Source organism: Diadema antillarum, unplaced genomic scaffold (genome assembly GCF_040938485.1).
Source record: "Diadema antillarum isolate AM-2024a unplaced genomic scaffold, OU_Dant_1.0 scf00000162, whole genome shotgun sequence".
NCBI classification, from domain to species: Eukaryota; Metazoa; Echinodermata; class Echinoidea; order Diadematoida; family Diadematidae; genus Diadema; species Diadema antillarum.
The window spans coordinates 1,805,402-1,869,379 of NW_027271051.1; the positions used below are offsets into that span (position 1 = coordinate 1,805,402).

Sequence of the window (63,978 nt, forward strand, 5' to 3'; positions counted from 1 at the left end):
AGATTCGTCATACGAAATTGACATGCAATAAAAACCAACACATTTAAAGCATCTTGGAACTTTAATTCTTGAACAATATTTTCCCCCCAGATGCAGATTCTTAAAATATGTATCAATAATCATTACTCTGCGTTTGATCTGCTCCCAGTCTATATAATGTTAACATCGGTAAGTTTAGGACGGAAAGTAGTCTTGACCGGTACACAATGAAATGAAATCCGAGAGTAATGAATGATAATGAAAGACAGAATAAAGTCATAAACAATATCATTTCATGCGGCTGGCTGTTCCCAAACACTACTTTGGATACAAATCACCTCAATTTTGAAACACTGAAACTTTATGTATGACATGTAAACATACCATTGGTTTTGTTTTATGGTTTGCATTTTCTGTGATGTTATTGTGCCATAATATTGTTCCTCTTCTGTTGATGAAAGCCCCATGATAATGCCCTTGATTTAGAAATTGAATGAAATCCAAGTCATGATCCAAACAGTGATTCTATCGAAACGTCACTTATAATAATATCAATCAGGTTACAATAGCAGCTAATTACCGGGACTTATTATCTGTCTTTACTGGGAAAAAAAAGTCTCTAATTGTAGTTGTGGTTGAAAAAGAGGTTTGAATCGAATCATCATTATCATACTGTGATTCTTGTCCTCCCCCATGCTAAGAGTTTATTATCAAAGTCAACATTCATATCACAATGTTGGAAAGATAATCACTTCATGATTCCTTACTTCGATTATTTTGATTTGTTTTCATTTAGTCATAATACGCTCAACTTTAATAAGAAAGCATTAATTATGCTAAACACGAACTATTTTTGATCAGGGATTTCTATCTTCTCAAGTATAACACGCGATCAGTTTAGGCTTTCAGCCTTGCGGAAGTTCACATGACTTTGTATAAACATTGCACTCTCCAGCGCAACCATTCGTCCTACGAAATTCGGAGACAGCGCCATCATCTAATAGCTGGCGCTGCCATGTCAACCCATTGACTGTTCCTAGCTGGTCAGCCTCGATGGATTGATGCAGAAGGGATGATTTATCATGAAAGAAATTGATACTAGGTATAAGGGTTTTGATCATAAACAAAGATGAAAATGACAATCTATGCTGACAAAGAATTAATGATCTGTAACCATGATAAGGGTAGTAATTATGATAATTACTTTACTAATACTACTCGGATAAGAGCTGGAGCAAACAATACTTTTACAACTCTTAACTTTTGAATGAAAAATCTGAGTGTTTTACTAATCCTTCTGTATTTTGCATTGGCTGACCCCCACCCATTTACACTGAAATACAGTAACACTTTTTATATGCAACGGGAAAGGGTTAGTTATAGGCCTATATGCGTCCTACTAACATTCTTCAATGTCATGTTTCACTATTGGCAATGCTGTGTGTATTATGTTCTGTGTTTGTCAACCCACAATACAGCGGGGACTAATCAAGTGCTTTTTATTTAAAAAAAATGAAGATGGTAGGTCCTGTCAGCTTCTCTTTTTTTTTAACTGCCCATCATATTCCACGTAATGTACTGAGCTGATGGCATTTACTCAACTCTCCATGTGGTTGGGCACTGGAAATGCTTAATTCTTTTATCGCACAGTTGACTTAAATGGTACAAAGTTTAGTGACATCCTTGGCCCTGGTGTTTGCTTGTTTGTTTGTTTTGACCTCGTTTTCTTTGCTTCAGAATTTGCGATATTAATGGGTCTGCAACATAGACTAGAGGAAACCACAGCCCAACTCCTGTGAGTGTGTGTTCGGATGCTGATGGTGCCGTCATCGGAGCCAGAATGTACACTGGCTATGGGCCTGTGGCATGCAATAACTGTGTGTCAGAGAGAGACTGACACAGCTGCTGTTGCGCATGCTCGCTACGATTAACCGTGATATCAACATGGCGAAGTAGACAGACCTGTACGGAGAAGGCAATGAGATACGCTACCTATTTCGTCTGATTTCTCCTCCTCCTATTGGAATTATTGTATTTGTACATTACAGAAGCGATGGATAACAGCATTGATCCTGAGGACGAAGTGCGAAAATTGCAAGATTTGGTCCGAAAGCTTGAGAAACAGAATGAACTTCTACGTAGTAAAGCGGATGCTATCGGCAGCCCCACTCCAACCAATAATGGGACTTTGCCTCTCTCTGAAGCCAACACCAACGTTAATCTTCAGTCTAATGGTGACATTAAATCAGTGAAAAATGCAGAAACAAGGACAAAAAATTCAGTGAAAGGACTTTTAGACAACGTCAAAGTTTTAGACATCCATGCAGAAGATGCCAATGATGACACTTGGTGAGTGATTTACTAGCTAACAGTTATGTAGGTGTTCTGTAGTTGGCCACTCTGATCTGACTCACTTCTTGGCCAGTCTGCCAGTTGGGACATTTATTGCATGCCTGGCTTTGCTTGGACTTCTGGACCGGTGCCGGTAGACCGTTCTGTAAAGTGATGAATGCATCGTATGATAAGATCTAACGTAATGGGCTTACAACAACTAAGAATAGTGTAGGCAGGTGCAGGTCTAGGTGTGTATTGCCAATCTTGCTCAGTCATGGAGTTTAATACTCTGGTTATTTGTTGACTTAGAATTGTATGGACTTCTTAATTCTACCCATCCCACCCACTGAGAATTTACCATTAACATGATTAACGTTGTTGGATAACTAGATAAAGTAACACTAAGGCCAAGTAAAAAAAGAAAGTAGTTTCTCGTCCGGGTTTTTTGAGCAAGGCGATGAGGGAGGTCCTTACTATTTGATATCTTACTATTTTTTCGAGGATTGTCAAAATGAAAGTAATGTGTGTTTATATGTGTGATATAAACCACTTATCATTTGAGTGATGCACAAGTTAATACCAAATCTGTGTTTATTGCTGTTTATGCATGACAAGTATACCAATTTTACACTGTGACTGTATTTATTCAGTCATATCATGGGTATGAAAAAAAACACGTTTTTTAAACATAAAATACACATTTGTGCATCACTTGTTGAACCTATGAATCCAACCATTATCTCTGGAAATGCATAGCATTATTTTTGCCTTTCAACACAACACAATCTTACTGAGTTAGATCTTTTCTCATATGAAAACATTCGCTCAAGGATTTAAAATGCCGCAGACAGTACTGCCAATATTGTCAACCCTGTGAAACAACCACCTGATTTCCTTTTTACTGAAAGACAGAATACGAACCAGTTGAATACTATATTCACTATTTAAAGCCGTTCGCTGTGCACACGTGCGCTTGAGATCGGTTCTCTCCATCACTCCACGATTTTTTTTCCTGCTCCAGAACGCATGCTAGTACTAGTATGCTGGCTGGCTGGTCTCCTCTACTACAGGGAAACCCCGTTATAACGAGTTCGGTTATAACGAGGAACCGCTTATAACGAGGTGATCGCGTCGGTCCCGCTTTCCTTTGCGTGTATGGCAGAACGAATCGGTTATAACGAGATTCCGGTTATAACGAGGACAATTTCGGTAAATCATGTTAAAGAAAAACATAAGCAATTTGATCGGATATAACGAGGTTCCATTTCTTGACCAAATTGCCGCTTTCAAACACGCGACAAATGAAACATTGGAAACCGAAATCTCGCTATCCACGTCTTTTCCCGTTTTGCAGAGAACCGTTCCTTCCATGTTTTCTTCTTGATCACGCGATAAGACACAGGAACACCTTCCGATGTTCCTACTAATTAAACATAATCATTCGGTTTTCTTTTTCGCGAGAAACGCGTTCGTGACATGAGGTCAGACCACAGCGCAACGAGAAAAAAATAGATAACGCATTCAAAAACTTTTCATGTAGCGACAATAAAATTTGACCCAAAATGGACAATTGGAATGCGTGTGCAACTCATCATTATAAATATCCTTTCCAATCTTAGTTCCGACTTCCAGTTCTTTCGCTGGTTTTGAGCAAATATGAGTTTGGACGATTAAAGCCGAAATAATGAGATCATCGCCCCGATCCCGCCGGGTGACGTAGCGTTAAAATAGTTGAGTAACACATGTTAACCTATACTTAATCGGTGTTCAAAAAAAGGAGCAAACGCATTTATTAGTTTGAACAGATCTGGATTTGTTCATTATTATTTAACAAATGATAATTTAAATATGAGTGAGTATGATCAAAGCAGAGATAATTAGTGAAATCATCGCGATCCTGCCAGGTGACAGTAGAGTAAAAATAGTTGAATAACGCATATTAACCTGCTTAATCGGTGCTCGGAAAAAGAAACAAATGCATGCATTAGTTTGAATGGATCTGGATGTGTTCATTATCATTTAACGAATGATAATTTAGATATGAGTGTGTATGATTAAAGCCGAAATAATGAATGAAATCATCGCCATCTCGCCGGGTGACAGTAGCGTATTGTTGAATAACGCATGTTAATATATTAGGTGCTCGGAAATAGAAACAAACGCATTCAACCGTTCAAGAACGGATGTACAAAACGCGAAGAGATTTTCGGAAGAAAATAAAGAACGCATTTTTAATCCCTTCGAGCGCAACGATCATACATTGTATAAAATTACTGCCAAATGATTCATGAAATTATCGAATTCCCGCTGGGCACCAACAGCGTAAAATACCTCGCAAGTATAATAGCGGTAAACAACGCACGTATGTTAGTCTGAAATCATCGTGATCTCGCCAGGTGACAGTAGTGTAAAAAAAAAAAGTTGAATGACGCATGTTAACCTAAATCAGAAAAAGAAACAAACGCATTTATTAGTTTGAATAGATCTGGTACATCTATTATTTGCGTAAACAGGATGACAACCTTCCACATTCAATCCTGTCACATATTTTCAAGAACGGTCGTACAAGACGCGAAGAGATTTTCGGAAGAAAATAAAGAACGCATTTTTAATCCATTTGGGCGCAACGATCATACTGTACATGTGTACACGATTACAGCCAAAATGATTCATGAAATCATCGCATTCCTGCTGGGCACCAACAGCGTAAAAAATACCTAGCAAGTTTAATACGGTAAACAAGGCCTGTATATGTTACTCTACAGTATATAATTATTTGCCCCCATATTTGCGCTGGTGTAGTTAGAAAAAGCTTAACAAACAAGAATTACAATAAAGAATTAACTTATCATGTATATTCAGCCTCTATTTCTTCGTCTAATTCACAAATCTCCCTTTATTCTCTCAATAATAACGCTCAATAATTGTGTAATAACAACGCAAAGGATATGTTTACTAAGTTTCATGGATGGGTATATGACGTCATGCTTATGTTTTTCTATGTTTTTAATGAGTATGGTTATAACGAGGTACCGGTTATAACGAGGTAATATCGCCGGTCCCACGGATCTCGTAATAACGGGGTTTGTGGTTACATTGCGCAATCAATCTAGCAGCACATGAAGCGGGCAACAGCACGAGAGAAATGTACAGGAGGTGCTCAACGTCCTGTCTACATCACGACGGACCGAGTGCGCTGTACATCACAGCCCAGACCCGCCCATCCAACTACAGTTCAACTGCTTTGTGGGTCATTCCTTCTTGCCGAGCTCGCAGTGTGAAATGCATGCGTTACTAGTATTACATACGCACTACAGAAGCTACAGCTGTACTGCAGCTAAGATTTTTTTTTTTCGGCGGCCGAAAAAATAGTAAATATAAAAAAAGTCGATGCGGCAACTGAAAATCGATGCGGGCGGGGAGCGGGCTGGGACGAGAATTATGAATTTCTTGGTATTTTCAGCGCCATTTTGAAAATAGTAAATAGTAAAAAAATCGATGCGGCGGCCAAAATCGATGCGCGCGAGGACGAGAAACTGGTTTCTTTTTTTACTTGGCCTAACAGAAAGGTGCATGATGGAGATTCATGACAAATGTTGACCGAAAGATCAACATTATCAATTTATATTGTTGAGGATACAATATAAATTATGTTCATCCCGCAGAAACTGAGACATATGTGGCTAGGAAGAGAACCGTCAGAGTGAAAAAGTGTTATGAAACTCCTCCAATTCCAAATGTTATCAGTAATTTGTACTTCACAATTGTATGTCTATGATTCATGCTAACTGTTAGAAGTCTACTCCTTGTAGTTTGTCATGGGCTGTTGTGATAATCAGATTCAAAGATAAAAGGTGTACTGTAGATTGTCTATTTAAATATTCTATTTCCACTGGTGTGTGGGCAATCATGTAAAATTCTACTTTGTTTAGGGACCAATATCATTGGTAATGGTATTGCGATACCTTCCAAATCGAACAGAGCATGTGAATTTGAGTAGTGATCCTGCACCACAGGTTTGATGGCATGTGTAGGCCTACTGTGTGAATGTCGCTGATCTCAACCGTGGTGATATAGAACTTAGAAGAACAACATCTTCCTCAGCTCTAGTTTCTGCCCTAGGCTGGCACACCCTTCATAACCGTCGACTTCTAGCGCAGTGTGTCCTATTCCATAAAATTCATTATCAACTGGTTTGCATCCCACACCCACAAATCATCACACCTGCAACTTATATTGGAAGACATGACCACCAACTCAAGTACACAGTACCCACAGCAACCATTGACTCCTACAAGTTTTCACTATTTCCAAGAGCAACAAGACTGTGGAACAGCTTGCCAGGCGCAGCTGTTCAACTCACCAACCCAACAGAATTCAGAGAGGCTACACTCCGACATATCATCATAATGCAGTCTTCTTCTGGTTCCAGTGTCCTGTAAGGAGCCAACCTTATTTTTACTTTCACGGGTTCAACCACTTTTATTGTAGATATGTGGGTTATGATTATGGCACCTCTGCACCCTTCTTGACACACAGCAAGGATTATTTATCCCGGTATAGCTTCAACGGAGCTGCAGTTTTGGGATTATTTCAACAAGTAACAAGTAACAAGTAATAGTTATCAGTGAGTGGTGAATGTGTGTGGGATTGCGTGTGGGGAGATGTGTGTGTGTGTATCCATGTGTTTCTGGGAAATGCGAAATGAAGTTACAGTGCGTAGTTTACATTTGCCCTAAATACAAGTGTGCACTTCTATTTGCCACCTCTGCAGGGACAGAGTGGTATGATTTCAAATGAATGACTGTTCTTGAGTCAGGGAATCATTTATTATTGTAGGAAATGTCCGCTGTCCTTGGCAATATCATAAAACACACACACAAAAAAATTATCCTTATCCGTCTATTAATATCTACAATGCACATAGGCCTACAGGCAACCACAAACACACACACACACAGACTCACACAGACACACACACACACACACACACACATACAAATTTGTGCACAGATGCACAAACACATACACACACACACATGTATCCATGTACACATGCACACACACAATTGTCCCTATGCACTCACAGGCCTGTTTGGCTTAAGGTGGTGGGGGCAGATGAGGAGGCGTAAAAATATTACTATACAGTATACATACAACTTAAGCTTCGCCGATTACCTTCTCTGCCAATTGTTAGTGTTTGTGGTGACTAGGAAATTTCATAATGATTTTAGTGCCTTTACTGGTCAAGTGGCATTCAATTCAGTAAAAGATGCTCTCCAGCTACTCAGTACATGGTGATTCGTGGGATACCACTTTTAATATGTAGGCATACGCGGACTGAGGTACCACTGTGTGTACATGTAGGTTCCTGAAGTACGATTACTGTACTGTGTACATGCATCGAGAATTTCTTGTGAAGGGCCCATGCTGACAATGTCATAGCTAATACAGTACTGCTACCATACCACTGACATTAAACCAAAATATGGTATGGTACAAACATTGTATTTACATATTTTTACCAGTGAATGGGTACTCATGTTAACTGGATAGAATTTGATAGACACTCCCTGTGACTGGACAAGAATTGTTCACCTCTGAATACATGTAGGTTTTGCTGGTCAGTTGGATAAAATCTGAGACCATCTCATAAATTTGATCCTGACATGCAGTTTGGCAGAGAGTAATGCTGTGTGATACTGGTAGTACAGTATACACTGAAAACACAGACTTTGTTACAATTTGACAGTGTGTGGTGTCCATGCTATGTTGATAAAGCCAGAAGCCATAAAGCCAATGAAATGTCATGGATGTGAAAAATGTAAACATTAGTGTAAGTTTAACATGATTTACATTGTACCTTTCTCCCTCTGAAGTTCCTACACGTAAGTCAAATGTTGTGTAAAAAGACATTTTAAAAAAACATAAAATGCTTTACCGGTACTTGTGTTATGAATGAAACTGTTGTATCAAATACTTCATCTGGCTGCATGCTTGACACTGCATTAAAATCTCAAAGTCTATTTGCTTCAAAACTATATCTGATGGCAAGCTTGCATGATATTCTTTTCTGTGTAAGATTTTGTGGTTTTTTTTAACATATAGTGAAACAAATCATTCATCATTGAAAAGCAATATATGGAGAATTACAATTTGTATATGAATACTAGCTCAACACATCAGTATTTAGCTACTTTATAGATGCCTTTTGAATAGGAGATTACAAAATGAAAATTGTAATTTTGATTCTTCATTTTCAACTCCTTTTTGTTTTATTCGTCTGTTCTGTACATCAGTACACCATGTTGACATACTGTTTGTACAGTTCCAGTATATCATTGCATTGACTACTTACTGTACTGTATGTTTAGTTTAAAATACAAGTTTATGAAAGTGGAACATGTTCCCCTCAAGTGACAATTATAACAGAAGAACATTAAAATGAAAGGTGCTGCAGTGATATGAATGGACAAACAGTTGTATTGACCTCTGCAAATCATACTGTAAATTGTGGTGTTTTAAAATCTATAGATCTGCCTTACTGCCACAATCACTAAGACAACTAGAAATTATTCATGATAACTGTGCTCAATGGAGTTTTATTCATCGCCGGTTACATTGCTTCTTTAATGCAATTTGCAGGGGATACTGATACACTGTAAATGCTGAGAATGTAAAAGTGGATAGTTTTTGCATGAGCAATTTGTCGCGCTTAGTTCGGGTAAGATGAGTTTTGCGTGTTTTTAATTCCGTGGAATCAAGACATTAACCACTGGGACATTGTATATCATAGCAAGCAAAAATATTTGTGTGCTTTTGTTTTCGTGCTAGTTTCTGGTTGCGCGAAATGCACGAAAATTTGAACACCGCAAAAATGTTCACCTTTACAGTATTTGTAATTTCTGTTCATGGGAAAAGTAATGGGGATAGTCATGTAAAGATTCATTGGGTTAATTACAATTTATAAATACAAGTGTATTGTGTGAGCATTGACTGGTGAAAGGCTAAAGTGTTTGGAATACATGTAGTTCGAGAAGGATGTGATGATTATCAGTGAGCTATGGCTGGAAACTATGTAAAAATTACTTGAAAGATGTAATCTACAGTACATTTCTGTTTCATTATTTTTTTTTCATCATTTGTGTATCTATAGAATGTGTAAAAATGCACATGCTGTACATGTACACATGTACAGCTATTTGTACATGTTGTTGTGATCACTCACTTCAGAATGAAGAAATGCTCTAAATTTACAAATAGTTTTTGGGCTTCAAGCAGACTTTGTTCTCACAGTTGCTGTTAATAATGAGAGAATTTATCTGGAATGTCTGACATCGGGGTTCTTACCAAGCGTATTGAGGTACAGTATATGGAGTCAAATACTGTAGGTTTCCCCCGTCAATCAGAAAATCTGTATAGATGTCAAGTCCTTAAAGAAAAAGCTGCATAATAAATTACTTTTCTGTGTATGAAAGCTCATTTGAGTATTTAGTGCCCATAAATGAACGAATTGTGATTTTCAAACAAGGCATACAATTTTTCATCATACAAACTTGTACATGGGCCTAGGTTGTTAACCTGCAGGTGTCATGAGCTGCATTTATCATCTTTCTCATGTTTGAAACGTGATCCAGTGTCCACTATCAAAATGCATAGTTTGCAAAGGCCTTTTGGATTGTGTTTCTCAAGTTGTTGCGCTTATAAATCATCTCTATCATGAGTGGAGAAGAAGGCATTGTCACTACTCAGACTTAATCTACTCAGAGTCTCCATTGTGCAGTTTGACCTGCGGAGTGATACAAGTCGTTGTTGGCAGTGGTTGGCATGGGCAGGTCTGAGCTATAAATGCATTTCATAATGACTCTGTGTTTATCATCTTCACAGAAGCACAGTTCTGGCTCAAATATGTTTGTGATCACGCCTTTTTTTTTTTGGCATATCGGAAAGGTGTTTATAACCTTATAATCAAAACAGGTTTGCATACATGTAATTATCATCTGCCCAAATCTCCCTGAAAGTTGTTTGGAAATCTTAATTCTACGCCAGATGTGAGTTGATAAACGCATCCACTGACTTTTCCATGCCCTGTCACTAAATACTAAGTACCAAATGTGCTAAAATATGGACAGTGACATTAAAGAGATGTTGCAACTACTGTAACTGTAATTCTGCCTCTTGAGTCTCCACAAGGGTCATTTCTGATCTGTTCCTGGGTTATTTACATTTACAACTAGTTTCCTTCCTCTAAAAATCTAGACCTAATTCCCTTCAAGCTTCTATCTAGCACCAACTGGAACACGTAGCATGTGTTGCCATTTTCGTCTTCCCTCTGTACACAGTACTTTTGATTTCATTGTCTTCTTGAATCGTGTCTACCACAGTTTTATTGGTGATTCCATCAGCCACTGCACTCTTATGTTATTTGTGGAGTTGTGAGTGCCATGTATTATGGTAAATTAATTTGCCATTCTAGCTAATTAGAGTGAGACCATCTACATAATGTACACCATCTGGTGGTTTTAAATGGCTTCTGTTACTATGTCAGTAGGCTACTTCTTGTTCGGACGAAGTGTTCACAGTATAATAATGATTTATACAGCATGGACAGAACTGTTGTGTCTTATTTTGCTGATTACCATTGCCAGCATAAGACAGAAAAGGCATGATACTGCAGTGAAAACATTGACTTGCGTGAAAATATAAACACCTTGAATTTTACACAGAAATTCCATGCATCAAAGTGATTTTCTATTAAAGTCATTCTTTTTTTCTCACTCAGATTTCTTGTGAAAGAAAATACATTGTACAGGTTTTGAATTTGAGATTTACCAGTATACAACTCTAATAGTGCAGAGATACTGTAAAGGATAGGAGTACACATACAAGTCAGTGGTATTTTCCTTTTGTGTACATATGCCATAATGATATTCTATAGCCTTGTAGAATGAAAAAAAAGATTCCTTTTTTCCCCTTGACATACTGAACTTGTCCAAGGTCATTGTAAACACAGAGAACCAGATTATGTAGTTGCTGTCACAGTAATTCCATCTTTAATAATTTATTGGAGTAACCGTGCATCACAGATCCACAATGTAAATTTGTTGTGCACAGAGAGCAGACTCCACAACCAAATCACTGCACTGATTGAGACATTTGTTTATGAAGTGGAATTCTTGGCTGCACCGTACCTATTAGTATTTGGTGAGGCTTACATCACAACATGCACACGATAGTTGTGCTTGTGTGTACACTGTATGTGAGTGTACTTGAGGACAGTCACTTGCGCAAGGATGAGTCACCTATATCATTTGCATTGTTTGACAGACTGCCTTCTGCTCAGGAGGTAGGATGTATCATACATACTGCCTGTGTACCTTAGCTGTTCCTGAAGGTGGAAGGGGGGGGGGGGGGTGGGGGTAGTTAGGGAAGGATGGAGGTACAACTGAAGGAGTTACATGTATCAGGGAAGGGGAAAGATTAGAGCGAGTCCGCTTGGCAGCCTGGCTGGGCCTTGAACCATCCTAACCCAGTTCTGCAGCCTGATGACAGAAGAGGAGACCGACGTGTTGACTGATGACACATTCTGGTCTTTTGCATTGTGTTCAAAATTCATCTTGGGTTACCTGGGGTGGGAGAAATGTACAATGTGGAGAGCCATGATAGCACTGTGGTGCCACGGACACAAACAGTGAAAATGGTTTAAATTGCATGCAATGTTGTGTGCAAATTTCATGTTTATAAATGCAAGGTGGGGTTGTTTTCAAAACGGCTGTCAGAAATCAGTTATTTATTATGAAAATACTGAAAATGATTGGCAAGAGTGGAAAGTAACTGTTTTGTCATGTTTTGGCTTTCATAACTCAGAATTTGACATGCATGTTGTCATTACAACATACTTCTTTAGCAACATGTAAGGCAATCTCTCTAGTGATAAGTTTTCATTAGCAAAGTTTTGATGTAGGTTTTAAGTCTCTATACATGATATGCCTGTAGCTTGGAATAACTCTGTCAGACCAAACCTTGTTTTTCACGACGCCTGATCATCTCATACCCCAAATCCCAAGACAACATCTGAACTTGACTCACTTGATAGATGGTGGAGGCGTGGAGCCTACATCATGCAGAGCCCCAGACAGAGCGTGTTTACGTTTTAAAATGGCCCAGCTCGCCCAGAACTCCTGGGGGAGGGCTGCCTTCCATATTTGGACACAGAGTTGGGAGAATCACATTGGGGCATTCCCCGGCACATGTCCGCAAAGAATGTGAAGATTTCATCGCATGGGAAGCATCAAGCAGTAGAAATACAAAATGCACCCAGCAGGCAGCTTAGTTTGGGTGTGTTTCTTCGCTCTCTGACCTACATTGCCTGATAGTATGTTGATCGCAATTTGTGCATTTGTTCAGACATTTTGCCTAATGGCAGTTTTTTTTTTGTTAATATGTTTGAAATTGTATTAAAGACTCACATAATGAAAAGGGAAAGAACTCTTGTAGTGTCCAGAGTATACTTTGTTCAAGGCTGTGTGTGGTACTGTATATATGCTGAATATTTTGTGAGGTTTTTATTTCAAGTGACAAATTTTGCGAGTTGGATGCCATTTGCAAAAACATGCAAAAAATATTAAATCTGATTGCGATGTAAATGTGACATGCACACTTAATTTCTCCATTCAGTACTGGGCTCTACAAGCGCAAATTTAATCACTCGTGATTGGCAACACCGTATGTAGGTCCTACAGTAAACAGGACAGGTCTACATTGTACATGCATGTAGAGTAATCATCTGAGAATTAAAGACACAAAAAGATATTGTTAAGTGTTACTTTTCTTTTAAGCTCTATGGAATGAAAGACAACAACAATTCAGATGCTTGTCTTTGAAGTGTTATAAAAAATAGATGGTGTTGTTTTACAGTGTGATTCAAAATATGGATTGATATTCTGAGAAATATGAAATAATCCAATTATACAAATTGATGCCATAATTGTGCTTGCCCCTTGCATTTGTTGTCTAAGTCACATGTTTTTTGAAGAATGCTTTGTATAAAGATACTTTTCTCTTGTTTTGTTATCATGGTGATCTCTTGTAATAGTCCTTGTGATAAAAGCTCACAGGATTTGGGAATGTGTGGAAACCCCGATCCCTTTTTCGATCCTGTAGAAGTAGCCAGAGTGAGTGTCTCACATCTGCTGGGCAGCTGTTTATAATTACTCTGTAAGGACTCATTTCTGCAGCAGAAAATGTGAATGAGGGGAACCACACAAATGGCAGTAGACATCCTTGCATCTGTGGACATACATGTACGTACAACTGTATCCTACGTGTGTGTACTGGCCTCTATGCACAGGGTATGAATAGAATGTTACTGAGCACCTATTATAATACAGATTATTCATTAACAGTGTAGCGTTAGTAATTGAAATTTGTAGGTCTTTTTTGAAAATATAAATGTGTACTATGTACACTGTACACGTACATGTACGATTTGTATGTAAAATTGTAGCATATATCTGAGTATTCTGTACATGGATGAAGAAAACAAGTGACAGTACATTTCAAAAAGGCAGGTGCAAAGTTCAAACAAAACATGTATTGCTCAACCAAAAACTGTTATGTAATGTAAAGAATGGAACAGAGCATCTTTAATAGTAATCAGATTATCATACAGTAGAAAGTTACAAAGATTATCATACAGTAGGAAGTTACAAATCCCAATAAATGGGTTTTGAGAACATTTCAACTCTTTGACAGCAGACTACATAAGTATTTGTATGTATGGATGCATGTAGGCCTATCCTAACCGTGCTCTTGTAAATGGAAATTAAAAGGGCTTGGCTATTGTTAAAGAAATTACGTGTATATTGAACTGGTGTTATGAAAGTGTAAAGAAGTTCTGTTCATTATATGATTTGTTGTTTTTGTTTGATACTGTATACACATGCTACATGTATGTGTCTGCATAATTTGATTGAACATGATCTTATGACAAATGCTCACTTGCTCAAAGTGATGTACCATAGAAGACATTGATTAATGAATCATTTTATCCATTTAATAGTGTATACAGTATATTCTACATAAATGTACACATTTGCGAGTATGATACAGGGCATCATCCTGTTCACATTTAATTCTGTATGTACAAACCTCACCACTCGTGGGAGTACAATTGTAGCCCATTGTGTAAGGCAAAAACATACAATAGTGTCAGAGTTCAAGTCAGATTATCATAGAGCGTGTTTCTACTGAGAGCACCTCACATCCCTGACATCGCCACGAATTTTGTCCAACGCAGCACCTCGTATTTTACGACCACTCGAGCTATTTCTACTGAGCGATAAAATACGAGGTGATGCAAAGGTGACGTGCAAATGCGGCGATTCCGGAAGTCAGGTATTTTTAAGTCACAGATTTTGGTCACGCGCGCGATCCGAACCCTGCCTGCTTTGCTACAACTGCGTCGGCTATTTTTTGATTAGCCATTTCTCTTCGTCTCCCCATCCAATATACCCCGAACTAACATACTGGTATCCTGCCACTGACTAATGAGAAATCTTTGGAGATCGAGGGTCCAGTTGAGATTTTCTCAAGGCTACGACATACTAATGTGGTACTCTCGCGATTCGAGATAATATAAAATGAAATAACGCGGTGTAAAATCAAGTAAGTGATGAGGGCTTAATAATGCAATAAGTTAGGCTGTTAATCACGCGAACAATAGACGATGAATGCCACAATTCACATGTAACGTAACGTATAGGGCCTATAACACATAAATACAAGCGAGTTGGTACAAACAAAGCATGATGCGAACACGGTCGCTGTGTACGTGTGTACACACGTATTTTGTACACATGTGTCGAAGGAGTGTGTGCGATGAACCGATTGAAAAGCGCGGGGAAAAATTCTAGACGTCCGATACACCACGAATTTCGCTACCCGGTGTGTTTCTACTGAGAATCGTCCTTCGCGTCACCACGCATCGACCACCTCAATAGATGGACGACGGAGCACCTCGCATCAGCCGGCATCGGCCACTACCCGATCTGTTTCTACTGAGGAAAAATTCGAGGTGTCACCACGCATCGGCCGGTATCACCACACATCGGCTGGCATCACCTCGAATTTTCGTCGCTCAGTAGAAACACGCTCATAGTCAGTGATGTATGTGATTTGGAAGGGTAGCTTCCTTTGGCATTACAATGAGATGTGCAGAAGTATTATACAACACAGATGGATACCAAGAAAATACTTGTAATATTTTTAGTAAATACAGGGTATTACATATTGTGTACATGAGATACAGCTGTACAATGTATTTCTGTGACTTGCCTCCTTGCCCATTTGGCCAAGAGCCCATACATGTACTTTTTACAGGCAATGGTCATCCATTTCATTTTTCCTTCAGCTTGAGTTTTACTGGCCCCAGGCAAGCAGGCCAGTGGATTTTTAGCATCCTGTAATGTGACTATCACATGGTCTTAAAAAAAAAAAAAAAAAAAAAAAATAGAAAAATAAGAAATTGAAAAAAAAAAATTGTGTTGAAATGAAAATGTTAAAGGGACTGTACAGTACTGGTTGGGGTATTTCTAAGTGAGATAATGAGAAACCTCTTATGAAATATGAAAAAGCATGAAATTGTAAGAAGGATTCAACGTTTATTTGATGAAAATTGGCTTTGAAATGGCTGAAATATCCAAAAAATTGATAATAATAAAAGGCGACATGCCACAACTTTATTAGGATCTCTTTGTTTCACCTTGTTTTTGGATATATCAGCCATTTCAAAACCGATTTTCATCAAATAAACTTTTGATACCCTTTAGAATTGCATGCTCTTTGACATCTCATAGAGTGGTTTCTGAATATCTCACAAAATGTTAAAAGCTAAATCCTCACCTTGACCAGAACTGTACACACCCTTTAAAGCTTGAGAGCTATTTGGGTATTTGGCATACCCACTTTCTGTGATTATAAAAATGTATAATTCATTATAAAGATAATTTACCAAGACACCATTTCTGTGCATTTCTGTAGCAGACTCAACATAATTATATATTTTGAATACCTCATCACAATATAATTCTTATCTATGTTCCAGTTTGTGGCTTTTGTTTTAATGGAAGTAAAAATAACTTGATGTTGTGCATTGCTACAAAGATTTTTGGCACAGGCTGACATGTAAGGCATGGTGTCTGAAAATACAACAGTACATTATGGCATATGAATGACTGGCAACGTTAAGCACCATCCAATTTAGGGAGCTAATTCTGATTGCATGTGAAACTTGGCATTGATTGGTGTATAATTGCTTCTCCCTTTAAGCTTGCAAGTTTATGAAGGCTCTGAGTGAGATTCAGCTGATTTTGACTTTAATGTTAGGACATCTTTGGTTCATCTAAAAAGTCACCTTGTCTGCAGATGTTACAAATGTAGGTTACTACTACTGATGCATACATAAAATGTCCTAGTGCTATGATAATCTGCGTATATATCTGTGGGCTGACCAGGTGATTGCTTAAAGGAGCATAGTCCCAGTAGTTTAGAGGGCGCTGTTGAATGATAGTGCCGATCACCGTTAGCATTGATACGAAGATTGCCGAAGTTGAGCTGTCATCAAGAGTAAAGTGCGTAGGTGTTGCTAGGTAACGTTGCCTTCGTTGTCTTCTCTGCGCATCACGCAGTCTGTAGTAATGCCAGGGTGCGTGCATATGTGCAAGCTTCTTAGTATGGCGTCACAAAAGAAGTTTGCTAAAGCTGTCATCCCCCTCAGCCGAATCATGAGCCGAACTGTGATCGGACCACTGACTACAGTGGATCGGACTTCTTCGGACTAGGGGAAATGGGTCACTGCGTAAGCGCTAAAGAGGAGTCGATAGCATAGGTCTCCATAGGAAACTTGTGCCGTGCGCCCGCGTACGCATTTGACTAAACCACTGGGACCATGTGCCTTTAAAGAATATGTGGGCTGGGCATGGAAGTCTTTCGTTATCCCATGTTAGCAGCCAATCTGTATCTTTTGACAGGATGAAATAAACAGTAGCCCATCAGCATCAGTAGAGTGGGAATGCGGGCCATCTACTGCACAAGATGGCGATGTCCAGCAATTTGCTTGGACTTCCAAAAATAGAATCACTTGTGATAAATTGTAGTGAGTATGCATGTGTATGTGTGTGTGTATTGCCATTGCGCTAAAAGCATTCTGTCATCAGCATCGCTTGATGAAGTACAGCTGGATGTTATGTAGCTGTACAGAGTACATGGTAGTTTGAGGCTAAAAAAAAAAAATCTGGTTTTCTGGGGCAAAAAAACAAACAAACAAAGAAAAAAAACATACACTGTAGGTAGTGATCACTGACAGTTTCAAACCAAAGCCCAATGTAAATAGCATAACATCAAATAAAAGTCTGGAGCTGCAGACTAAATCTCACTCTTGTCTATTGTATCTCTGAATTAATCATCTGCCAATGGTTACACTCAGCTAAATTTGTTCCATGTATACATTATTATAGTAAATAGGTAGAGTGAAATTGGCGTTGTGATTGGTTGGATTGTATCACGTGATCGTGCAAAAATTCCGGTATAGTGGCACGACCGTGCCACTATAACGCTTACGCTTACGCTTATGCATAATGCCTACGCTTTATGTACGAAGAGATTCGCGCAAGGCCTAGGGAGGGCGGCCGATTTACGTAGTGTATTAAAGACAAGGCCATGCATAAATTTCAACGTCATGCGCGCGTAGAGGATCATGGACGCAGAATGTAGGAGTTTTATAAGCGAGTCTGCGCTGTGCGTGATGTGCAATACGCATACACGGCTGTCTGTCTGTACGTACAGCGTCGCACGCTGTGTACAGTTTATACCATACGTAAACTACGGTAGGTTGCGGTTCTGCGTGCAACAAGTGCAGTGCCGGCGGTACGGTGAGTCTTGTTAGATCTAAATTAGGGCCTAGACCTACGGGAATACATGTAGATTGAGGGACCTATTTACTATAATAATTAGTGCATGTTCTATTGATGCACCAGTACTGGACTAGAGAACTCCAAATACTAAATTATCCCTCGTGCAGTTCTATTCACCTCGGCCTGCGGCCTCGGTGAAACAAAACAGCACTCGGGATAATTTAGTATTTGTCGTTCTCTAATCCAGTATAGTGCATCATAGAGCATGCACTATTTATATAATATCCTATCCAGAGTTCACACTCGGGAGGCTGTAAGACCTACATTCAAAGTGCACTGCCCTATCCATTGGCCCCTCACTGGTAGTTATAATCTCCAGAGGAGATGTTTCCATGGCGATGTGCATCCATCCATCAGCTTCTTCTCCTCCTCCTCCTCCTCCAACAGTCCCAGTCCCTGACCACAGTGAGAATTATTCTCAGCCACGTGATTCACAAGAAAAATATTGCCTCCTTTCTTTTTCTCCCATGTGTGTGTGTGCGTCACAAGCCATCATCTCAAGAGAATGTCGTGATTTCTCTCTGCAGAATTTTGTGTGGATAAAACAGAGAATGAATGGATTATTGGAGAATTCAAAGAATGAATGCTAGGAGTTGCTTTTGTGTGCATCACTTTTGTGTCGAGATTGACCGAGACAGGGAAATCTCACTGCACTTGGAGCAGAGAAATGCAATGACTCGCATCTGTGTCAGAATATGTGTATTTTAAGAATACTTTTAAAGACATACTTTGGAATTTGACAGTTTAATACAAGGAGAGACATGCCGTTTAAAGCAGGGTGTACATGTACCATTAGAATGTAACAGAAAAAGTGTAACTACAATGTGACATTGTACAGCTACATTCTTGTCCAGATACTGTGTATGTGGAGCGCTGCTGATTCAATGAAGGATCACATTATGTTTTGTCATTCTGAGAAGCTTACAATAGTGTATGGCCTTGGCCTTGTGACTGTGTTTGGGTTGACAGTGTATCCAAGGGGAAAATGTGATGACTTTTTGGGGGCTGAATTTGTAAGGGCATTGTATTTTATCTTCAGGCTAGCACATGTGAAATGGCAGGAAAAAAAAAAGAACAAAATGTGATGCTAATGCATATATGCCCCAGGCATGTGGAGAAGGATCTTGATATCTATTTCATACTGCCATTTCAAAACTTATCATACATTGTAAAGCAACTCTGTCAAAGTCACCAATTGTATTGTCGCAATACGTTTGGCCTGCTCTGGTAGCCCACATTGTCCATTGGTTGTGGGAAAATCAAACATAACATACAGTAGCTGTGCTGAATGCTTTGGGTTCACAAGGAGATCAGGACAACTTACAATGTAAGTCTTGCGGGGGGGGGGGGGGGGGGGGGTTAAAAAGAGAAGAAATCTTGCTTTAGCAGTACCCCATTATTGCTGGGAGTGTACTGTTGACAGTGTAATAAGTGGAGACATTATTTACCTATCCCTTGTCCCAATTCAGCTAATGATATCAAGGGTGCATTTCATCAACCGTTTTATCAAGATATTTAATTTTCGTGAACTATTTAAGCTACTGAAATCCTTGTATCCAATTATTGGCTAAGAGCAGATTTGTCAGGAAAAAAATACATTTGACAGAATGCTTGATGAAATGCCTCCAGGGATGCTTATATTCATGTTGCTCCCATATTGTGTGACATCTATACATTTGCTTCGGGATGAATGTACTATGTATACATTTGTAAGTGCCTATTATTTGTGTTATGGGTCTGACCTGAATTCATTCTCTTGAAGTGTAGCTAAGGTCATCATTCAAAGGAGCTGTGGTGGCCCAGTGGATATTGAACACAGAATCTTAATTTTTAGGTCTGTGGTTCAAGTCCACTGGCAGCACAGGTTGTGCCCGTACATGTAGGTGAGGTACTTTATCCTCATTGCCTAGTCCTTTAGAGATGATTAAAGAGCCATCAATTTTGTGGTACTAGTAACCTGTTCCTGTGGTTATTAGGGCTACCTGGGTGGCCACAATTACATGAATTAAATCCAAAGCAAAGCAAAACAAAACATTATTATTGCTGTTGCAGTTGCTACATGTACTACAAGTACTACTACCACCACCACCACTACCACTGCCGCCACCACCACCACCACCACTGCTACTACTACTTCTACTACTACTACTACTACTACTACTACTACTACTACTACTGCTGCTGCTGCTGCTGCTGCTGCTGCTACTATGTCAACTATTACTACTACTACTACTACTACATATAGTACTATTACTACTGTTACTACTATTACTAACTACTGCTACAACTACTACTGTACTTCTGCTACTACAATTGCTTCTATTATACACCAAATATCTGTCAACATCCATCCTCAGTAAATCAGAATTTAACTGTGTTATCAATTGGGAGAGTCTGCAAGTGCATCTGTTTCCATGCTAATCATACTTTGATGGTCTGAATATGAAATACAGTTTATCATTTTTTAATGAGCTGCTGCCCTTGAAATTCCATCACATCAGAAGGAGAGATGATAACGAGTGGATAGTGCGATAGCAATTCCCTACATAAGCTCATCATCCGAAAGTGCACCCCAGTACAAACGTGAAATAAATGACAACCTCTGTGGAAATGAGAGAGGCACCCGTGAATTAATTTTGTGATGCTGATATTCCCACACTCCAAATAATGGAAGGATACAAAAGAAAAAATATGGGATCCAAACAAAATACACCTCTTCTCAACACTGGGGCCCCTGATATTGGTCTTCTAATTGATTGTATTGATCCATTCAGTCCTGTTGGGTGTCAGGGACTCAATATCCCAGCCTTGGAGAACAGCAGGATTTTACGAGCACGACGCAATATTATTACGCTTATGGTAGTCGCCTCGGAGTTCACAGTAGGAATGTTCTGCCCGTGGGAATGCTGGCTTGTAATTCCGCGTGTGGCGTTAATGTTCGGAGACGTGTGTGCGATAAATAATGCAGCATGGTTCGAATGCACGCCTGCCAGTACACATCTGTGTTGTTGAAGGCCTTGGATGAATTATGTGATGGGGTGTACACTTCGTAGTCTAGAGATCAGTAGAGTTAAGTAGAGTGAATGGCGGACTGCCAGTGATGAAATGAGACCGCTTCCTCTCATATATGATAATTTCCCATCGATATAATATGTTGTACATCCGGTTCCTATAAGGTTCCTATAATTTTGAAGTTGTGAACATCACAAGGTCTGGCAGAATACCCATATTTCATGTGACTGGTGTATCTATCAAGCCCTGCAGGTACTTACAGAACATGGATTAAAATGTTCTTGTATATATATGCCAAAGTTGTATTTCAACCATGAGATACAACATCCCATCTGTGTTGTAAATTACTGTAAAACGCGATATATTCGCGGCATGAAATTTTCGCGAAATGGAGCCGACGTCCTTTTTCGTGGCATGAAATTTTAGCGAATTGCCACCGGCGTTCAATACATATAGTGTAGACAAGGACTTTCGTGTGCATTTAGATTTTGTGAATGTTGGCGCTCGCGAAATTCACGAAATTAAAATGCACCCGACCATTCCTCGTTTTACATTAAATAACCTATTCAAAACAAAATATCTCACAAACTAAGCACTCCTTGAACAAGATTCTGAAATTCATGTAGTCGGTTGGTTGCTAGTTTACTGTATCTATAACATTTGTGAGCTGAGAGAAAGAATATAAGAGCAGAACAAAATCTGAAACTAGTTGAGTGATAATATTCACACACTGCATCTACAACGTGTAAAGTTGGGGGCTAGGATCTGCAAAAGGATGCAATACAGGATGCATAAAGTCAGGGTGTAATAGATACTCTTGGAGATGTATTCAGAGTATGATTGGTAATCCTGCTGCTTCAGAGAGAATGCTGTGAAGCGAAGGTGTACCTACAGTATGTCTGGCAACAGTTGTGGCGTTCGAATAGCAAATGTGGTTAAACATGCGACCCGGCTGTTGCACGTGTACAATAAGCCTTGCACATGCTTTCCTGGAATGGATGTATGATGTAGTGTCACGATTACTTACTACGTGTTATGTCTATGGCCCACTCTGAGCGTTGTTTATCTCCCATGACTTTTTCATACATGTGTGCATGTGGGTGTGTCTGGGGATGGAGGTGGGGGTGGGGGAGGGGAACTAGTTTTCTGTACAGAGCTGTGTTTAATATGCTTGAGCATGCTGGCACATGGGGGGGGGGGGGAGGGGAGGGGGATGGGGTAGATGTGATTTAGGTATCTGTATACAAGGAGAGGCAGAATGGGTGTAGTACTATATACAGTGCCATATGTTAGTGGGGGAAGAAAAGAATAAAAAGACGACAACAAAATCTTGCCAGGGAACCATAAGGTGAAGCTGATTCATAACACATGTATGGGGCATGCCGTCAGTTAGAGGTTGCGCTTCACATGTGTAGAAGGGATTTATACATTGTACATGTACTTGTACCCGTTCAGTCTTCTTGGTGTGGTATAGTGTAGGCAATGACCCAGTTTCAGGTTGGGCAAATTGTGCAATCAGCACAGTCAGTGGAGAGAAATTAGTGATATCCCAACAGTTTCTGTAATGCTGACATTATGTTAAAAAAAAGACCCCCCCCAAAAAAAAGACAATTTAAAAGGAAAAAAGATTGTAGTATAATATGTTTTGTATTTTATAACAATGTATAAAGTGTATACAAAGTATCTTCTGTATATCAGTGGCTAGTACAGAGTGAAAAATTACTTTCCCTGGAATAATGGCTAATGTTGGAGAATCTTGGATAGTGATTAAAGTATTAGTGATGATGGACCAAAGTTTTGAATTGTTGTTTTTCCTTCTTTCTTTTTTTTTTCACAGGAGAGTGATAACTTAATACATTCCTTAATTACCACTATGCCTCTATTTAATTTCCAATTTCTTCATTGCAGAAATAGTGAAGATCATTGGGATACCTGTTTTCATCTTTATTTTTATCACAAAAACCAGAGACATTTATTGGGAGCCACATAATTATCTGATGTTTTATTTGAGAGTATAACCTGCTCCTAAGTGTTAACCCATTGAGGACGGTTTGATTTTGCTACAACATGTATTTCCCATAGAAGCTTGCCCGAGTGTACTCGGGACTCATCCTCAAAGGGTTAATCTCTGCCTCTTAGTAAAACAACACAAAAAGGTCATTGTTCAATCTTTTTTTTTTTCTTTACCATGTCCAGGTTATATACATCACCCATCAAAGTGGCCACTCCTGAGCAGAAGTCGGTCAGTCCGTACGACTGGGTCCGGCAGGATTTCGAGCATCCCACCAGGGACCAGGAGTCGGCCAAGAAGAGTCTTCTGGCAAAGCTAGACGAGGTGTCAAGAGGTAGGTGTAACACACAGGAAACTTCTGAAGTTTGCCATTTTTGCGCCAACTTTTCCTGGAATTCACTGCCAGAGGAGTACTTTTGTTGTCTTTTTTTTTTGGGGGGGGGGGGGGTGCGCGACATTAAGACTGATCACATCTCAAGGCAGCTCTTGTTTTAAAATGAGGTATGAGCTTCTTCAAATTTTGTGTTGGTTTCTACTTGAGCGACTGGAATCTGACACGCGCTAGTTTGCAACTAGGTGTTTGCTTGCCCTTCCTGATGTCCAACATGAATATGTACATGCAGGACTGTAATATCAAGGACTCGGCATGACACCAGACCATAGATTGATGCATGAAAATTTGCACAATAGCAGTCAAACTGTCTTTTCTCTGAATGAACAAGTTTTAGAAACAGTGAAATTTCTGTCTTCAACTGCCTTAAATTTATAGGAATTTGCAGTTTTGCAAAATATCTATAATGTCCACTATTTTTGAAACTAGTGCTGGAAAGAATGTATAGTCCTTCTGCAGAACAAAGCATTTCTGTAACCCATTATGTATTTAATAATACTGATTTTTCTTAAATTTCTTGTTGCTGCAGTGCTTTACAAATTGTCCAAATACCATATCCTCCTACATATAAAACAAATTCAGTCTGTGCTACGTTGTAAAAGAAAACAATAGCCTTGCACAGGGAAAGGTCATCCCGCTTTATGGCTGTCTGCTCGTCAGAGTCATGCTATTTTGAGATCTTTGACAACATTTCTCTCGTTGGTTTTTTCTTTGCCTATGCCATGTTGTGGGCATGGATTGCTCACCAGTGAGGTGAATTTTCAATGAGACGAATGGGGATGAAGTGGAGGTCAAGACGGTATTCAGTTATTTCATGCTTGAGAGTTTGAGGCATGGACATTCATATCTTCTCTATGAGGAGAATATTAAATCTTGCGTAGACTATGCCATGTTTTGAATTGACGCTGTTTGCCCAAGTGCTTAATCTGACGATATGAGGCACTCAACACACAAAGGCGTCATTGTTGGCTGTGCAAACCTGGACTCAAGCTCTTCACCAGTCGTCAGGGATTGGAATAGTTGTTGAGAAAAGAGGGGAGAGTAGTGTGGGATATTCTGAGCATTCACCGAGATTTGATGTCTTGGCTTATTACCTTGTATTGAGTAAAACACTAATAAAACATTATATTCAAATATGTTTGTAGGCCTCAGTATCATTGTGGTAGAAATGCAGGTATGATTGAGAGTATTCATAGATATTTTTTTTTGCTTTAAAAACAGCAAAACAAAACAAAACAAAAAAACCTGCCCTTGAATAAAAGTGACAACAGAACAATTTCTCATGAATATTTTCAAATGATGTGCATCTTGTTTTTCATTTTCAGCACACATTATTATCTTTGATTTAGTGCCAAGAAGTTCATGTTTCGATCATTTTTATGTGTATTTTTCTACGAGCATCCCGCCATTTTTGAGGAGCGCACGCCCCTAGAAGTCCTTCACTTTCATAAAGTACAACCATGGTTTCGCTTTCCCAAGCGTGCCACACGTTGCAAGTTTCTCAACTGCTCCCAGTCACAAACAAGTCTGTGACTGGCCACACCATGTTTTCATTTCATGGTTATCATGGCAGCCAAAGCCGGCCAGACTATCAGTGTTTCCTGCCGGTTGTCAGCAGCTAGTGTTTGCCACTCTCTTGCTGCAATACGTATGGATGTAGCTTTCTTTTTACAGTTCAGGAAAGGGCTAACTGTCAAAAAAGAATGACACAATTTACTATTGGGACTCAGACACTTGATGAATATTGAGTGAAGTATGGGCTTAGCTGGATATCTACCACTTCGAGTAGTCAAGTTCTAACAGAAGTTATGACATCAAATGCTTCTAAATTCTAAAGAACTTTAGTCAGAAATCTTGAATCATTTTTGTGTAACTTGATTGTGGAATTGCCCTTTAATGTTTTTCTGCTCTGTGATAATCATGATGAGCAGTGCAGACATGATGCTTTGGCTGTTTACCATGTAGAAAGTGAGAGCAGTGATAAGTGCAGAAAGATAGAACTTAGTACATGGTAAAAGAAGATAGGTAGTACAGAAGGACACTATCATGACTGTGAATCTCTTTCCAGAGTCATGGAAAGTACTTTCAATAATTGTTTGTGTTGCTGTTAATGAGATTAGCTGCAATATGCACTTCACAATTGTTGCACCTGATTGCCAGTGGGATAGTCATTCCTGTTGAGATTGTGGTGTACAACCTGTGTATGGACAGTACTAGAAATGATTGTGGAGGCAGATCAGTTCTACATTTACTGTATATTGCCAACAGATTGATGAAAGTTTACATAGACTATCTTCTATATCTGCTCTGTTCTTTCTGAATTTTTTCTTCTCTCTCTCTCTCTCTCTTTCTTTCTGTGTCACACATATCTTTTCTCTTTCCTTTTTATATGCTTTATCTGAGCGATATATGTGGGGTTTCCATAATGAGTGAGCCTTCCTGTACCTCATAGATACTGTTTACATACTTAATGTTGCCCTTCACTTAAATACCAGAAGTATGAGTACAAAATGCATTCCGGATGATTATGCAAAATCAATTAGTGCTATCTGAGTTCTGTGGAAATGCAGATTGATTGACCAGAAATTGTCTCTTTTCATGTAGTTAATGCACATATTATATGCATATTTTGATTGATATTTTTTTCCTCTTTGCCTCCTTATAGCCAACAGAAATAGCATGGGTCCCAACGTGCTGACTCTACAACAGCCTCAGATTCCCAACAATTCAAGTGCAGATCCACTCAGAGGAATAGGTAAAATAATTTATGATCACTGATGTACATATTTGTCACTTTTCACCTGTGACATGTGCCCATTAGGTGGGGTTGTATCAAATTACATATGCCCAATGCCCTGTGTCGGGAGCACTCCTAGAACTAATGCAGCTTCTTTGGATAATCTCTGTTTCTATAACAATAGCAGGGCAACAACCAATTGCTTGTAAGCATTGTGGTACTAGTGATGGTCCCTGGTATGATTATAACTACTAACAAATTGAAATTGTGTGTTTATGGAACAGGGCCATGATTTTCAAAGTATGCCATGTCTCAACCAAGAGTTAAATGCATACCAAAGTCAAAACCCTAGAAGGGAAAAGGAAAAAAAAAATTCGTTTCATCTTGTATGTTGTCTTAGGCAGGATGAATAATGGTTTAGAATCCCTATACACAAGATAATGTGTGATTCTAATGTGCCTGGTTGCCATGCCAACACTGCCTTGATATCATTTAGCTGTGTTGTAAAACATGATATGCCTTACCAGTAATTTATCATTCTGTTTTCAGAAAGTGAAGTGAACAGTCCATTCTCGCTCTTGGGCTTTCTTGTAACTTCGTCAGAAAAACAGTGATACGGGCGGAGGAATGACGGTGATTTTGACAACTCTTTGCTTATCATTCTCCCTCTACCCCTCCCCATCCCCCTCAGAAAAATTAGAAACATCTCCCCGTAGCCAGTCTCCCCCTCCAGCTCCGATCCCGAGGAGAGAGAGGCGGCAGAGCAACGAGGAAAGGATGGGTCTGGCCAAGCTGGAGGATGTCACCGATGTACAGATCCTTGCTAGGATGCAGGAGGAAAGTGAGTGGGCGTGTCAGTCCCCCCATGTTGGGGATGGGGTTCTGAGACAGCATTATCAGTTTTCTATTTTCTTTTTATTTTTATTAATAGATTGTAAAAATTGTCAAAATGCTATTTTCCATATCGTATTATCCATGTTCTAGGAATTTTTGTTTTCTGATTTTTTTTTCTTTTAAAAATTGTGATATGATCATTTCCTGCTTCAAGTTTAGTGTGGTAGATACCACTGCCCTGCAAATAAAAGGTTACAGATTTGAGTCCTTGTGATCTAACTTTCCGTTGAAACAGAGTGGTAGACAAAAACATGCAATGTTGTCTCAAACCATTAAAAGCTGCAGCCAAGCCCTGTAAGACATGAGTATATGTTTACCTGTCTCTGTAAAAGTGTCTGATATGAATACTGTACAAGCTGAAATTTTCATGGTGGTTTATTTTCGCGAATATCGCGAACCGCCTTTGAACCGCAAAAATAACAACATGCGAAAATAACAAGGCGCGAATAGCTAAGTTCAGTTAGACCCTCACAACTGTGAAATTAACAACACGCGAAAATGTCCTGCAAGTAGCAATTCGCGAAAATATCTGTATGCGAAAATTTCAGCTCGTACAGTAGCTCACTGTGAGTTCTGGAGCAAGAACAAGCCATAGTCTCAGTTAGTGGGTCAGTGTACCGCAGTGTGGTAGTCCTAATCAACCTCACACTCTTGCCACCTGTGGTCACCATGGGGGTATTAAGATGGTTGAACTCATTGTTTCCCAGATGTGGAGGTTCCTCTAATGATTACTGCATGGTACATGCAGTCCCTGTAAGGATGGGCTTAAGGTGCCAAGCTTGTCAATACTGGGCAGGTGTCGGGTAATTGTTCCATTCTGAAATAAGAGTCTAACTTACAGCAGTGTACTTACAATGCCTTTGTAGCTAGTAGTGCTTGAAAGAAGTGAGCTGAACATGGAATGAGTGACATTATTTGTGTGTTGTGTGTGTGTCTCTCTCTCTCTCTTTCTGTCTCTGTCTATGTGTTTATGTAACTGAGTATATTTATTTACAAATGTGGGTAGAATTTAGAAATGGCCAAGATTCATTTTAAAGGTAAACTGTGGACAGAAATATGTGTTTAATTTCATTATTCAGGTCCTGAGCACAACATTTTGATAGGAAGGACTTGAGGCATAACATTTTTAATTTTTCTAGCTGTTTTCCAAATACCAGAATAAACAATTAAACTCTCAGACTTCTCATATTGATTTGCTTGGACCACTTTTATTAAGAATTGCCGCAATAAATCTCCCATTGCTTTGTTCCAAATGTTGCGAGCATGAGCAAGTGAAGGGTAGAACAATACAACAACTTGATTGGGGGAAAATCTTGGCATTGTGTACCAGTTGTGTGTGTGTGTGTGTGTGTGTGTGTGTGTGTGTGTGTGTATTGTCATGATACCACAATACGGAAGGAAGTGGTGATAAAAGTGGCATTTAAAGGATGCCAAGATATTCCATTCTTGAAAGAGGAAATTAAAGGAAGTCGGTAAAGGTCAAAGTTCTGTTGTGCATTGATAGGCTTTCTGGGATTCTCAGTGGGATGTAAGTTCATTCACACTTATCTTGTAAGACTAATGTAAACATCGCTTTGGCATATTATGATGTTGCAATGATTAATACATTGGGGGAGGGAATAAAGAAATTTAGGGGTAATGTTCATGCATAGCCATCCTAACTAACTCTGCAGAGAGGTTGGTATTCAACACGTTGAGGATGAGTCGATTTTGCAATAACACACATTTCCCATATATGCCTGCCTGATTTTACCCGGGACTACTCTTAAATGGGTTAATGTAATAGGTACACTTGTAGAATCAAAGCAACAGATCAGCATAGATGTAAACCACGATAGTTGAGTGGTGAATGTATTAGCTTTCTTTGTCGTGTATTGTAAATTTTGTTTCTTTCACATGGCCGTCACACCATCAGTCACATACTTTGTAGTGAGACAAATGTAAATGTGTATCATGATTTGTGTGAAGGAATTGCTGTTTTGAATTCTTTGATGATGTGTTCAGATGAAAAGGAGATATTACTCCGCAGATTCAGGATGGAAGCAAGTCTTCCGAGGAATAAATATGAATACGACAACTGGTACATATACCCTTACAGATGGTTAGAGAACAAACATTGCATTTAATAGTCAAGTTAAACTAGTGTTTGATTAACTTAGGTCAAGGCTACCAATTTCTTTCTCTTCTACTAAGGGCTATTATTGCAAAATTGAATGTTCAAAAGTTAATATTCCATATCCTTTGACTCTGAATTCCATTGTGGTAGGTCTACGACAAGCAACGCAGATTTCGCCGGCAAACTCCCCGCGGAGGATATCGGTGTCGCCCGCCTCGTCAGAGAACGCACTCCACCGGTCGGCATCGCGGAGCTCCAGCGTTAGCAGTACAGAGGGCAAGAGCGAGGACGGGGATGACGGCGGGAGGTCGAACGTCGTCAGGCGGAGACCGTCATTCGAGAGGATACGCAAAGCGGGAGAAGGTATACCGGAGCAACATTTTTTTTCTCTGCTGGCAGTTGCATGGGTCTCTTAAGATGACTGTACGGTGTTGGGTTGTAGTGACCATGTCAGCGTGAATTAAACAGAGAAGAAAATGATAAAATACAAGCAGTCTGCCATTGATGCATTATGTGAAGTTGCTGTAATGTGGAGAAAAGTGCTTAATGCACCTCATCACTCTTGTAGTGTTGATGTCCTTGTTAAAGTGTGGTAACTTCGAACAGTCTTGGTCAGTCACACTATTATGTCAAACCTAGTCTTAATGGCTATTGTTGCCCATATGTTATTGACTGCCGTATGCCCACTATTACTGAGCAGTTGACAGGGCTCAACTCACATGGCTTGCTTTTTCAAATGTGTCAAAGTGATAATTGTGGCTCACTTGTCAGCACAGAAATGGTCCCAAGAAGATTCCCCCAACAGTCAACATAATAGTGTGACTCTGGCAATAAATACATAAATCTCTGATCCAGTCTGATGGACCATAGGCTGCGTTCGAGCACTCATAAGCGAAGCAGACCATACCATACTGTACCATACCGTACCGTACCATACCATTCCAGATTGTGAGCGTTTTGAGCGCTCCGCATGGAGAAAGTGTACCTCCTGAGTTATTTTGGACTTGAGTCAGACGGGTTATATGTTTTATAGCAACAGAGTCATGAACCTGGTGTGCTGGGATGCTATATCAATACAAGCATCTCCAACAAAGAGGAATCAACTTTTTGTATTTGATGTAGTGCAAATTATGCACCTTCTTCCCATGCCAACTTCTGGTATGGTACAGAACACTTTTGGAGCACATTGGGAAGTGATCCATTTTTGGCTGGGTATGGTATGGTATGGTACACTATTGGAGCGTTTGAGTGCAAGAATAAGATCGTACGGTACGCTTTAGGAGAGCGCTCGAATGTACCCATAGTTTGCACAATTTACCCCTGCATTGTAGCAAAGATGTTGGTGTGGTGTGTGTTAAACTGCATGAACGTTTGTTATCATTCCCAAATTATGATCAAGAGCTTTAAAATTTATGATGGTGATTTTCATGACTGCATTTTGTAATATCAGAACAGTGATTCTGAGTCTAAAATATAACTGCAGTTTTGTTATTGTCCACATTTATGACATCTTAATTATAAAAGCTAACTTTTGCACAGCTGTATATTTATTGTAGATTTGATACAAGTCATTTCGTACTGTTATTGTAAGCCATAACCTTTGCACTGCCTCTCATGCATCTAATACGCCTTGCTCTCAGCAGCACTTGCTTGCTTCTGACAATACTTATTTTATTACAGATGTAGCGACACAGGATAAATATTCTAGGCCAGCCCATTTATGCTCATTCCTTTATCTAAATTCAGGACTTCTTGCTTATCAGATGTAGCGTAGTCGTATGTGACTTGCATACATGGGGTTGAAATTGCTGCAATACTGACCTTGAAAATTGTACATTTTCTTTTATATACAGAGAGTTTAGCATAAAGAGAACATCAATGTGTAGTTTTGATCTGCGTATGATTGTATTTGAAGTTGAAGGTAGTGGTAACATTACGGTAACAAGACAGTGATCACACCTTGTAAAGTGCTGTTGGTGCTAGATTTTAAGGGTGTAGTTCTGTTCTTACAAGCTCTCCTTTTGCACAGAAGCCAATTTAAACGTGAGCACTTCAGCTATTAGTTGGAAGCAAATTGAAAAGAAAAAAAAAATCCCAATATATTCTTCAGATTTCTTTCGCTCACACATTTTCCTGTGATCAGGGTTTCTAACTGTTGTGTTTCTTTTATTCATGAAACTCTGGGCATGGATTCAATCCTCAGAGTATCATCACTTTGATGCAAGCTGCAATTTTGCCAATTTTTATTGTTTGCATTTCAAACCTGGTCTAACCTTGATACTATTTTGAAGATGCGCTTACAGATACTCATTGCAAGCAGCAAATCAACTGTTAGGTCAGATTAAACGGCAAGCATTCGTTGTAAAAAACAAAAACAGTTATGTAACCTTCCCACAACCCTTTACTGACTATGACCACCCCACACACGGCCCCCTTCCCCCCTCCCCCAACAATCGCTGCACTCCCGTTACCATGACATCAGGAGGCAGGAGAGACGGGATGTACCGCAACAACTTGGACTACCGACCCGAGGAGTACGAGGAGTGGGACTACTCCAGGCCCGTCATCGGGAGGCGGCTCTCGCAGGAGAAGATCCGACGGTCGAGCGGCGAAGGTAGAACGGAATGAGAACACACTCCACCTCCTGTTTTGACCCATGACTTCCGCCTTCTGCCCTTCCCTGCACCCTTGTCTCTCTAAAAGTCATGCATTGAAATTACTCTCCGTTTTCTCTGAATGAGATGAATTAATACTCATAGACTATGCACTCTGTACTATAAAAGCTGTTATTTTTTGCATAAAGATATTTTTGTGAATGAGGTCGCAGACATTTTTGCGAGATGTTATTTTAGCGATTCAACACCAAGACTATTGCAGGTGCACAAATGCTTGTCTGTTTGCAATATCTTCGTGTGTTGAGAAATTCGGAGCCCAACAGTGATTTGCGAAAGTGGCAAAAATTGAACCCTCACGAAAAATAACGGCTTTTACAGTATTTGCTTCTTAATATGCCTGCTTTGTTGCATGATAGTGTGCCGTGTTTTCTAGTTGCAGTGATATTTTGCCATTCTGAAATTCATATGAGTAGTTCTGCATTGTTCAGTCAGTGTTTTCTCTCTCTATCACCGTGAAAGAAATGGTAAACTGTGTACCTATCTCATCTGTTTTGCAAATGTCTGCAATGTGTGCACCACTTGTGTTTTGTGAGCATGACTTTGTAGAGTGTATGCCCTTTATTTCATGAGATACATGTACTTCCTCGTCTCTTGTGTTTGATCTTGTCTGTGTTTAGAGTTTCGCATCTTGTAATCTTACAAAGTAGCATTGTTGCCATGAGCCCTCCTGGTACAATTGTATTTATGGCTCAGATATGTCGGATATACAATATACATGTATATGTATTGACTTTGAGGTAGTGTAGTGTAGTGTAGTGTAGTGTAGTGTAGTGTAGTGTAGTGCAGCGCAGTGTAGTGTAGTGTAGTGCAGTGCAGTCTAGTGTAGTGCAGTCTAGTGTAGTGTAGTGTTGTGTAGTATTGTGTAGTGCAGCAATTTTGTGTTGTGTATTAAAGGCTGTGATGTGTTGTTGTGCAGTGTCTTCTCTTATCACTTATTAGCAGTACTTGCGTACTCGTCTTTGATGTTCAGCATTAAGACTGAATGTAGAGTGAGATTCAACTGAAGATTTTTAAAGGCATCATGTTGTTTTCAGTACAGGTAAGGAGTGTTCTTCACTCTGAAGATGCCCTCTAGTTATATTCCCTATATTAATGTGTAATTGTGCAGTACTGTATTGGGAGTGCTTGAGAAAGGGGGGGGGGGGGGGGGAGAAGAAAAATAAGAACAACTGGAAAAAAAAACCCCAACAATTTGGCAAGCACTGAACATGAAAAGTTTCTTAAAGGATGAGCCCGTTCACAATTAGCAGTGGTCTGCAATTACCTCTGAACCAGAAACTTTTCAAAATATGGATTTATCTTTCAATTAGAAAAGCAGTTGAAAACAGCCAAACAGAAAGTGGTAATTTACATGGAAGGACTGCACTTTTGTTGATTTGGTTGAAAAGAATACACATTAACCTGCACATTCTGTTATGAACCCAGTTCATTTATGAATATTTTAAACCGTAGTTTACATCTATGATGAAGACCGATCCATTTTTAAAAAGTACCTAAGTTACGAGTCAATTTCGAGAGAACATCTACAATGACCTGTATCATACGCATTCTGAGGTTGTAACTGGGAACTAGCTCATTCTGTTACTACACATACGGGATGGTTTTGTTTCCAGCAGTGGCTCTGTGTGTCATGCTGCTGTGGACTTTTTAACTATATATCTTCATCGTTGTGGTCTGCGTACAGGTGCCCTGTTATCTCAGTGTCTTTTCTCTTTCTATAAAGTTCTTGACAGGAAAAGTCTTGAATCATGCCAGGGCAAACATCCTGATCACGTTTTTGACTCTCTCGTTCCGAAAAAACATTCATGCTCACGAGCGTGATTCACGGAGAGTTTTTCATGGGTGGATAACTTGATTATGAATCCTGCTTAACCTTGGCGGTTATTGTCATCGGCGCATAATTGCCTGAAAATAGTCGGTGGTTGGAGCACCATCTTTCCAATATCCTGCACCAATTTCTTATAGTTATGTCAGAATACTTGTGGTCCAACAATATATCATGCGAGTACATGTACACATTTATTGTACTGAGATCTTGATACATGAAAATTTAAGACCAATTTACCTCGAGATTGATTCAATTCAAGGAAAGGAAGTGTCGGTAAAAGATCAAGCCTAGATCTAAAGACTAATTTGCGTGCAAACAGAAGGTGAAGTGAGCCGCGTACTTTTAATACATTTAGACCTTTTCCTGTCCCGATAATTAGCCTAGCAACCAGCGTAGAGGAGACATTTTGTTTGCCTGTCCTGATATTCAGCCTAACAACCAGGGCAGAGGAGACATTTTGTTTTGGACAAAGTAGTGTGTGTGGCCCTTTCACCAAGCTTCCCAAGATTTATACCCATCACGACCACAGCCGTAGCACCCTATTGACTCTGTATATCAACATAAGTGTCCACGGTCAAAGAGTTAAGGGATCCTCCCTGCGTCTATTACATGAGAGTGGTATTTTGTGTAGAGAAGAGAGTGAAGAGTGACTCATGAAAACCACTGGGACAAAATGTGTTGAAGTTTAACTACACTGCCTTCTTACATGTACATTAGGATACAGTACTTGCATCAGTCCCACATACCAGTATTCAAGTTTGGACTCTGGAGACAACGTCACTTGTTGCTACACTCCTCCAACTTCACACGAGAAAGTTATGAGCATTTAAGAGGCAATATGTGCAATTTGCCTGTATTGAAATATGTTATGTTCCTAAATCTAAATTAGGGTTGTTCTATTATCACCTATCATACAGAGAATTGCTCATGATTTTTTTTTCTCTGTTCCCCCAAATAACTTGTATGGTAATGTGCTACTTCTCATTGTATTAAGAAACAGAAATTAAATCATATACTCTGTGAGATATGAGGAGAGATACGTTTGTTTATTGCATACTTGCCTTTTAGTTTGATCGTTGTGTTTCTAGTCTTATTTCTTCCTGAGAATGCATCGTCACTGAGCTTTGAAATATCTTTTTCTTTCTCGAAAAATTGATTATGAGACAAATTGCTTGCATGTTTTGCTCTTTGCCACTTTTCCAGAAGTACGCATAGGTAGAATGAAAAAAAAAAGGCATTTAGAGTAGTGTGGTATACATTTTAATGTTACTTTACTCTGTACTTTTCTTCTTTCTTCCATGATTTGGGAAAACTTGCGATGGCTCGTCTGCTGTTCCAGGAAATGAGAGGAAAGATGTTTCACCGCGAGGCACGGCAGATGGTAGGAACGGAGACGCGAGAACCAACAGCATGCAAAGAATAAGAGGCTACGAAGGTGAAATACGACTCCTGTACTCATTCATTTTTCTCACTGTACTGTCATTTGAGCTCATTATATCACTATGAGTATGCGTGTCCAGTTTTCTCTCTGTAGTAGATCGTGTGATATGTGTGTGTGTAATACACCTAATTTTTTTTTTCTCCCTCTCTCGTCTTGAAGTGGAGACTGCATCAAATGACAGTAAGCATATTAGCTGTTGTTCAAGGCTTGAGGTAATTATTGAGTATCAGGACATTGGAGATACACATTTAATCAAGTTGTGATTTCAGTACCTGGTACCATGTGAACCTTTCAGCAAGTTACACCAGAGTGTGATGAGCATTCAACTGTTCAAGTTGAACTATTGTTGACAAGCTACATATAATTGATCCAAGACTGTGTTCATTTTTATCTAGAGCAAATTGTCACAATGAAGAATCTTTTGCAATCTACGTGTTTGACGTGATACAGAAATTATATCTATTTTGAGAGAATACTGGCTGTTATTTCCAGAATATGGTTGAGTGAAATAATGAAAGAAAAGTATAGCAAAATCACTAAAAAACAAACAGCAAGCCTCCTGACAGCTAGTATGCTTGCTATAGGTGATGGTTGTAGTTTTAATGCTGCTTTCTCATGTTTTGTGTGTTTGTGTCCGTGTGTGTGTCTAATTTTCAGTGAATGTGCTCTTGATTGTGCCTCGTTAGTCATCCATGCCTATGTATATGCTTTTCTACCTGTTTCATGTCACTTCCAATTCACCAACTTCACCCTGTTTTCTCCCCCCCCCCCTTCTACGCGGTTTACATTAGCTGCCCATCAGAATGTTTTGTTGCTCTTAGTCACCTTAATAACCTGCAAATTAGCCTGGCTTCCAGGCTTCGAGCTGTTTTCTCACATCTGTACCATTTCTGCTTGCATTAAATGAACCAGCCTGGAGAAAGGCTATCTCACCATTACCAAGATTCTTGGTGTACGTGCCCTCCTGTGTGAATTACATGAAGGGGTAGTCTCAACTCTAGACTGATTTCTGGTGCAACTGAATGAGTACGTTTAGGTTATAATGATGCAGCCTTTAGCCTGGAAGCCAGGCTATAAAGTAGTACACCACTGCTGTTTGGTATCCTTACAGTACGTCTCAATCTGAGGTTCTCCAGCAAATGATGTGTCATCACCATTGAAGGGGAATGAGTTATTCTGGCGGAAATTGTCCCACCTTTCGCAGGAAGTGCACTCGAACTCGCCATTGCTTAATTGATTCTTGCCAAAAAAAAAAAAATGAAACTCCACATATTTTAAAGCATGGTAAACAATTGTCACACCCCCTATACGTGGTCTCTTCCCCCAACTAGTTCCACCCTTCTACCACCACCACCACCCTATCCCTTGAATACAAAGTGACAAAGTTGTCGTGAGCGCTGTAATTTCCTTTCTTTTTTTTAAAACAAATGTTAGTCAAAAAGCCCCAAATACCATTTTTGCTTGAATGGGTGGGAGGCTTTGCCATAATGGGCCTGTGAAGCTTCTGCCACTATTTCATCTGTAGAATATCCTCAGGATATGTTTTTGGGAGAACAAATTAATGATAATGTACGATAAATGACCAATCAAATTGCAGAGATTCTAATGCCCATTTTATAATGGCCAACTAAAGTGAGATGTGGTGACCAATGGCATGATTGGCAGAACCACAGATTGTGATACAACTGTAGGCATAAATCTTTAAATAGTGAGTTCATAATAACTTGTTATTACTAATTTTAAAAAAAGCAACAACAAAAATCAGATGTAAATTCAGAGCTTTTTGCAATCAGTTGTTACTGACAGCGCTTTTTGGTATTATGTGGGATGGCAAAATTGTATCAGTGAAGACTATGTGTCCCCTTGAAATCTGTGAAATAAAGTCTGGTCTCACTGCAACACATGATGGGGACTGTGTTGTCTGAATGGAGTCTGCCTTATTTCCTTCAGCAGCAGTGTCTGAAACATGTTAATCATTTTGCTGAGAGTATGAAAACCCAGTTTTCAGAACACAGACGGGAGCACATGCTACTGACAGTTTTTACATGTTGTGGTTGGCAGCTAATCTATTAACATTGATGTGAAATTATGTGACATTGCAGTGTTTTGATATCATAATTTCATATTTTCATCAAATACACTTTTGCTGTTACATATCACATTTTGTTACTAACCATGGAAACAATAACATACAATTATAATAGCCATATTATGCTATTAGATGTTGTGCTTTTTTTTTTAAATCCTGCATGTACATGAATATTAAATTATTGTTGTTGCAGGTTGAGTACTATCTGTCACATTTATTTTGCTAATATTAGTGTTTGAAAAAGTTTCGTTTTAGAACAATGTTTGACCTTTTATCATCATTAGTTGTGCTCACACTAGAAAACAATGCTATATTATTTCCATTCTTCATCCCAATCCAATCAGTAATGTTGCAGTGTTTAAAATGTTATGACCCCATGCAATAATCGTAAGCACCGGTATGAATGCGACAATATCTATGTGTTTGCTTGATATTTTATTTCGTATTTATGGCTGTTCCATCTAACCTCTCCCATTTATGTGTGTATATTATGTTTGTCTGTTGTGTGCACCGATATGTATGCGTGTGTTTGTGTGTGTATGTACAGTAGACGGCTTGAAAGTTAATGGACTGCATAGAAGACATTCAGAGGCACGAAACGGGGAGTACAAAGCGCCCCCTAAGGCTCTGATCAGACGCAGTCCCTCGCTGGACACCCCTCAAAGAACGCAGTCCGCAGGTAGCTAGCTCACAGAACTAACATTACAAGTATCACTTTAACCCCTAACATGCTAACACCCACATAATATTGTCTCTGCTCTCTAGTAATACCCAATCATGGGAACCATGGGGTTGGTGATTGGGACACTAATGGCTGGAATTCCTGCACAGGACATACAGCAATCTTTCCTTTGAATGAGTAATTATCTACTAATGAGGGTGGGGCATGCATTCAGGTACTGTCGGTGGTGTTGTTTCTATATCAAAGAGTGAGGTGACATAAGGGGGGTGAGAAAATACCAGTTGCATGTCCAGTTTGTTCATTCAAACTTGCTTTGTGGGATGTAGGTATTGTTAAAGTCCTTGCACATTTGTCACCTTCAACCATCCTCTAAGATTTGCAAGGTGATGTAATGTTCAAGAACCCCCCCCCCAAAAAAAAAAAAAAAAAATAAATAAATAAATAAATAAAAAAAAATAAAAAAAAATAATAAAAAAAATAAATAAAATGAAAAAAATAAATTAAGAAATAAAACTGTGCAAAGTGCATGCATGCAGAGAATAAGAAGAATAGGTCGCTCTGGTGCATATTCATGTGTGCAAGGGACTCGCCATTTGTGTTTTTAACAGTACGTGTACTTCTATTGCTAACACTGTTGATTTGCCTGCTTCTATAGAAGTGATGATGATGGTTGTTTGTGTTTTATCCTTTTATAATATCAGAAGTCAGGGAGAAATGATGAATGTACTACCTGGTGAAGAATATATGTCAATTTTATGTATGTCACAGGATAAAAACTAAGTGAAACAGGAGGACTGCATGTTATTTTTTTCGTGATTGTAGGATCTCCTAGCCGGCTAGGAAGATATGGTGGTAGTCCAAAGAAGCGTGTTCAAGGTATTCTTCAGTCAGTTATTCAATTGCTTCATACCCAATACCAAGCAAACTCATCCTAACTTGACAAACCCATGCCGTAAATTATTACCAGTTTACTCACAAAAAGAAAGAAAGAAAAAAAAGTCAACCATGCAAGAAACCACGCAAGTTTACCCCTAATAAAATAGAAAAAAAAAGGCAACCATGTAATCATAAGAAATGAACCCATAATGCACCAATTCATCAAAATCAAGTCATGCAGTAATACCATCCAAATCACTTGGCTTATAAACAAATCTTAAAAGCTACATATCACTTGAATTTTTGAGATGGTGAAAAAACAAGAACGAAAAGCAGAATGGCTTTCTTGGCTCTTTGCAAACGTGGAATTAAAGTTATGTGCTATTGCAATGCATCATGCGGTGTCAGACAGAAAAGAAGAAAACCCACCCGAAAACAAGCACCTCATCTGCCAGTTTTTCCTAAGTTTCACGCATCAGAACCGTCAATCCATACCCATCTTGTAATGCAGGCTTACCTCTTGTCCCCCGTCCGAGACATTAAAACATTTTTTTTTTTTTTGCAAGCGTAACAAAGAACTGATAGATGATAAGAATGCTTCCCCTCTAACAGGGTTGGAGATGAATACTCACATTTAGCAAGCCATGTATTATGGAGGCAACTAAAGAAGTAAAGTAATATGGGAATGGAAACATTTATTCCCTCCAGGACAAGAATGTATCGGTTTGGACAATTTCTTAAATAAAGAGCAATCACAACTTTTTACCACTAAATGATTTTATATACAATTATTTTGTCATTTCATGGCAATCATGGATATGTCTTTCATATTCTTGAAGATTTATGAAGATAAGGCCACATAATGAAAATGTTCTTCACATCATATTTTCACTCATATATTTTAAACAAGTTGCATGCCATATACCCCATGTCAAGCTTCAAATTGCCAACATATTTACCTTTTTATTTGTTCCCACAAAGTACAACTAAAACATATCATGCATATTTATATTCATCCTTCATTATTTATCAGTCACTTTTGGCATCAGTGACATTTCATTGTAAAACGTCCTGTTAGCTCATACTCTGAAAATGAAACTATAAGCCTGGTAACCAATTGCCTCGCTGTTGCCGTAAAGTAGAATCTCACTGTATCGTGCATTTTTTTGCCCTTGATTTTTTTTTCATCCCCCATTTGAGGCAGCAATATTGTTTCACGGTGCAAAGTTGTGCTAAGACATGTTTCACGAGAGAAAATGGGGGAATCGCATTAAATGGAGGTAGTTAACCAACGCCTCCTCCCACTAGTGGACGTCCAGCTTTCTGTGAGACTATAATTAGCCCGACGGTCTTCCTTCCACCAGGAGAAATGAGATTATCAAGCGTCTCGGCAAACATGACCGCCATCTCGCCATCCTAATTAGCACCTTGGCACCCTTGAGTGTCCCGAGGATGCAGGGGTCTATTGCCTCTTTTCTCAAATCCATCTCCTTGAATGTTTCCATTTCCCCCCCCTCTATTTCCCCCTCCCCCTCCCCCTCCCCCTTTTCCACTCATATCTAAAGATGCCTTCTTTTCAGCTTAGTCATGCGAAGAGGAAGCTTTTGTTATTTTGCCCGTAGGTAGGAGCAATTATTCACTTAAATTTTTATTTCTCTAATGGATTAATGATATATTTCTTGATTTTATTTTTAGAGTCCATGCAAATTTGTCACAAATCCCTCTGCTTTTATGCAAGCTTTCTCATTGGATTCCCCAATGTGCATATTGATTTAGTGCTTCTTGTCATCAAAATTGTTTGCCATCAAAGGGGTTGAATATACATTTGATACTTATCATGAATGTTAACATATTTGTAAATTTAGGGTATTATTCAAGGAATTTTCAGTGAATTATTATGTACCTCCCTGAGGCGGGGTTTTTATTTTGAACGATTTTCGTATCATATGAGTGGAAATCAGTCTATACATAATAGGAACTTTATGCAGGGATTCCCTTGGTGATACTGAATTGATTCTCATGACCCCAAGTCAGCCATTTTGTATTCCTACAGTGTTGCCTTCACTTTTATACGTGAATCCTGATTATAGTGTCATAATAAATAGAAATGAAATTCCATACTCATTCCTTGAACAAATACTATAAAATATAAATTTGTCAACATGTTATGGAAAGAAGACTTCGAAGAGAAAATATCTAACAAGCGATATCTGTATTTTTGACATGAGCCCTCCAAGGGAATAGCGACTCAAGCAGAGTAATAAATGTGAACATTTTCTCATGGGATGTATATTGGAAAACCAACAACCTAAAGTTAAATACCTTTTCTAATGTCTGTGTGATGCATGAGAGGTTTATTCTTTCACTCCTCATGCCAAGTGCGGGCTGTTATCTTCGCGAGCGGATATAAGATTTCAGATGTGGCAATGTCAAGAAATGATTTTGCGTGAATCGGTGGGATTAAACATCGCACGCAGCCCGTTGCGGGATCACCCACTCTCGCCGCACGGCGACGCACCCGGCCATTCTCTGTGGGCGCACTCATGCCACTGTTCATTAGCAAGGTGACCACGGCGACTGGGACGGGACGGAGGAACATCCCAGAAGTAATTCATTATCTCGGACAGATTGCCGCTTCCCCCCGCTGCCCAGTAGGGTGTGAAAACTCTAGCCTTTTGCTTGGCAACTCTTTACTCAGATGGCTAAACTGGGAGGGGGGGGGGGGGTGGGGAGGATTTCAGAGATCCAATGACAGGGAAGCAGATTGTGCAGCTCATTAACCGGCATTTGTAATTGGCTACGAATACATATCACAGGCAGGCTGGTATTTAGCATGCTGGAGGGTACAGAAGGAAAAATTAGATGCAGGGGACATGATGATACATATTGAACTATGATACTTTTGGGACAGTGACAAGATTGATGTGAAAAATACATTATATAAATGATAATGAATGTAAGACCAAATATTCAAGCTGAGTTTCTTCTCATATAACAAGAGATCCTGGACATTATTTTTTCTTCGAATTTTCTTTTGATACATGGCAGTTTTAAAATGAAATTTAGCTCTCCAGTGCCCTTTTATTTTGGCTTCTGAAAATCGTATCTGGCTTTGAAATGAATGCTGCATGCAGAACTGAACTTTGCAATGAACAAACTTAATCTGGTCTGGAAGTGATAGACTAGGGCATATGGAAGTGTTGCACCTGTGTGGTTTGGGATGCTTATTCATTCAGGAGAAGACGACCCTATGTTCAAGGTGAGCACCCCCTCAGTGTGTGAGCCGGAAATGCTCAGCTGTCAGTGGTCAAGAAGGGACAATAGGTGGCAGAAGATGAAAAGCTCCACCCCAAGAAAAAACAAACAAACCAAAAAAACAACAACAACAAAAAACAAACAAACAAACAAACAAACAAGAACAACAGCACACAAACAAATAGAAAGCAGACATTCAAAACATACATTTTGACTTGAGCTTTTGCTGCGGTTTTGGTCCTTTGCTCTTGTGTTGAGTGACAAGTATTGCAAAATTGATATTATGGAAGCCAGTAGAGAACCAATAAAACAGGGATCCATATATTTTATGTATTTGTCATAGACAGTTAAATGTAATGCAGTACGAGAGGGTACCAAAATGGTGTTTTATGTATACAGATGGTAGCCTTTTTTGGGGTGTAACACCTTTTGTATTTTATTGGCTTTTGTAGATACTGAAAAAAACCTAATAAAATGATAGAAAGGAATGCAGTTTGATTTAATGATTATATACTTCCTCCCTACCTATCCCCTTCCACCCCCCCCCCCAAAAAAAAAGGAAAAAGGAAAGAGGCGAAAGAAAACAACTCTCCTGTATAGTCCTTGAAATGTTATAAATCTTGAGTATGAATAATGACATGAAACAGTGCAAATGAAGTACTGTGCATGTGATGTAAAAGGGTCGTCCCACAGCTGTCTTGAGGTAATGCTGCTATGAAACAAACGGAGCAAGTATAGCACAGTATAGGACAGATTGAAGGTCACAGAGTTCCAGACAGATCAGGTTGTGAGGTTAGCTGGTAATGGGTGGGCAGGAAGCCGCAGAATCTCAACACCAGTGACCTCATTTTCTTTTCTTTATTTTTTTCCCCCCAAAGAATGATTTCCGTATTCACATGACTAATGGGTTTCTAAATGTCATATTGTTAATTGGAGGAGATTGGGGTTTGGGAGGGGTTTGGATTGGGTATGTGGTTGAGTAGTGCTGGTTAGATAAAATTGCCACATGGGAGAGGTACAACTGTATGTGGAGATTGGATTGTGCAATCCTTGTATTACTTCCAAGTTTTTAATACTGGTAGTATTTGAAAAAGAAAAAAATCTATTTCTGAATTCTGCCCTATGAGATGCAGCTCTGTATGTTGCATTTTGATATTCGGATGGTAGAAATTACTGGGTCACGATAATATTTGAGTCAGTTTATTGCTGACATTCCAAGTATAGTCCATGGAAGCAGAAATAAAACGGCATACATATTATACTTCATTATAGAATATAAAACGTATTTGGCAGAAATGTGTCAAAAAAATATTTGAAACAATACTAGAAGGACTCAGTATTTCTGATCTGCACAACACTTTGAAGTCGTACTATAATGCTCCTTTATTTATGTATGTAGAAAGCCGATTTTTTTTTATTTTTAATAGTACCACCTATAGATATTGATGTTGGGTAAAGTGTTATCTGATGAAAGGATATCATGTGAATGTGTTGTGGGAATCCCTACCCTTAATTCAGTCTAATGCAACTGCCTGATACGTCTCCTACTGCTGCAAGTGACCTTTGAGGTAAAAGGTGTGACCCTCACACGTCAACTTGAACAAGACTACTTCATTGTCATGATGATAGTGTGGTATGATGAAGGTTAAAAACCACTGAGGGTAAAAAACCAGCGATCTTATTATCAATGAATTAGTGCAAGGTCAAACACAAAGACTTTTGCGGACTGGTGTGATCGAGAAGGGTTTGGCATGTCTGAACTTTGGCGGTTATCAGAACTACTCATAGGCGGTTACACACAGTGTAAGCTATAAAGTTCATCACCAGACTTCAAGAACTCACCGCCGGTGATATGAAATTAAACCTTTCGTGGGAACACATGTTAATCACCATTCATACACCCCTTAAGTTTTCCTTGTTCAAACAAAGAACCACTGAATGGAGTTTATTAGAGCAAGCGGCAAAAATAAAAAGATAAGTCTGAGCATTTGAACGACTTCCGCTGCCGTCAGCTCCATGTTTGTGCCACCCACTCCCACACCACCCACACCCTCTGAGTTCTTTGGAGAAACCAGTCAAAAGAAACGCCTTACATTGTAGTTTGCATGGTGAAGCGTGACTCAACTAATCTTCAGTTGGCCTGGTTCTGGATCGCTGACATTCCAGTTCAAATGATAAACATGACATTGATATACAGGTAGTTCTAATTAAATCCTTTTGGCAATCATACATTTAAAAAAAAAAGATAATAGGAAGAAAAGGAAAAGAAAATTATTAACATGAAATAAAACAATAACAAATTATCAAGTATGATTTTTCCTTCACACTGTAGGTGTCAGATTTGATGTCCTGTTCTTCTGTTGAGACATCTATTGATGTAACATTGTGTGTTTCCTGTCTCATTTCTCACACACCCTCTATAAATTACCTGTCATCTCCGTACAGCATGCCAGTTGCCTGATTGCCCAATCGCTAGGTGCTCGTTAGCTTGTTCTGTGCATGATTTCAAGTTGTGTTGATGAACCGCATGAAGGCAGTCACGTTATATACTGTATATGCCACATTATACATAGACAGAATTGTCGTCTGTGAAATTTGTCATTTTGTATTATATGCATACTCAATTCAATGCTCCATTGTCCATATTTCTTCTGATATATGTTTGGGAGACATACTATTGTTGAAAGAGGATGTATTGTTACAAATCCTCAAAAAAAAAAAAAGAAGAAGAACGAAGCAGATAGAGGTCAAGAAATGTAAACAAACAGAAAAGACAAGAGTTAATGAAGTGCCATCTGTGAAGTCAATGCAATTTGCATATGTCGGTGAATTGTGCATGACCAAAAATTGGACGAGATTTTCCCCTTTCTCTGAGATGTGTGGCGACATACTGAGGCTTGCAAGCGCAGAGAAAGATTCCGAACAAGTCCAGTGTCTTTTTTATGAATCACAATCATAGTAGTTATGATAAAAGTTTTATCATCCGGGGGGTGTAGGGAGGAGAGAGAGAGGGAGAGAGGGAGGGAGAGTCATACAGAGTGTGCTGGGCCATCCTGTACGTCGGTTAATCAGACGTTTCCACCAAACACAGACTCTCTGTCGTTTGGCAAACCGTTTTATGCAGGCGTGAAGTTTGGAGCCTGTAAAGTTCGGACACATGTAGATGCGTCATGCTTTTGATATGATGGGAAAAAAAAACTGACAATGCAAAAAAATAAATATCAAAGTCATTCTCTTTTCTCCCCCTCTCTCAATTTGTACCTCTGTAAAGAGAAGTTTACGTCCAGGGAAAATCTATGCCAGCAGATGTAAAATGTTGGAGCAATGACATTTTACGTTCATTGGAAAGAATAGAAAGAGAAATGGAAACTCCTAAAATAGTGATGACAGGCTGTTGTTGTTTTTTTCATTTTGAATATTATTTAGCATTCTCCACTGTGAGCAGATACAAATTATTTCATAAATGTTCCCCCCAAAGAGGCTCTATCTAAATTAGGGGAGAAAATGGGAGAGTTGTATGCCCTGTATTTCAAATAAGCTGTCAAGTTGTTATGGAGTAGAGTTGATTATTGTTTGAACACAGCATGGAGTGTGGGTACTGTGTAAAAATTCCCCTGAGTAATGTACTATTTTCAGTGTCTCAAGTGCTGGCATTTCAGTGTACTAGAGGAATAGATCCCCAGTGTATTCCTTTTAGAGAGGACCCTTAATCAAATGTCTCACATGCTTACATGTTCATTTGACTAATCTCACGTTCTCCATTGTTCCATTATCCATTTGCCACCCCTTTCTCACCTCATCCCCACCACCTCTGGTGACCTCTGGTATATGACCTTTGACATATGACCTCTGACACACCTCACGAATCTTCTCCATCACTATTTCTTCTATATCTAACCCTCCACTCCATTCTACCCACCCCTTTACTGAAAAAAAAAAATCCGCCCTTGAACAAAAAAAAAAATTGGGAAAAAATGCTTTGAAATGCAGGAGATCCGCGTAGATATAGTTATAGCCCTGGTGCCAGACTTGGTTACGATCGCATGCTTAGCAATGAGGAGGATGAGAATGAGGAGGAGGAGGCTCTTGACTTCATGTCGGAGCTACAAAGGCCTACTAACTTCATGGGTAAGTCGGTTGGAAGGCAACGAACGGCAAGCACCATGCTTTTGATGACTCCGGTACCCCTTCCCTGTCTAACCCCTCTGGTTTGGACCGGGTCACTGCTCTTTCTCTTCCTAAAAAAGAATGCAAATTATGCTATTTGTGCAGTAAATCAAACTCGTCTTGATTTTTGCCTAACTCTTAACTGCAAATCGTTACGTTGTTGAGGTGAATGACACATTGCCGTTTTCACATAATCCTACAACTGCAAAGCAGTAGATTTGTGAATAAAAAAAACCAAAAGCTCTAACTAGCCCTGCCATATTTATTTAACCCTAACTTGCAGGTGAATTGGTTTTCAACTTCATTCATTCACCCCTCGTATCCCTACTTTTGGTGCAACAGATGGTTCTGGTATAATAACATGCATTTCTTCTCCCTCGTAAATCTCTTTGAAGTGAATATAGCAATGTCATGTGCTCATGAAATGTAAATGATTCTTTTTCCGCTAATGTTTTCCATTTGAACTTGTGCAGAAATTTCTCAGAAAAATTAATAGTCTCACACTAATGTTGTCACCATTTGCCACTACTCACACGGTTTGCATTTTGCTCCATTAGCATAGCTTCAGCATGAATTGCATATGATCTAACCCCCATGAAACTGTTCAACTTTTCCTACAAGACATGAAATTCTGCATTAAGCATTGTACAATGTATGTTTAATGTCATTTGCAAATAATCCTGTAAGTGGTGGATATAATCTGCTAGTATTCATTGTATTGATTGAAGTAAGTAAGACTTGGTCATGAAATCTTTCTGCATTTTGTTTTGTTTGTTTGTTTGTTTGTTTTTTGAAGATTTTTTATTGTTTATTTATTTATTTTATTTTATTTTATTTTATTTTATTTATTATTATTATTATTATTATTATTATTATTTTTTTTTTTGGGGGGGGGGGCTAATAGTAGATATTCAAATTTTAAAGGTATTGCCGGGAAATATATTTTTTCGAGGAAGGTAAATATGGACTAGGTATTTTTGATAACAGTACATCCTGGTTAAATCACTCTAGAATTGTCATGCAAATACCAGAAATATAGAAGCTTTACTTCTTTACTCCTAATCATATGGTTATTGGTTTTCTTTTTTTGCTTTTGTACCCTGTGTCAAGAAAGGTGTCTGTATGAAAATATTTCAGATCAAATTGAGAAGGCTGACAATAACAATCAAATGTACATCTTGCCGGTGAAGGCTTACTCGGGGCACAGATAAAGAATCTGTGCCAGAGTGTAATCTGTAATTAGGCCAAATGATGCTTACATGTATATTGATTCATGCATATCATAAATGGAATCAGGGACCCTTATTGATATACTGAGCTGAAACTGAGTTAAAATTGGCATCAAAAGCTTATTCCTGGCTGATCTTATACTAAAATCAGTTAGTAAATTGCAAGTCTTTTGCAATTTTGAGATAGAAGTGTTTTGTAGGCAGTTGTGTTATAGTGAATTTTTGCAAGATAGTGCTATTAATGCAATTCATATAGAACTTTATTTGAAATGTTGATTTACATATTTAATCATACAGTTACATATATGTAATCGTTAGATTATATTTACCTGGGGAATCTAGCAGTTGAATTGAACTATGATTATGAAGACTACCTTAGAAGTGAAAGTTTTTTGAGATTCATTTTAAACTTTCATCCAAACTTGGTTTCCAGCTGAGAAGCAGCCAGGTCACAGAGGCAGCATGCCCAACCTGAATCGCACCTTTGTCGTCCAGCCGCCACCCCGGCCCCTACACCCTGCACCCCGCCCCAGACCCCCAGCAGCAGTGAGAACCACCACCCGCATCAGGGCATGGAGAGTGGTGGGGAGTCCAGCCGCCTCAAGCAGCCCAGCAGCATTCCGGTCAACAGGTAAGGAGGGGCACACCCCTATTGAAACACACAGGTGACCACCTGGACGTCAAAAGAATTCTAACTTTCAGACTTGGCTTTCAGAAGTAATGCTAGCTGCAGAGAGTGGAATCTGGCATTTACAATGAAATTACAAGTGCTTAGTTGCAAGACATGCAAATTATGTCTTCCTTGACAACTTTGTATTCTAATTTAGATTTAAGGAAATATCAAGCCGTTGTTGAGGTATGTCTAACCTAAATATAGCCTGCCGACTTCAGTAAAGCCCCAAAAGAACCTCTAAAGTGGCTTTATCATTAAGTGGAGGAAATGTTTTTTAATTCTTGATCGTTTCTTGACAAGTTATATTTAATTGTAAGGAGGTTGATGATCTATGCATGCTATTTGGTAGAAGAGAGAGTAAGTTTTAGTAGAGTATGTGCTGATACTTTGTTGTACTGTAAATGATTGCAACTCCACTTGTACTGCTCTGACGAAAAATGATTGCGAGTGGATTGTGCGACAATTTTACAGAGCGCCCTCTCCCAGGACGTTGAAGCAGCCGTCACCCACCAAGCTGAGAGGGGCGTCGCCCCATCGGAGCAGTGGCATTCCAGTCCGAGCCAGCCAGGTGGAGAGAAGCCAGATCCCAAGGCCTCGGTCCGCCATCATCCCCAAGAGCGGCATACCAGCTCCGGCGAGCAAGGGGTGAGTTAGAGTACTTTGGAGGAGCTTCCAACCAAACTGACAATGTTCCTATAGTAATGCCCAACAATTTGCTTGGAGGAGAGGGAGGATGAAGGGATGGAGGAGGGGGAGGAGGGGGAGGAGGGGGAGGAGGAGGAGGAGGAGGGGGAGGAGGGGAGGAGGAGGAGGAGGAGGGGGGAGGAGGGGGAGGAGGAGGAGGAGGGGGGAGGAGGAGGAGGGAGGAGGAGGAGGAGGAGGAGGAGGAGGAGAAGGAGGAGGAGGAGGAGGAGGAGGGGGAGGAGGAGGGGGTGGAGGAGGGAGCACAATGCAGAGAAGATGAAAATGAAGATAGAGATGGAAAGATGACAAAGGAAAAGGCGAAGATGGAGGGGGAGGAAGACGATGGAAAAAAGGAGGAGAAGAGAGAGAAGAACAAGAGGACAATAGAAGATGTAACCAAATGCTTTCAATGATGAGTGCATGAAAGTGACTTTCAATGGTATTTTTAGCAGGTTGTCATGATCTTACAGGAATGCTACATACATTGTAGATACCAATCATGAGGTGCAAGTACAGCTGTCTTAACATATAGCATTACATTGCAGATTACTATTTGAGATATTTTACTTAAGTTGATTGCAGTACTTTTTATTTTTAGTGTTTTATTTTTTACAGGAATCCTTCCAAATTAGAGTACACAATTTCATTTTTCTTTTCCTTGGCACAAAATGAATGTAGGTGTGACAAATTACGACACTGAACGACGCTTTTATTTTGATTAAATTACTGGTAGTTTAGAGGCAAAGAGTTTCTGATATATCGCTTACTTTGAACCAACTCTGCACATACATGTATTATCATACGTGCAAGTCTATTCCTTCACTTCTTTTTTGGGGGTTTTCTGTTCTTCACACACCTCTCAGGCCAGCAGTATCCCCACGCGGCTCCGTCAAGACGAGAGATGATAGTTGGAGGGAGGGTTGCTATTGACGACGGCCTCTCTTAGCAACCAACCAACCATCATCTCCTGGAGGAAAGTGTCCCCGTGTAAGGATCCGCCAGCATCATGTCTTTGTCCTCGCATTACACTCTGGTGGTAGGAGACAGCATGACCACCATGGCTGACTCCATCAAGGCACGTCGAATCATTGCCATGACAAGGATCTAGATGAAACTTTCCCCCAAATTAAGGAAGTCGGTGAACTACTCGTTTAAGAAAGTTGTCTAAACTTTGCTGCAATAATGCAAGGACTTTGAAGGCAGGTTGTCAATAACTCGCCTTCAACATGAGGCAAATGAAACATGTAGAGGAGATCTTCATTTGTTTGCTCTGGGTTGAGATGGATCATGACATCAGCAGTGATCTTCCAAGCGGCGGAGCACTCGTCTCGATGATGAATATCTGCTGATTCTGAGGAGCACCACAGATGCAGTAGGCTGATTTTAAGAGTTCATAAGTTCTAAAAGCTCTTGATGAATACTTTGGAGAAATTACTAGGTTTAAAAACAAACAAATCATCTCATCGTGCAGTGCTCATTGGTCACACCTTAGTTGCCATGGCAACGCAACATGTATCTGAACGATTATAATTTGGTTTAAGCATGAGGCGTCAGTATCAAAAACAGCGTGAGTACACTACGGGATTAAATGTAGGTATCATTAGCTGCAAAGGGGTGCCTTTGACAGATCAGCAGTGCATTTCCTAATGCATGGACATGCCTGTTTGGTCCTAGTAGTTCTGATTGGCCAAAAAAGCATTCATTAGTAGTGTAAGGTCATCCAAGTCATTAGAAAAAAAGTTTGTTCTCTAAGACTGAAATAAATGAATTTCAAAGTACTGTATAAGCTGTTATTTTTACATACAGATATTTTCGCAAATGAGCAGGTCATGGACATTTTCGCGAGATGTTGTTTTTGCGAAGTGACACCGAGGCTATTGTAAGTGTACTATTAGCCTTGCGCATGGTGACACTTTTGCATGTTGTTAAATTTGCAGTCCAAAAATGATTTGCGAAAATTAAACCCTCGCAAAAATAACAGCTTATGCAGTAGTGTGAGATCTTAAAGAAATGAATATGCTGAGATATACATGTAGAGATGAAGAACATTTTATCACATACAGATTTGAATATCTGACTTGGACTAGAAGAACCGAACGCATGTAGTCGGTCTTCTTTATTTGTGGGAGTAGGCGTATTGAAAGGCAGGGACACTCATGGCCAAATCAGTGGGTTTTAATTTGACACATCTTACACATAAACTAGTGTTTTACAGTACCAAAGGAGAACAGTAAGGAGATTGGTGATTCAACTTTGCTCAAGGCATTGATATTGCTTGCATAGGTGTCATACATACAATGCAGTCTTCATTTTTATTTTATTTCTTTTTTTTCCCCACTTTGTGGGTCCATATGATTGCTCTGCGCACGTTTCATGCTATAGGAATGTAAGGTTGGCTATGCTATAAATTGCATTTTTTTTTTAAACCGTCAGCATTATAAAGTGTTTTGAGGCAGCTGGACAAGAGAATGAGTGAGTGTGTGTTTATTTGATTACCAGGTGATAACATGATACCATAGTGTAAACGGTGTGTAAAAGGCAGACATTCGTATCAGCATTCCATTGTGGGCATAAGATAAAATGAAAGTAAACTAACGTTACTTACAGAATGATTTTTTTTTTTGTTCGTCAGTAAGGTGAAAAAGACTTTGGTATATGATTCATAGGAAAGCACACACCAAAAAAACAAAGGCGTGTATGAAGGAAATACGGTCATTTCATTTCGGTGAAAAATCTTTGTTTAGGAAGATTTTGATACTCATCCAGCTGAAGTATATACTTAAAGAAATTTCTTGTGCACATTTCTGATGTGCCTATATTGTGTTTGCAATCTCAAACCATTGGAATGGATTAACGCTCACTCATACTCATTGCAGTAAGTTGTCAGATACCGAAATTGACAAAGAATATTGAGACTTTAAAAGAAAATGTTCCGCATTAGTTTGAAGCACTGCATAATTCATCAGACTACAGTGTATTTGAAGAGTTGGATTTTGTCAATTTGGCTGCTGACTTTGTTTTAGGGGCATCCAAGTTTGTTTCATTTGTGTGTTGTTGTGTACCTCATAATAGCTCAGCTTTGCAATGGTGTATCTACTTTATTGATAAACCTGGAAAAAAAAAATTGTGTTGTTAACAGGGTGTGACTTCTTTTTGTAACTTCTGACCAAATGAATTTGCTGTGAAGTTAATCATAAAGTATATGATTGAAAAATTCTTTTTAAAAAAATCACTCTCCACTTGTGGAGTTACAAAAGCAATATTATTTAATCTGCACTGTTTTTATTTCTCACACACAGAATGCTTTAAAAAGATGCATTTTTTGCGCATTTTGCACATTTTCCAGGATCTTTATGAAATATCTCTTTAATGTGATACAGATAGTGTCTTTCAGTTAAACTTCATTTCACTGTGACTTCGCCAATTCTTCGATTCACTTTGGTTTGTGCATGAAATGCAACTTTATTGTACCTTGTCTAGAAAGTGCAAAAGGTCAACTGAAGTAAGCCTCTTAGACAATATGTTTGTGTAACAAACACTTTTTTGTTGTTGTTCCAAGTTGACAGATAAATTGTAAAGGACCCCATGAAGACTTCAAATCCTCAAATCTGGGTGAGAAAGTACTACGTGACAGACTTATAGAGTGATAGAAATAACCTATTACCATCAACCCACCCAATTTGTCCATTACCTACCGTCCTACGGATGGAATTAAGATATCCTCTAAAAGTGCAGTATAGTAGTTTGACTGTATTTAAGAGAATGACAGTTTATGTAACTATACATATGAGTAAAGTAAAAGTATTAATGGCCTTATATAACATGTTTGAGATGCTGATGGAACATAAAATACTGTATACGCCATATATTTCGCGAGTCTAAATTTTCGTGAATCGGGAATTCCCGATGATTTCGTGAGTGGTTAAATTCGCGATCGTAGAGTCCTATACTGAACAGAGAAGTGTACACGCGTACGTCACATTCACATCGAGATCAGAGTCAATATTTTCGTGAGTCTTTAATTTCGTGAATAGCACCTGACTCGCGAAATTCGCGAAAATAAAAGCGTCGCGAAATATACGGCATATACAGTACGTAAGCGAATTGTGTGTTGCTCATATTTTCTGTTTTGCGGTAGAGTTCGTAATCGTGTTACCCTCTCCAGATTAATGATAATAAGCTGTTACGTGTTGAGATGTCTAGTTTGGAAGAGCTAGCTTCTAAGATTTGCCAGTAGAAAATATAACATACTGTGTGTACATGTAGCATTGTTTTTTGTTACTATGGGAGTTACAATCTAGTTTTTCTTTTCCTGCTTCTGTGTAACATTAAGAAAGAGAAAGAAGAGAAGTGTGGATCATGTGTGCAATTGAAGTAGATACCTACAGGGATGATATTTATTATCTGGTTGAAATCAGTAACATCTTCATGTAATCATGTCTATGGCTCAAACTGCAGTGGAACAGGGAGGAAAAAGTCTATGTACGAGGTCAGTTTTCTGAGCTGTGTGTTTCAACAGAAATCGTGGGTCATTCAAGTATCACATTGTGTGCACAGCCTTCTTGCAAGCACACAATGGAGAAAGAGTCTTTGATCGTTGGGGGAATTTTACGAACACCCATCCACAAATCAGGGCTGCACACTAACCCATTTTTTCTACTGGTCCTACCTGTCTGTCGTACCAGTAGGTACCCAGTTTTTCCATATTTTTGACTGGTCTATTCCTGAAAAAGTTACTGGTCTGACAGTGATTGTTTACTGGCCAGGGACTGTTGGACCAGTGCCAGTGTGCAGCGCTCAAAGAGATTTTCCGCAGTGACTGCTAGAGTGCGGAGTCTTCATACGCCCTGTACTATTGTTGTGTGAGCGCAAGGAGCACTGGATGGCAACGAAGCGGTAGGCTCACCCCTCGTGCTAACGCGCTAGCAAACGAGCAACCGAGGAGCAGCCAAAATCAAGTGCGTACTCGCGTAAAAGTTCAGAAGTTCGCGTAATACGCGCTGTAGAAAAGTATACTTAGTACGCAAAGTCCGCCATTTTTAAGTGGAACAATGGCGGCCCCCATGAAATCACTGACTCCATTGTAGAGTCCGCCCTCTAGTGGTGGGGAGGAGAAAAATCTCTTTGGCAGCGCTGCACAAATGTTCCATCTAATCCTGAGGATTGATACATGTACCTCTAGCCGGTCTTGATAGTTAGGATTGACAAGTGGCATCTCTCCAGTGCCAGATGTCCTGTATTTCCACAAAAATTCCCCACAATATTAACGCATGGTGCAGAACTGTCACAATGTGGTTTACTTATCTGCTGCCCTCACTTGTTGGAAATGGTGTAAACAGAGAACCGGGAAAGAGTAGACCGTGTCTCAGCTACTGCTGTGAAAGGATGCAGTATGGGAACAATGCGCGAGGAATGGGATTGGATATATGCAATGGACATGTGAGCAGATGGATGCAATTTGCACTGTGGTTGGGATTAGTTATAAACATGAGCCAGTTCTCTGTCTAGCGTCATTTTTCAGAGTGAGCATGATTCTTAGCATAGTTCTGCAGCAGATTCCTCAAAGCAAAAGCAAAAGCAAAAGCAAAAGCAAAAGCAAAAGCCAAAGCCAAGAAACATTCCAGCATTATGTTTTTTGTGTTTCTTTTTCTTTTGAGGTGTGTCTTTTTTTTAATGTCTGGAACCTGGCTGCTGGTTATGTTGTTGATGTTCTCCACTTCAGATATTCACTGTTTTTTGCTCAATGTGTATAATTGAACTGAGAAAGATTTTTGTGTTAAAAATCACAAAACCAAACCAAAAAAGTGTATTTCTCGAGACTGCTGCTGCTATGAGCTTAGTTCTGTGTTCAAGATTCTGTTTGGAAATCTCTCTCTCATGAAGAAAACAGGAATATGGAATTTTTATTTCATGTTATGGTCACAATAATGGCACATGGGTCGTGGGAACACGGAGGAGGGAGTGAAATGGAAGTTGACTGTGGTGCTCGTCTGTGAAGATGTTGAACCTTCTAACAATCATGTGATGTACGTCAAGAAGGTCACGATGATCATTTACTGGGCTGTGTGAGTGATACCTTTCCGCATCGAGTTCCGTAACTCAAATCTCTACCATGTCTCGTGCTGAAAAAGTCGTTTCATATGGATATTGACAATGAGATGTTTGTAAGCAAGGTCACTGGCTATTCTCTTCAAAAGTTTAGAAAACTTTTTTTTCTCTCCTTTTTTCCTTTTCAGTGAGTGTGTGATGAACTATGGAAACTTTGGGATCAAACAGCATGGTCAAATAAAGTATGTTTGAATGTACATGTATAAATGAAATATGTCACTAATTCAAAAAATGGTCAACACCAGAGTCGTGTGATGTGTATTAAGCTCTTACCTGTAACTGAATATATGGTATTTATTAATAGATTGTGGTGATTTGGGTGACCATCAGAGCATTAAAATTCTGTGTGACTTAAATGTTTGTTTTTCTTTTAATTTCAATTTTATCACAGGAAGACAAAATCCTATAAGTATCTGTCATGAAAACTTTGTTCTTTCACAAACAGGAACTAAGCAATGTATGCAGAAGACATAAATGCACAGAAAGCAGGAGAAAAAAAATAAATAAAACACCCCGCACCAATACCATCATTTCAGGCAACATGAATTTGACTTTGTATGGAATCTGACTTTCTGAATTCAAAAGGTTCCCTGCCAGATCAGAGCATTGATTATTCCTATTGGACTGACTCCAGTGTTATTCGAAAAATTGTCCCCTTGAAGGGGTTGAATCCTGCTGGTTATAGAAACAACACCATTCATGTCCACTATAGAAAACTTAGATCCTAATGACTTGCAAACTGGCCTTGACAGTCTAAAGATATTGAGGAATGAAGGAAAACAAAACTTAAAGAAAAGACGTTCTTAAAAGTTTCACTCAAGTCCATCCCACCTATGTGTGAAGAAAAGCATTCTGTGTGTTGTCTGCATTCTTGCTGTGTCAGTCAAATCTGTTTCAACACCTTCTCCTTATTGAGGAGCATTTAGTCTCTCGCATCGAAACGTTTCTTGACTGTGCCATGTTTCTCAAGTATTTTTCAATGTACTCTTTAATGAAAAAGACAACTTCCACTGCAATTTTTTTCTCTTATTTTTTGTCTGAAAAAAAGGGGAGAAAGTATGAGAGACAATACAGAAGATATGAAAAGCAGTATATTATGAAATAAAAATGATTTCATTGACATGAAGTTGTCAGTTGATCTGTGTTGTTTGTGTGTATTGGCTACATACAATTGTATAGGTATGTACATTATATGTTTGCATGAATGTAGCAGTATGTCTGTGTGTTAAGTGTGTGTCTATATTTATATGTGTATATAAATATATCATGTATATACACTGTATATATGAATACATACACACATGCATACAGAGATACATTGCTAAGATTTTGTGTATACATACATATCATCATCAAAAATAAAACTGAAACCCAAGTACATGCACACAAATTTTCGAGCGATTCGCTCTTTCTCAAGTGTTCTTGATTCTGAGAGAACAATAACAATTGAGAAAGAGCAAATCGCTCGAAAATTTGTGCCGAAATAAACTGTTGGTGATTACAGCATGAACGTGGTTTCAGTTTTATTTTTGATGATATTATAACACCAACATGTGGACGACCTACTCAATATACACACATACATACTACATACATACATACATACATACATTTACATTATACTATATTACATAATTACCACTTAATAGTTTGAGAGCACGAGACAGATGTTGATATAAACAGAAAACAACTTTTATTATACACCTGAAAGAAATCATGCAAATAGTTTTTTTTTAGATGTTGAAGATGTACATGAAGAGATACACAAGGAATAACTGGTGTTCCGCATAGATTCGAATAATGGACATTGCATTTCCAACGTTTGTTCAACAAGCACATTCTGTTCACTCCGTCCACTTGGCCTGATTTTCGTTTGAAACCAGGAAGACAAAACGTCAACCATTTTTTTTTTTTAGATGAACATCTCACGGACAGCTTATTGTATCATCACTTCCAGCAAATCTCTTTTTCTTCCAAAGCGGCAATAAATAATCTGAAAAACACTTTTATTGTACATCTATATAACATAGTGGCTCGATCTGCATTTGTACAATTTTTCCTCCCCTTTCTACACAGATAGTTTACAGAGTAAATATGGAAAGCAAAATAACTCTAAATCAATATATCTTCTCCGTCAGTACATATAAAAGAATGTGCATTTTACTTTTATATCATGAATTGACTAGAACAGAATCAAACGATTGCTCACACTGTCGAATCTCACGATTTAAACATTAGGACTTGATGAGCACACATATTGCAAATTTATCATTACACAAGATTTCTCCTTTTTTTTCTTCTTTGTATACAATGCTAAAACCATTCACACTGAAATATGTTCTCACAGATACTGTATTTACATACATTTTTTACAGACACACCACACACAACAAACGATGTTTTTTTTTGTAGATTCAAGATTATGATGCAATCTGTTCATCCCAAATTTACCATGACTGCTCCAATGACACCTGCTACAATGAACTACAGGTAGTAAATCCACAAACATGATACCAGTCCATAAAATTAGTAATCAATCAACATGATATGCTGACATGATATCCACTAGGCTTTACTTAATTACATTAAACAGTTTATTAGCATGAAGGCCTTCTTTTGTCATAATTGCCATTTAACTGGGAAACCACAAACCATGGTAAAGCTGTTTAGCTTTCATAGCAAACTCTTGGTTCACCAGTCAGTGCTGAGTGTCCTTCATTACTTTAACTTTCTCAACCCTCATTTAAAAAATAAAAAAAATGTTATCCACACTACAAGACTTGACACCATTGATTCTGTGAGAGGCACATTCTTACAAGCACATTTTGTACTAGTACTTTCATAATCAGCAAATACGGAGCAACTTTCTTGTACACTAACTTCCCTTTCTGGAAACCAGATATATTGACAATATTATCCAACATACCAAATGACATCAGCTTGAAAGTGATATCGCTGTCGAGAGTATATTTATCTTTATTTATGTTTACATACTTTTGTTCTGCAGCATTACAAACATATTATCAAAATCGTTGAGATCATGTACTATCAAATTCATTTTCCTAAAATTCTTTTTTTCTCCCTTTTCCAAGTAGGTCCAGACTGCAGAAACAAAAAAGAAAACAAACCTCTTGCTTTTGTGAATGAAATATTGCACTTAAATCAAACCATCAGAAATAGTGTGATATCTTTAACAGACAAACCCTTTACGACTTAGAAGTCACAACGGAATTTTGATGATCCTTAATGAGCAGAACAGGATCAGAAACTTGCTTCCTGGCGGCTGTGAAACTTTGCCGTGCAGACCTGTAGATAACCCTTCAGAAACTACCCCATCCATGTCAAACACACAGACACGAAGAGACAATGAACAATGGTCATAACAAAACACTTCAAAACTATGCGCAGAGACTGTGAAAATTTGGTTGATGAAAACACACAACATCTCAGTCCAATAATTCAAATGGCAGAGCGAGGGCTAAGGGGATAGTAACAGAACTTCATACTTTATATGGGTATGATTCCTTTAATGGGATGAGATGATTCCCTTTTTCCTCTATGATCTTTGCTGATTAGCACTGTTCCCCACCATAATGCAGAAGACATTTGCAAGATACACAAACTTCTAGGAGAGTACCCTGTATTCAATGACCAAAAAATCTGCTGATTGGCTTCTCATTTGTGTAGAAAGGGTAATTGTAATTAACTTACAATCATGAGAATTAGCAGGGAAACAAAAATTATACACATCTCCCCACGGGGTACTTTGGTGTTAGGTTGTTTGTTCAGTTGCCTTAATGTCTCTTTCATAGACAAAAATCTAAATGTAATGGATGTGTAAAGAGAGATTTCTGTATAAAAATACCGGTTAAAAGTTAAAAGTTCCGGTTTCTGCTCAAATTGACAACATATTCCAGCTTTGGAGAACTGAAGCCCCATGTGAATCATGTTACCCTTTGCATGCCCTGGGTGCCGATTGGCACAGAAGATCCCATAGTATTGTACACACTGTTTAAAGTCCACGACACAGAGAGGATTAAATCAGATCCCCTGCACCCATCCATGCTCTGCCATATTGGTGTTGAAGTATACTCAGCAATATTAGGTACAGTTGTATCTATAATAACTCTCTGCACATGGAGTTTAATGACATGTTTTACAAACACTGACATCGTTACAGTTTCATTCCCTTTATAAAATGTTCTTATTTCAATACAGTACACAGAAAGTGACAGTCACATGATCCTGGTTATAGACTATGAATCTACGCCTCAAACACTTTTGTGGATCTCTAAATTAAGATTTTACTTCCTCTATTCGGGTGTGTGTTTGTACAAGAACTGGATTTGGTACAGGTTATGTGGTACTTCACAAAAAAAAATTTAGTAAAGAACTTTTGACACTTAAAATTCATGCATAGCTGCTACAACTTGAAAAAAAAAGAAATACAGTGTGTACCTAGTAACTGAAATATGTCAATCACATGCCAACCAAGAGAGAGAGAGAGAGAGAGAGAGAGATTAAACAAAGGGAAATGAAGACAGAAATCACAACAAAGCTGTATAGGCAATATCCAGTCACAGAAAAGTATGTGTGATACACTAACTTGTACACCTGCAATTACACGTTAGTAAATAGTTAGTTCTTAACCTAGACATTTACCATGCTCTCTTCATCATTAGCACAAATGCACAAAGTGCCAAGCCTTTGGTTTTTGAATTAGCAATTGGCTACACTGCTACATTTCAAATAAAACATACCTAATTCTACAGTATTCATGCACACACTATTCCTACAATATCTTTTTTTTTGGAATGTAAAGAAAGCCCTCTATGGCATTTACAAAGCACATTGACTTTTTGACTTTACACCTTTACATCTAACCCACATTTCAACACTTACATAAAAAAGCTCCTTGTTAACACCAAATCCTACATCCTATACAGCAAATGCCAATGGGCAGAAATATGGCATGCTTATCAAACACAAAAATACAAATCTAATAGATTAGTTTTATGCATTTGGAATTTACAGCTATTGTGTCAGTTTTCATGCATGTTTATAGGAGAGACCAAAACTTATGTGTCCTATTGAATAATTCAAATTTAAGTGTGATTTGATTTAGTCTGAATGAAGGTTCTTTAGACATAAACATACAGAGATATTGATAATGATTAATGTATTGCATCTTCCGCAAGAGAAGCTATTCATTTGATACATGTTGGTGTATCCTTATGTATTTCTGACAAAAAAAGTTAAAGGGGGAGAAGTAGCAACTTAGAACAAAAAAATCCAATGGTGCGTTTATCAACTCTTTTTCTCGGCAGAAACAGGTTTTCCAAACGGCTTTTCAGGGAATTTTTACGAGATGATAAACGTGACAAGGCCAGTCTTTGTGTTCGCGATGAGTTGATAAATGCAACTATTTTGGAAGCCTTTTCTAAAGGGCTTTGGAAAGGGCTTTGGAAAGGGCTTTGGAAATGACTTTTAAAAGCCATTTCAAACAGGGCAAAGATGATAAATGCAGCCCAATTCAGGTACAGACCTATAATTGACATGTCAATGAGTATATACTATTATGCTCTCTACACGAGGGAAAGTCAACTCTAAACACCTGCAGATATAATCATATCAAATGAAATGTGTATCATATTTCACCAGCCACATATCACATGTGTACCTTAGGTCGAGTCTTATGAACTGAGTGGGTGTACCAACCATCTACATTCAGCACAAAGGGTGGCAGATACAAATATGTGTATGAGACAATCTCTTTACATACTAATGACTAAGACCATAATAAATATTAAAGTGTTATGTCTTGCTAACTAGATGCGCAGATACATGCCAATCTGTTTCACTGTCTAAAAAAAGAAATATGCATATGTTGGCAATACAATATATCTATAGCATTACAAAAATAAAATGGAGCATATTCAAACACTCATTGCTTTGTACCATATGTGCTGTGGAGGCATGCATTTGCAATAGAGAGAAGACGAAGAAGGAGAAACAAAAGCCTAAATAAATTCATATCGACGATAAACTCTGGATATCTGAATATACTGTCATGATCAATTGACACTAGATATGCGCGATGGAGGAAGATTAAGCTTCACTGTAGCTATGTTCCTATTTAAGTCTCTATTTCTGACACAGATTTCTAGATCTATCTTTGAAGTGGTGCTCAGTGTTTGCTTTAATAGGAGACGAGAGGTGACACAAAAATCACAATCACAAATAGTTAACAACCATAGAGAGAAAGAAAGATGGATAGAGAGGGAGCGAGATAGAGAAAGAAAGGAATTAATCCACCACTACCCAAACACTCTATAGAGTAGCACCATTCAAAGCAGTAAGATGGGATCGGGCACCAGTCTGTCGTCTGACCTGACTTCACGCCCGAGTCTCCCTCGGAAAGAGAAATACAGAATGCAATCTAGCATTGCCATCTACACAACTGTGCACCCTAATCTCACACATCCCTTGCCTACAGAGCACCAAGATCCCGCAGGATTCATAATAGACTGATGGGATACCAGCCTTCAAAGTCTTGAAAGTTAGAAAAAAAAAATAATGACATACAAGGGCTAGCAGCTCTTCAAAAAGAGAGTCCTTCATGATCAGAAACTACTATGAGAGAAATGCAATTCTCATTAAAATTGAGATTTCATTCTGAGAATGGACTAAATTAGTGAACTTTGCGAGTCCTTGATAGTATTACATGCCGCAAAGCAAAACGTTTTTCTATTTTTAAAAAGCATGTTCCATGCGTACTTACAACATTAATGACAAATCTAGAAATAGAGGGTCATCATGAATAAATTGTGTCCTGATGTTATTCAAACATTATTCATGTTTGAGGGAATTTGACAAATAAAATGCTGGGAAATGTAAATCAGGCATTCAAGAAAAGTTAAGAGGAAGAACTCTCTGGACTTTATTTGTGTGTGTCTCTATATGAGCAACAGGTGCATCATACAGAATCATATAATCTTTTGAGCCTTATTTGTTATATAGAACAGGTTCCACTGTTGTTTGATTCTCTTTTGTTTGAATGCAAAATTTGGCCATGAACATATGTCTTATGTCAGTAAAAAACATGTCTAGCCTTACAATCCTATTTCACAAAGACCATCCTCATAACTTGAAAGGTACAGGAAATAGTGAAATTCGGGTGCACAGTCTTGTAACATCAAATTATCTACACAAATAATTTAGACAAGGATGACTAATAACTCTAACCATCATATACATAATTCTCCATGAGGTAATTACAATATCTTTTGAAATATAAATTAAGAAAAATAAAATAACTTGATCAACAGAACACAAATTACACACTTTAAAATTGTTATTTACATTTAGAAATACACCATTTTTTTCCCCTACCGATACACACCTTGGAAATATGGACAGACTACAAAGACGAAACCCACTAAAACTTGTTAACCAAAGACCACACAATCACTATGAATTGAGACTACCCTTGGATGCCGGTTGTTACCTACATTTAGATAGCAAACAGCCTGCATACCGCCATCTTGTTTTATGCATCAAGTCTGCCATCTTCTCTCTCTGTGATCACGCTGCGGACCGAGAAATCTAAACAAAAAAACCCTTGCCACAGAGAAAGATCGACAGGTGTGAACTGTTTTTGTGTGCCACCACGATTCCTCTTTGTGTGGGCTGAAAATCATGATTTCAGCAATGTCGTTTACAATTCCTCAACATTTATGTATTTTTTTTACTTCTTTTTTTTTTTTCATCTCTTGTTCCCTGTCTACAATCCCTCATCAGTGAGAAGATATTTCCAGCATCTTAAGTTGTGAAGGTTGCTTTGGCAATCGAATAATGATTGGCACTTGACACAAATACCCATTTTTCTCTAATTCTACAAAGACAAGATGTACTCAAACTAGCACGGTCAAGACTTGAAAAGAATAATGCACACAAAGACACATAAAACTAATTCAATCTCAGTTCCAATGCTTTTCTTGTTCCTTCTTCGCAGCCATCCCAACTGTGAAGTTCTCACAGAAGAAATAAAAATCTTGAGTACAGAACGATACGTGATGGGGATGGCAAAGTAACTACATGTATGCAACGCTATGCCAGGAGTTTTTTCTTTTGTTTTGTTTTCAGCATTCAAAGAATTTTAAGTCCCTGCAATCATTTTCCTAGATATGTACCACACCAAAAGTACAGAGTCATAACTCTTTGTCAAACGAATTCACTACATTATAACATCTGGTATCTACCTCTGCTTCTATACATTTATCTGCCTTTATGTCACTACTTTAATAGTCAGGAAGGTGGTAACAAAATGAATACACATGACCACAGATTATAAAATTTCCTTTGACATTTACAGAAAAAGCCACTAGCTGCACCTTGGAATTTTTCTAGTGTGCAATCAAGCCAGTATTTATGTTCCTGATGAGAACATATCAAGAGTGGAGAAAGAGGTACTGATGTGTTTTTAGGCGTGATGCAGTTTCTCAATGTAGTCGCATTGTAAATAACAAAAAGACTGTTATTTCTCTGATGGCATTTCACAGGGTATTTGCAAGGAGTCACTGTATAAACAGATACAGGTTCTGAGAAGATACTAAAATAACAACACACAACCAAAATTTTTTGTTTACCTGAAATGTCAGTGGTATTTTCTGCAGCCAACAATTGAGCAGTTAATTGCTGAGCAAGAAATGCATGGACTTTGACAGTAGCGTGCCTCTTCCATTGAAAGAAATTTAAATTTGAGATGTGGTCGTCAGATGTTCAGCATCAATGCCCAGACACAGCACACACAGGCACACACACATG

The 63,978-nt window shown here is 38.8% G+C and overlaps 1 pseudogene; it reads left to right on the forward strand.

Moving 5' to 3' along the window:
* The first annotated feature begins 1,917 nt into the window (after positions 1–1,917).
* On the forward strand, positions 1,918–50,395 carry LOC139722281 (uncharacterized; annotated as a pseudogene).
* The last annotated feature ends 13,583 nt before the right edge of the window (positions 50,396–63,978 follow it).